At 43.3% G+C, this 61,520-nt stretch overlaps 2 protein-coding genes across 2 annotated transcripts in view; one reads left to right on the forward strand and one right to left on the reverse strand.

The window, feature by feature from the left end:
• The window catches only part of Rnf34 (ring finger protein 34), a 23,935-nt gene extending 19,754 nt beyond the window's left edge, over positions 1 to 4,181 (reverse strand). The window contains exon 1 of the mRNA XM_045133040.1: positions 4,060 to 4,181. Coding sequence (XP_044988975.1) covers positions 4,060 to 4,065 — 6 coding nt within the window. The 5' untranslated portion in view covers positions 4,066 to 4,181. The remainder of the gene's footprint in view (positions 1 to 4,059) is intronic.
• Positions 4,182 to 23,589: 19,408 nt separating this feature from the next.
• On the forward strand, positions 23,590 to 58,740 carry Anapc5 (anaphase promoting complex subunit 5). Its single transcript, XM_045132119.1, has 11 exons — positions 23,590 to 23,909; positions 29,855 to 29,934; positions 30,569 to 30,678; positions 31,685 to 31,877; positions 38,522 to 38,588; positions 43,051 to 43,152; positions 46,614 to 46,804; positions 53,691 to 53,772; positions 54,436 to 54,525; positions 57,357 to 57,538; positions 58,587 to 58,740. Exons 1-11 carry the CDS (start codon positions 23,703 to 23,705, stop codon positions 58,738 to 58,740), a joined length of 1,458 nt encoding a protein of 485 aa, XP_044988054.1. The 5' UTR covers positions 23,590 to 23,702.
• The last annotated feature ends 2,780 nt before the right edge of the window (positions 58,741 to 61,520 follow it).

The following is a 61,520-nucleotide window of genomic DNA, read 5'->3' on the forward strand; positions in this document are numbered from 1 at the left end:
AAGGGTAGGACTCCTGACAATGTGCTCCTCCAGACACAAAATGGCCTGGATATCCATGACCTCACAGGGCCTGACACTACCTACACAAGACCATCATAATAGGAAGAAAAGACCATGACATCAAAATAAGAGACAAACTGATTGAGAGGGGGAAGGAGATATGATGGAGAGTAGAGTTTCAAAGGAGAAAGTGGGGGGAGGGAGGAACTTACCATGGGATATTGTTCACAGTTATGGAAGTTGTCAATTAAAAAAAAAAGTGTCAGGCGTGGTGGCACATGCCCTTAATCCCAGCACTGGGGAGGCAGAGGTAGGAGGATTGCTGTGAGTTCAAGGCCACCCTGAGACTACTTAGAGAATTCCAGGTCAGCCTGAGCCAGAGAGAGACCCTACCTCGAAAAACAAAACAAAAAACAAAAAATTTAACTTGGGATGGAAAGATGGCTCAGCCATTAAGGTGCCTACCTGAGGACCCAAGTTTGATTCACCAGGTCCCATATAAGCCAGATGAAGATGGTGGCAGGGCACACATCTGGAACTCATTTGCAATGGCTAGAGTTCTGGCATGCCTATTCTCTTCCTCTCTCACCCGCCCTTTCACTCAAATAATAAAATAAATTTTAAAAAATTAAAAAACTACAAACACTGCAGGCCAGACATGCTGAAGCACGCCTTTAATCCCAGCACTTGGGAGGCAGAAGGAGGAGGATGGCTATGAGTTCAAGGCGATCCTAAGACTACAAAGTGAATTCCAGATCAGCCTGGGCTAGAGTAAAACCCTGCCTTGAAAACAAACAGCAATAAAAAAAAATACTGCTGAAATGGAGATGGCTTAGTGGTTAAGGAACTTGCTTGCAAAGCCTAAAAACCTGGGTTCAATTCCCCAGAACCCATCTAAAGCCAGATGCATAAGATAGCGCACACAGCAGGAGTTCCTTTGCAGTGGCTAGGGGCCCTGGTGCACCCATTCTATCTGCCTGTTCCTCCCTCCATCCATCCATCCCCCCCCTTCCCTCCCTCCCTCCTTCCCTCTCCCCACTCCCTCTCTCTCTCACTGTCTCTCAAATAAATAAAAATTAAAATTAAGGACTGGAGAGATGGCTCAGCACTTAAGACACTTGCCTGCAAAGTTTAAGGACCCTGGTTTGATTCTCCAGTACCCACATAAAACCAGATGCACAAGGTGCTACATGTGCCTGGAGTTTATTCGCTGCAGTAGCTAGAAGCTCTAGCATGCCCATTCTCTTTCTTTTTCAAATAAATATTTTTAAAGAGAAATTAAGTTATAAAAAAAACGGCTGGGGGATGGCTTAGTGTCAAAGGACCTTGGTTTGATTCCCCAGGACCCAAATAAGGCAGATGCACAAGGTGGTGCATGTGTCTGGAGTTCATTTACAGTGGTTTGGGGCAATAGTGTGCCTATTCTCTCTCTCTCTCTCTCTCTCTCTGCCTCTTTCACTCTCTCAAGTAAATAAATAAAAATTATTAAAAAAAAAAAAAAAAGCCCAGTGTGGTGGCACATGTCTTTAATCCCAGCACTAGGGAGGCAGAGGTAGGAGGATTGCCATGAGTTTGAGGCCACCCTGAGACTCCATAGTGAATTCCAGGTAAGCCTGGGCTAGAGTGAGACCTTACCTCAAAAAAAAAAAAAAAAAAAAAAAAAAAGGGCTGGAGAGATGGCTTAGCGGTTAAGCGCTTGCCTGTGAAGCCTAAGGACCCTGGTTCGAGGCTCAGTTCCCCAGGTCCCACGTTAGCCAGATGCACAAGGGGGCGCACGCGTCTGGAGTTCGTTTGCAGCAGTTGGAGGCCCTGACGTGCCCATCCTCTCTATCTATCTGTCTGTCTCTTTCTCTCTCTGTGTCTGTCACTCTCAAATAAATAAATAAAAAAAAAAAAAATTAAAAAAAAAAAAAAAAGCAAATGTCAAATCTGAACAGTAGGAGGAAAAAGCATGAGGACCACAGGCAAGTGCCATACCTGTAAGACAGCCAGGGATAAATAACAAAAACACCAGCCCCAAAATAGATAAGAAACCTCTATGAAATCTTCCTTGCTTCCTGCAGCACTTGTTTTGCTTTATTTTTGAGACAGGGTCCTATATATAGCCCAAAGTGGCCTAAAAGCCAAGATTGGCTTTGAACTCTTGATGGTCCTCCTAGGGATTACAGTAAACAACACTGGAGTTATTATTCCTTGTTCCTGGGGGTATTTTGTTCAGTTTGGTATTTTTTTTCTTTTGTCATTTTTTCGAGGTAGGGTTTTGCTATAGTCCAGGCTGACCTGGAATTTACTATGTAGTCTCAGTGTAGCCTCAAACTCACAGTAATCCTCCTACCTCTGCCACCCAAGTGCTGGGATTAAAGGCATGTGCCACAATGCCCAGCCAGTTTTGTTTTGTTTTTTTAATTTTTATTTATTTGAGAGAGAGAAAGAAGAGAAGGAATGGACAGACGCAAACACCACGTTGTGCATCTGGTTTACGTGCGTCCTGGAGCATACAACCTTTGGCTTTACAGGCAAGTGCCTTAACCACTAAGCTGTCTCTCCAGCCCCAGATTGGTTTTTTGAGACAAGGATTTCTTGCGGTGGAGAACTTTGAACTACTTGAATCTGTGATTCTCCTGCCTCAGTTTCCTAATACAGGCATGTGCCACCACACCAAGCCTGTACCTTTTTTTTAAATACTTATTTTGTATTTATTAGAGAGAGAGAGAATGGGCGCGCCAGGGCCTCTAGCCATTGCAAACAAATTCCAGATGCCTGTACCACCTTGTGCATCTGGCTTACAATAGGACCTGGAGAATCGAACCTATATCCTTAGGCTTTACAGGCAAGCTCCTTAACCCCTAAGCCATATCGCCAGCCCTAGCTTTTCTTTAGGATGGTAAACTTCTTCCTAATGAATAGGACTTTAGCCAGGTGTGGTGGTGCACACCTTTAATCCCAACAGTAGAGAGGCAGAGGTAGGAGGATCACCGTTAAGTTCAAGGCCACCCTGAGACTATGTAGTGAGTTCCAGGTCAGCAGCCTGGGGTAGAGTGAAACCCTACCTCGAAAAACCAAACAAGTGGGACTTTATTTTGAATTATTTCTACTTATCACGTCTCCTTTTTGATTAATGCTGAGGAGGTGATGGACAAGATACTTGCCGAGCTTCGCTAGCCATTGACAATCCTTTTCCCAGTCTCCCAGGGTATATTGTGAAGGAGGAATTAATCTAGCAGCTCATATCTTTTATTTCCTCACCCACATCCGACACATTTTCTTCACTGCCATTAATACAACTGTCTGGATTCGGAAGAGTTACCATCATGCCCTTATGACTCCTTCCACTTGGTCTGAGTTTGGGCCGATGAATCGATACCTGAACTCAGTGCGGTGCACACACAAGTCTTACGGAACTCTGGGCGAGGAAGTTGAGAAAGCCACCTCCCCAAAGTAGGGGCCCCCTCCCCGTCCTTTCCCCTTCCCTCAAACTTCTCAGCAGCGCCGCTCCCACGCTCCGGAGAACTCCCACCTGGGGGAGAAGCTGTCCAATTCCTTGCTGCGCACCTAAGTGGCGATGCGACTCGCTAGCGCTCTGGGTCACGGCCACGACGTCAAAGCCACCCTCTCCCCGCGAGGCGCACGCCAGGTATTTCCTCCCGTCAGCGCGGCCCGGCCTCATCCCTCCCGCCCGGCTCTTTCCGCCTCGGCTCTCGGGATGGATTCCGTCATGTGGGTTAGGTCGAGGACCGCACTCCGGGAGGCACCGACGTGCGGCCTCGGGCCCCGGACACCGGGGTGCGGGGGGGGGGGTCCTCCGGGCATGGACGCGGGGGGCGGGCGCGCCCCTCCTCTCCCCACCCTCCTCGGGCCGGCCGGCCGGGGGCGCTGTGGAGTTCCCGCGGGTCCCCGAAGCCCGGCAGGGCCCCAGGATGCCAAGCGAACCCCGCAGCCTCCGAGGACTCCCCGGAGCCGGCGGGGTAACCGCTGACACGGACAGAAAAAGCGTGGTGTGGACGCCCCGGGCGGACGGGAGAGGCGAGGAGGGCCTGCCCGGCTCCAGCAGCGCCTCACCTTCATGGCCGCGAACACCTCAGCTCTGCCGGCGAACTCAGCACCATAGCAGCTGCTCCTCACACAAACGACCTCCTTCCTTCCAGGAGGCGGCGAACGCGGAGCCTCCCAAAGCGACTGAGCGTCCCCACGTAAGGGGCGTGGCCGCGCTCGGCGCACGAGCGGCGAAGAGGTCCACCAATCCGGAGGAGAGATTCGGGGGGCCGGACACCGCAAGCCAATGAGATGGCGGGCGTGGGGCGGGGCCTCCCGCGCAGCCGGGCCGAGCGGAGGACGCGGACCCGTGTCAGGGAGGAGAGGGGCGGGGCGGGGCGGGGCGGGGCGGGGCGCTTTCGGGAGCCCTTCGCTCAGTCCCGAGGCTCTCTGAGGACCCTTCTACTGCAGAACCGGCTGTAGGAGGAGTTGTCAGGTTCCCCGGGCCGGGAAAGCAGAAAGGACCGGGAGGAATTTGAAAATGCCGTTGGATGGGGCCGGAGAGAGATGGTTGACCGGATTAAGAGCGTTTGCTGGGCCAACAATGAGGACCTGATGCACAAAGTGGAGCTTGCATCTGGAAGGTCTTTGTAGTGTCAAGAGACCCTAACGCGTCCATTCTTTCTTTATCTCTCTCTGTCTCTGCTCACAAAGAAATATATTTTAGCCGGGCGTGGTGGTGCACGCCTTTAATCCCAGCATTCAGGAGGCAGAGGTAGGAGGATCACGAGTTCGAGGGCACCCTACGACTACAGAGTGAATTCCACGTCAGCCTAGTCTAGAGTGAGAACCTACCTCGAAAAAAATTTTAAAAGCCAGGCGTGGCAAAAGGATGCCTGAAATCTCAGCACTGCGAGGTGGGGACACAGAAGAACCACTTGGGACTTGCAGGTCAAGTCAGAGTGGCTGAGGAAATGGCTCAGCGGTTAAACGCGCTTGTTTGCAATGCCTATTAGCCTGGGTTTGATTCCTCAGTATCATCCAGACACACAATGTTGTGCATGCATCTGGAGTTTGCAGTATAGTGCCTCTTTTCTCTCCACACAGCAGGACTTCTCCAAGAAACCAAGGGCAAACTCCAACTGTTTAAAATTGATAGAATTCACGTGATCCCTTCAAACTGGGAACAGAGAAACTAAGGTTGTGAATTATGGCATCAGTTTCTTCAGCTGTCCTACAATTGAGATTTTTTTAATTGGTTTTCCTACATTTCTTGCTCTCAGTTTAAAATAAGGGGTGATGTGGCTCAGTGGTAGAGTACTTGCCTAATGTATACATGAAGTCTTAGGTTTAATCCCCAGCCCTGAACAAAGAACAAAAGTGAAGATAGCTGAGCATGGTAGCACACACATTTAATCCCAGCACTTGGGAGGCAGAGGTAGGAGGAGTGCTGTGAGTTTGAGGTTACCCTGAGACTACATAGTGAATTCTAGGTAAACCTGTGCTAGAGTGAAACCATACCTCGAAGTGCAAAAAAAAAAAAAGAGGGGTGGAGAGATGGCTCAGCGGTTAAGGCGCTTGGCAGCAAAGCCAAAGGGCCCAGGTTCTACTCCCCAGGACCCATGTAAGCCAGATGCACAAGGGGACACACACATCTGGAGTTCATTTGCAATGGCTGGAGGCCCTGGCACGTCCATTATTTCTCTCTTTCTCTGTACCTACCTACTTCTGTATCTCTCTCAAATAAATAAAATAAAATAATACAAAAAAGTAAGAAAAGTTAATACTTGATCTTAATGAGGACCCAAGACTATGGTATTCCCTTTTATTTGTTTTTAAACTTGTTTATTATTTATTTGCAAGGAGAGAGAGAAATGGGCACACCAGGGACCCCTGCCACTGCAAATGGAACTTCAGATACGTGCACCATTTTGTCCAGCTGCTGTGTGTACTTTGGAGAATCAAACCCAAGAAGTCAGGATTTACAAGCAAGCCGTCTCTCCAACCTTGTATTCCTTTTTTGTTTTTAATTTGGGGGGAGGTGCTTCAAGATAGGGTCTTACTCTAGCCCAGGCTGACCTGGAATTCACTATGTAGTGTCAGGATGACCACAAACTTAGCAACCCTCCTACCTGTGCCTCCCAAGTGCTGGGATTAAAGGCATGCACCACCATGCCTGGCTCCAGCTTTTTTTTTTTTTTAATTTATTTGAGAGAGAGAAAGACACAGGGGCAGAGAGAGAGAGAGAGAGAGAGAGAGAGAGAGAGAGAATGTGCATGCCAGGGCCTTCAGTCACTGCAAACGAACTCCAGAAGCATGCACCACCTTGTGCATCTGGCTTACATGGGTCCTCTGGAATCAAACCAAGGTCCTTTGGCTTTGTAGGCAAATGCCTTAACTGCTAAGCCATCACTCCAGCCCTGGCTTTTAAAAAATATTTTATTTATTTATTTGCAAGCAGAAAGAAACGGAGAGAGAGAATGTGTGCACCAGGGCTTCCAGCCACTGGAATGAACTCCAGATGCATGTGCCACTTTGTGCATCTATCTGGCTTTATGTTGATACTTGAGAATTGAACCTGGGTCATTAGGCTCTGCGGGCAAGTGTCTGCATTGAGCAATCTCTCCAGAATCTAAATTTTTTTTTTTTTTTTTTTTTGGCCAGGCATGCTGGTACATGCCTTTAATCCCAGTACGTGGGAGGCAGAGGTAGGAAGATTGCTATGACTTCAAGGCCACCCTGAGACTACATTGCGGATTCCAGGTCAGCCTGGGCCAGAGTGAGACCTTAGCTCAAAAACCCAACACATATATATGTGTGTGTGTGTGTGTGTGTGTATGTGTGCGTGTGTATATATATATATGTGTGTGTGTGTGTGTATGTGTATGTATATACATACATATACACATACATACATACATACATATGTGTATGTGTGTGTGTGCATATATATATATATATATATAGTATTTTATTGACTTTCGGTTAAGATGGCAGCATAGGAACCATACCAAAGCAGCCTAGGGGAGAAAAAGCCAAACAACCAAAAAAGGCAAAATACATTCTTCTACTAAAACGTGAGGTGTATAAGAAGTAACGAGCTGCAGTAGAGAAGTAAGAGAGATCCAGAGGATCTAGAGCGCACAGAAGCAGGCAGAAGTGGCTCCAGCAGTGGCACTAGGTCCACAGCTGCAAGGCATGACTTAAGCCACAGGAAAAGGCAGGTAAGGGGGTTCTCCACTCACACCAGAGCACCTCACAAACTCAAGAAATGTGAAGGGAAGATGGCAGGGACCAATGGAGGAGCACCTTGTAAGAAAGAAGATCATGAGGACCATCCACACCATCCACAGCCTCCCCTCCCACTGCCAGCTCAAGCGCCAGCAAGCATCAGAGACCTGGGAAAGGGAGCTCACAGCACCCAGCACCAGTGACCAGAGCAGCCATCCAGCAATCCAGCCAGCCTACTTGAACCCACAGTGCACCAAAGAGAGACCCAAGCAGGAGCGCAGCATAACTGAGACCAAAATTATCCCAAAAGGTAATTGGTATTACACCAGGTCAGTATCCGCCTAATAAACCTGGTATATAGGCTGGAATTGGGAGTGCTAATTGCACCTTCCATGTCAGGATAAATTATATGTTAAACCTGATGGATGGTTGGATTTGCCATTCTTAAATAAGCTATATTTGGGGCTTGAAATTTGTTGCTTCCTGATTTGTAGTGGTTTTGTTTCCTCTTCTGTTGTTCACTAGGGAAGGTTCTCACTTGGTCACAAGCTGACTTGGAACCCTCAACAGACCAGAAATCTTAGCCTCCTACTTGATAGGATTAAGGGTGTGGGACAACACACATACTAAGGGATAGTGACTTTGTTAGAGGATCTGGTTGTCATAATACCTACTCTTACATAAATACTCTGTGCTGTTTTTCATTGAATGTGTACATTCTTTAGTTAAATTTTAGAATCTGCCTGTATTTTCTTCCACTTGGCCTACTTAAATAGTCTCATACCAGGCAAAACCAACATCTAGGGTCACTTTTTAAATTAATATTTTTTATTAACAACGTCCATGATGCTAAGCAACATCCCATGGTAATGCCCTCCTTCCCCTCACTTTTGACTTTTAAACTGTACTCTCCCTCAAAACCCTCCCCCTCTCAACCAGTCTCTCTCTCTCTCTCTTTTTTTTTTTTTTTTTTTTTGGTTTTTCAAGATAGGGTCTCACTCTGGTCCAGGCTGACCTGGAATTAACTATGTAGTCTCAGGGTGGCCTCAAACTCTCAATGATCCACCTCTGCCTCACAAGTGCTGGAATTAAAGGCATTTGCCACCATGCCCAGCTCTCTTTTATTTTGATGTTATGACCTTTTTACTCCTATTATGATGATTGTGTAGGTAGTGTCAGGCACTGTGAGGTCATGGATATCCAGGCCATTTTGTGTCTGTTGCAGCACATTGTAAGGAGTCCTACCGTTCCTTTGGCTCTTACATACTTTCTGCCACCGCTTCCACAATGGACCCTGAGCCTTGGAAAGTGTGATAGAGATATTGCAGTGCTGAGCACTCCTCTATCACTTCTTCCCAGCTCCATGATGCCTTCTGAGTCATCCCAAGGTCACTGCCATCTGAAAAGAGAAGGTTCTCTACCAAAAGTGAGAATAGCATTAATATATGTGTATGAACATTAAGAGAAGTGCTTACTGGACAGTTTGGTAAGCATACATTTTTTAATTTTTAATTTTTTGTTTTATTTTTATTTATTTGGGAGCAATAGACAGAGAGAGAGAAAGAGGCAGATAGAGAGAGAGAGAAAGAGAGAGAGAGAGAATGGGTGTGCCAGGGCTTCCAGCCACTGTGAATGAACTCCAGATGTGTGTGCCCCCTTGTGCATCTGGCTAACGTGGGTCCTGGGGAATCAAGCCTTGAACCAGGGTCCTTAGGCTTCACAGGCAAACGCTTAACTACTAAGCCATTTCTCCAGCCCAGTATATACATGCCAGACAGCAGCAGACATTACACCCCTAGGGCTCAAGGCTACCCCTGTTGTAGGTTTTCAGTATCAGGGATATACTCTCTTCCATGGAGCGGGCCTCCACTCCAGTTAGAGGGCAATTGGTTTCCACCATGACAGGCATGCCACTATTGCACCTGTTGGCTCATTTGGCCTGGCTGGCCAAATATAAAGGCTTCCCCTGTACATTGTTAAGTATCTTCACTGGTGATTTTGCTCTCTCCCATTGAAATGCAGAATGGCATCTTTCAACTTTCTGTCAGTTGGTTTACATGGAGGAAGTTTTCAGCTCAGTTCCAGCAGGATTTCTCAGTGGCCTTGCAGCCCAAGTATGTGGAGTCTTCAGCAATAGGGTCTTACCATCTATTCCTGGTGGGAAACCAAGGGCTTCAGCAGTGGCCTATAATACTTTGGGGATATCAGGGACCTCCTTGGCCAAAAACTCACTGGAGGTATCCCATCCCTGTTACTGAAAATTTTCTGGTAACAATCTAAGTCATATGGAAACCTACTTTTTTGGATAATTGGGTCACTTTTGTACATACTCTGAGAGTCTTAAGAGCTACATCTAGCACCTTAAGCTCCTACACTGAAGATATATAACATCAGATTGATTAATACATAAAATAATACTGCAGCTAATTAGAAAATCCAAGTATCAACTTAATCAAAGATACAAAAATGTGTACACTATAACATAAGAAACACCAAAAATCAAGACAATATAAATCCACCAAAAAGTACTAATGCATAAGAAATAATCTCCAGTGACAATGATTTAGAGGAAATGCCTGAGAAAGATTTCAAAAGAATGATTATATATATGTTCAAAGAGGTTAAAGAGGAAATCAAAGGAATGAAAGAAGAAATCAAAGACACAGGAAACCAATTTAATGAAATAAAGAGGTCAATGTAAGACATAAATAAGGAAATAGAAATAATAAAGAAAAACCAATCAGAATTACTAGCAGTGAAGAACATACTCAACAAAATAAAAAACTGTAGAAAATCTCACCAGTAGAATGGATGAAGGAGAAGACAGAATATCTAAACTAGGAAGACCAGGTGGCAGATCTAATATAGTCAAACAGAGAAAGACAAACTAATAGGAAAGTATGAAGGGGAATTTCAAGATATTCGGGACACATAAGAATTCAGGGCATAGTAGAAGGAGAAGAATTTCACTCCAACGGCATAATATTACCAACAAAATCATAGAAGGAAACTTCCCCCAAATTGGGAAAGAGATGCCAATGCAGTTACAGGAATCCTTTTTAGAACACCAAACAGACAAAACCTGGCCATATTATAATTAAACTACCAAACATACAAACCAAAGAAAACATATTGAAAGCAGAGAGAAATATCAAGTTACCTACAAAGGCAAGCCCATCAGGATCACAGCAGATTACTCAACACAAACTTTCAAAGCCAGAAGGGTGTGGAGTGATAAATTCCAAGTCCTGAAAGATAACAACTGTCAACCAAGGTTACTTTATCCTGCAAAGCTATCCATTCAAATAGATGGCGAAATAAGGACATTCTACAACAAAAACAGGCTAAAGGAATATTTGAAGACAAAACCAGCTCTACAAAAAATATTTGAAAGCCAGGCGTGGTGGCACACACCTTTAATCCCAGCACTAGGGAGGCAGAGGTAGGAGGATCTCTGTGAGTTCAATGCCACCCTAAGACTCCATAGTGAATTCCAGGTCAGCCTGGGCTAAAGTGAGACCCTATCTCAAAAAACCAAAAAGAAAATTTTTAAAAAATACTTGAAAGAATCCTCCATGCTGAAGAGAAAGAAAAGCACACATATAAGGAATCTGGGGGGAAAAAATACTCAAATACTAGTTAATACAAGAGAGCAAAGGTAAAATCGGAGGACTACAAAAAAACTGGCAAAAACAAATACACACAATGAAGGCAGTCCTAATAGGGAAATTTATAGCTTTAAGTGCCTATATTAAGAAATTGGAGGGCTGGAGAGATGGCTTAGTGGTTAAGTGCTTGCCTATGAAGCCTAATGACCCTGGTTCAAGGTTCAATTCCCCAGGACCCATGTTAGCCAGATGCACAAGGGGGCACACGCATCTGGAGTTCGTCTGCAGTGGCTGGAGGCCCTGGCGCACCCATTCTCTCTCTATCTACCTCTTTCTCTCTCTGTCTGTCACTCTCAAATAAATAAGTAAAAGTTAACAAAGAAACAAAAACAGAAATTGGAAAGGTCACAAGTAAAACAACCTAATGCTTCACCTTAAAACCTTGGAAAAAGAAGAACAAGGCAAACAAAAAATCAGTAGATGGAAAGAAATAATAAAGATTAGGGCATAAATTAATGAAATAGAAACCAAAAAGACAATCCAAAGAATCAATGAAATAAAGAGTTGGTTCTTTGAAAGGATAAACAAGATTGATAAACCCTTAGCAAATCTGACCAAAAGAAAGAGAGAAGAGACACAAATTAATAGAATTAGAGATGAAAAATGCAGCATCACAACAGATACCAGAGAAATTTTAAAAATCAAAGGGACATACTAAAAGAACATATATACTCCACTAGATATGAAATTCTGAAAGAAATGGATGATTTATTTGATTTATATGACCTACCTAAATTAAATGAAGATGAGATTAATCACTTAAATAGACCTATAACAAGTATGGAGATCCAAGCAGTTATCAAAATCTCCCAACTAAAAAATGTCCAGGCCCAGATGGATTCACTGATGAATTTTACCAGACCTTCAGGGAAGAACTGACACCATTGCTTCTTATTTCCATAAAATAGAAAAGAAGGAATAGTTGCCACTCTATTCACAATAGCTAGGAAATGGAACCAGTCTAATGTCCCTCAACTGATGAGTGGATAATTAAGATATGACACATTTTCACAATGGAGTTACAAAATTAAGTTATGAAATTTGTAGGAAAGTGGATGGATCTGGAAAGGATTATATTAACTGAGGTAACCCAAGTCCAGAAAGCCAAATGTTGCAAGTTCTCTCTCCTATGTGGATCCTAGCTACAAATGATTGGACTTCTATGTGAATAGGAAGAAAACTCAGTAGCAAAGGCCAGTAAGCTATAAAGGAGATATAAAGGGAAGAGAAAGGAAGGGAGGGGGTACTTAATAGGATGGTATTGTATATATGTAAGTAGAAGAATAGATTAATCATGATGAAAAGGCTAAGTGAGGTCAGGGGAAGAGATTGAGTAAAGGAAAGGTGGAGGGAGGCTAATCTAAATTTAAGAAGATATAAATAAATCATATGGAAACCTACTTTTTTGGACAATGGGACACTCTGGAGTCTTAGATTGTTACTAGAAAAATTTCAGTGCCAGGGATGGGTACCTTCCAGTGAGTTGTTGGCCAGGGAGGTCCCTGATGCTCCCAAAACATTACAGGCCATTGCCAAGGCTCTTGGTTTCCCACCAGGAATAGATGGTAAGACCCTGTTGCTGAAGATCCCACATACTTTGGTTGCAAGGCCACTGAAAAACCAAAATAAAAATTATTTTTTAGGGCTGGAGAGATGGCTTAGCGGTTAAGCGCTTGCCTGTGAAGCCTAAGGACCCTGGTTCGAGGCTCGGTTCCCCAGGTCCCACGTTAGCCAGATGCACAAGGGGGCGCACGCGTCTGGAGTTCGGTTGCAGTGGCTGGAAGCCCTGGCGCGCCCATTCTCTCTCTCTCCCTCTACCTGTCTTTCTCTCTGTGTCTGTCGCTCTCAAATAAATAAATAAATAAAAATATTTTAAAAAAAAAAAGCATCTAAAAAAAAATTATTTTTTAGGGCTGGAGAGATGGCTTAGCAATTAAGGCGCTTTCCTGTGAAGCCTAAGGACCAAGGCTTGATTCCCCAAACCCACATAAGCCAGATGCAAATGATGGCACATGCATCTGAAATTTTTTTGCAGTGGCTGGAAGCCCTGGCATGCCTGTTCTCCCACCCCTTCTCATAAATTAATAAAAATAAAATATTTTTAATTTTCGGGTTCTTTTTGTTTGTTTTATTGTTTTTCAAGGTAGGGTCTCACTCTAGCCCAGGCTAACCTGGAATTCACTCTGTATTCTCAGGGTGGCCTCAAACTCATGGCAATCCTACCTCTGCCTCCCTAGTGTTAGGATTAAAGCCATGCTCCACCACACCTGGCTTATAATTCTGCCCCCCTCCCCCCAAGGTAGGGTCTCACTCTAGTCCAGGCTGACCTGGAAGTCACTATGTAGTCTGATGATGGCTTCAAACTCACTATGATCTTCCTACCCCTGCCTCCCAAGTGCTGGGATTAAAGGCGTGTGCCACTATACCTGGCTTCCAGCTAAATTATTTTTAAAAAGAAAGAAAGAAAAATATTTCTTCATTTGTAAATTAGAGATCATGATAAATGAGGATCAACTGGGGACTTATATCTCAAAACTGTGCTGAACAATTGAAACAATTGAAAGTGAAATACAAACAGAACTTTCAAGTGGTTTCCAAAGAATGAAAGAAATAAGTCAGGGCTGATTTTCACAGGCTCCCCCATCCCCTGCACCCATGATTCTCCTTAGTAGGCAAGATGGGGACTGGGTTTTCTTCTTTTCATAGCCTGGGAAAGGGAACTGTTATTGAACTCCCTTGCCTGAGGCTTAGTGAGCAGTGATGAAAGTTAGAATAGCTGCCAGCTCCTGTATCCCCAGTCCAGGGTCATGTTCACCTGTTTCTATTCTAATAAAGAGGCAGACCTTGTGAAACAGGTTCATTCTTATACAGCAATTTCCATTCACACATAACCTCTTTCTGGAAGTTGTTAGCATCCTAAGTATCAAAAAACAATTCACTTCCCATGAAATGTGGGGCCCGTCCACTTTCCCGAGGGGATTCATATCTCGTATCATTTGATTCATATTGAGCACCACTGGGTGCCAAGTGTGGAACAAAGAGACACAGCACTTCTTCTCATGGAGCTTAAATGGCCATGGTGAATGGAAAACGTCAGAACTGCTGTGCTGGCTTCCTACAGCTACTGGATCAAATGTCTACAAATCTGGTGGCTTGAATGCCAGGAGCAGATTCTCTCACAGCTTTGGAGACTGCAAATTCAAAATTGTAGTGTTGGCAGAAGCTGTGTGTCTTGAAAGGCTTGTTATAGTTTGAATGTGGAATGTCCCCCACAGGCTCATACGTTTGAGCCTGAGTTCCTGGCTGCTGGTGATGTTTGGGGACATAATAAAGTCCTGCAATCATAGTGCTACCCTCTACCATTCCTTGCCACCATGATGGGCTGTATGATGGTTAATCTCTGGTTTTCAACATGGCATAATTTAGAATTAAGAGGGAAATTTCCAGCTTCTCATAATTATATCATTATGAAACTTAGAAACTCTATGGATGGCTTGGAAACTAAAACACACCATCAACTGGGGACAGGTTAGGGCTTTGAGAGTTCATCCAAAAACACTGTAGTCAGACAAGGCAGTTAATCACTGCTTCTGGGATCGGCCTGCTCTGTTCCCCGTTCCTGCTTCAACACAAAAGATCTCCTGGTTACTACTAAAGTTTCAATAAACCAGGCATAGTGATGCATGCCTTTAATCCCAGCACTTGGGAGGCAGAGGTAGGAGAATGGCCGAGAGTTTGAGGCCAGCCTGAGACTACATGGTGAATTCCAGATCAGTCTGGGCTAGAGTGAGACCCTACCTCGAAAAAAATATATATATACTAACATATATACATACATACATACATACGTACATACACACATACACACACACACACACACACACACACACACTTTCAATAGACAATCAATCAGTTTAGGACACCTTCAATTAAAGGTACTGATAGCCCAACATATTTAAAGCTCCCAAATTCAGCCTTCAGTTGAGTTTCCCACTTTCCGAGGCTCCCATCCATTAACATGTTTTCTTGTTGGTCTGATGTTTCTACTTGTACTATATCTCTGAATCCTGTTACCTACATTCACTCATTCCCACTAACCTGTGATTGTCTTGCAGCTGCCCCACCCCCCACCCCCAAGCATGTAATGCTTTACCATACTCTGGGCAAGGACACATTCTGGTATAGCACACCAAGAGAGCAGAGAGCTGCTTCCCCGCTTGTTTCAGAAACACCATGGGAAAAATATCTCTGGAAATATCTGTGAGGAACTTTCTAGATTATTTGATTTTATTTTACTATTATTTTATTTATTTATTTTAAATATTTGTTATTGACATCGTCCATAACTGTAAACAATATCCCATGGTAATTCCCTCCCTCCCCCCACTTTCCCTTTGAAACTCTACTCTCCATCATATCCCCTTCCCACTCTCAATCAGTCTCTTTTATTTTATCTTTTCTTCTATTATGATGGTCTTGTGTAGGTAGTGTCAGACACTGTGAGGTCATGGATATCCAGGCCATTTTGTGTCTGGAGGAGCATGTTGTAAGGAGTCCTACCCTTCCTTTGGATCTTACATCCTTTCCACCACCTCTTCTGCAATGGACTCTGAGCCTTGGAAGGTATGATAGAGATATTGCAGTGCTGAGCACTCCTCTGTCACTTCTTCTCAGCACCATGGTGCCTTCTGAGTCATCCCAAGGTCACTGCCATATGAAAAGAGAAGGTTCTCAACCAAAAGTGAGAGTAGCATTAATATATGGGTATGAACATTAAGAGAAGTGCTTACTGGGCAGTTTGATGAGCATGTTATATACTTCTAGCCAGACAGCAGCAGACATTACACTTCTAGGGCTCATGACTACCCCTGTTGTAGGTTTTCACTATCAGGGATATATTCCCTTCCATGGAGTGGGCCTTCAGTCAAATTAGAGGGCGGTTGGCTTCCACCATAACAGATGTGCCACTATCGCACCCATTGGCTCATTTTGCCTGACTGGCCAAATATAAGGCTTGCAGTGTACACTGTTGGGTATCTTCACTGGTGATTTCTCTCTCTCCTATTGAACTGCATGCAGTGTGCTTTTTCCAGCTTTCTGTCAGCTGGTCTACATAGAGGAGGTTTTCAGTTCAGCTCTAGTAGGGTTTCTCAATGACCTTGCAGCCCAAGAATTTAGTCTTCAGCAGTAGGGTCTTACCATGTATTCCTGGTGGGAAACCAAGGGCCTCAGCAATATGCCCTGTAATGTTTTGGGGGCATTAGGGACTTTCCTGGCTGGAAGGTATCCCATCCCTGGCACTGAAAATTTTCTAGTAACAATCTATGGCTCCTGTGTGTTCCATTGTCCAAAAGAGTAGGATGCCATATGACTTATTTGTATCCTCTTAGATTTTGATTAGCCCTACCTCTGCCTTTCCTCACTCAATCTCTTCCCCTGACCTCACTTAGGCCTTTTCACCCCCATTCATGTGTTCTTCTACTTACATATATACAATACCATCCTATTAAGACCCCCCCTTTCTCTTCCCTTTATATCTCCTTTCTAGCTTATTGGTTTCTGCTACTGTGTTTTCTTCCTACTCACACTGAAGTTCAATCATTTGTAGCTAGGATCCACATATGAGAGAATTTGCAACATTTAGCTTTCTGGGCCTGGGTTACCTCACTTAATTTATATAATCATTTCCAGATCCTTCCATTTTCCTGCAAATTTCATAGCTTCACTTTTCTTTACTGCTGAGTAGAACTCCATTGTATAAATGTGCCACATCTTCATTATCCACTCATCAGTTGAGGGACATCTAGACTGGTTCCATTTCCTAGCTATTGTGAATAGAGCAGAAATAAACATGGTTGAGTAAGTATCTCTAAGGTAGTGAGATGAGTCCTTAAGATATATGCCTAGGAGTGGTATCACTGGATATGGGCCACCAAGATCAGGTTAGATTAATTTAATCCCATGGGCTGGGGTCCCAGACTCAATGAAAAGGAGAGGATGAGCTGAACAGCTGTACCTATCACTCTGTCTCCTCACTGTGCACTGAATGTGGCCAGCTGCTTTAAACTCCTGCTGCCACGCCTTCTCCCACCATGATGGACTATAACCTTTAGCTATAGAATAAAATAAAACTTCCTTGGGCTGGAGAGATGGCTTAGTGTTTAAGGTGCTTGTCTGCAAATACTAAGAACCCAGGTTCGATTCCCCAGAACTCATATAAGCCAGATGTACAAGGTGGCTCATGCATCTGGAGTTTGTTTGCAGTAGCTAGAAGCCCTGGAATACCCACAAAGGAAGGAAGGAAGGAAGGAAGGAAGGAAGGAAGGAAGGAAGGAAGGAAGGAGGGAGGGAAATGTGGGGCTGAAGAAAAAAAGTGAATGAAAGAAATGTGGGGCTGGAGAGATAGTTTAGTGGTTGAGGCATTTACTTATGAAGCCTAATAACTTAGGTTTGACTCCCCAGAACCCATGTAAGCCAGATGCACATGGTAGTGCATGCATCTGGAGTTTGTTTACAGTGCCTAGAAGCCCTGGTATGTCCATTCTCTTCTCTCTATCTCTCTCTGATAAAATAAATAAATAAATAAAATTCAAATGAAAAATAAATAAATGTGAAAATATAACATTTCAGATGTTTATTAGTAGATGCTAGATCTCAGTGATCCTATTCAGCATGAGCTTCCTGGGGTCAGAGCATAGTAAACGATAAAAAAATAAAAGGAGATTAAGTCAGCTTTCACCACACACTTGAAAAGTCCTGGCTCAAGAAGATGATGAATGGGATGAAGCCTCATTCTAAAGATCACAGTCAGCATGTTCATTAAATCCCTTATTGTGTATGCGTGTGTCATGCTAAATGATTCACACAGAGAATGAGCTCAAATCTTGCCTCTCCCCCTTTTAGTTTACAATCCAAGACAGACAGTCTGACTCTCATGCTCATTTACAGCCAAGCTGGACACACAATGAAACATGGCCTTTAAGTCATCTGATGCATGAACAGCTGTGGAGGGAGATGTTCATATGGCTGCAATAAGGAGAATTGCCTTGAATGTTCAGTTCCAAGCTAAAATAAAAAGATTAGACAAAGCCAGGTGTAGTGTTTTCCGCCTATAATCGGAGCACTTGGGAGGCTGAGGGTGATGGATTACCATGAACTTGATGTCAGCCTCGGCTAGAAGTAGATTCTGCCTCAATAACCAACAACACATGCCAGCACTCAGGAGGCAGAGGTAAGAGGATTGTTGTGAGTTTGAGGCCAGCCTGGAGCTACAGAATGAGTTCTGGGTCACAGAAGAGACAAAAAACAAACAAACAAACAAAAAAACCCAAAAAACTTCTAATGAAGAAGGAAGGAGCCAGGCATTATGGCACACACTTTTTTGTTATTATTGTCAATTTCCATAATTGTAGACAATAAACCATGGTAATTCCCTCTGCTGGCACACACTTTGTTTTTGTTTTTGTTTTTGTTTTTCGAGGTAGGTTCTCACCCTAGCTCAGGCAGACCTGGAATTCACTATGTACTCTCAGGGTGGCCTCAAACTCATGGCAGTCCTCCTACCTCTGCCTCCTGAGTCCTGGGATTAAAGGTGTGTGCCACCATGCCGAGTTTATTTTATTTTCATCATGGGGAGAGTACATGTGTGGAAGCCAGATGACAACCTTGGGTGCTGGTCCTATCCTTTTACCTTTTTTCATAGAGTCTCTTGTGTTGTTTTTGCTACTGGAAAGGCCAGTCTAGCTGGGCCCTCAAGTTTTCAGGTTCTTCTCGCTCCCTGAACATATGTTTTCAATTCTCTTCATTATATACATGGAATAGGAATTTATGGGTCATATGATAATCCTATACTTGACTTGAAAAAAAATTTTTTTTCAAGGCAGGGTTTCACTCTAGCTCAGGCTGACCTGGAATTTACTATGTAGTCTCAGGGTGGCCTTGAACTCACAGCGATCCTCCTATTATGATGGTCCTCCAGACACAAAATGGCCTGGATATCCATGATCTCACAGTACCTGACACTACCTACACAAGATCTTCATAATAGGGGAAAAAGATGATTACATCAAAATAAAAGGGAGACTGATTGAGATGGGGAGGGGATATGATGGAGAATGGAGTTTCAAAGGGGAAAGGGGAGAGGAGGGAGAGAATTACCATGGGATATTGTTTACAATTATCGAAGTTGTCAATTAAAAAAAATAATAAATAGGGCTGGAGGGAAGGCTTAGTGGTTAAGGCATTTGCCTGCAAAGCTAAAGGACCCAGGTTTGATTCTCCAGGACCCATGTTAGCCAGATGCACAAGTTGGCACATGTGGCTAGAGTTTGTCTGGAGTGGTTGGAGGTCCTGACCCTCCCTCCCTCTTTCTGTCAAATAAATAAAATAAAACATTAATAATAATAAATAAAAATGCACACATGGCTGGGCGTGGTGGTGCATGCCTATAATCCCAACACTTGGGAGGCAAAGGTAGGAGGATCACCATGAGTTCAAGGCCACCTTTAGATGACATAGTGAATTCCAGGTCAGCCTGGACTAGACGGAGACCCTACCTCGAAAAATAAAAATGCTATTTAGGCATGTATGTAGAAGAAGAGAGCAGTTATCTCCTTCCTCTAACATGCTGTCATAGAAATACCATGTTTCAGCTCTGTCACTTTCACAAGGTTTAGATTTAATTGTATTTACTTTAATACTGCTTTTCTATGCCAGACATGGTGGTGACAGTTGTAATCCCAGTACCCAGGAGGTGAAGGCAGGGAGAATCACATAGTCATATAGCAAGGCCAGGCCAGGCCAGTCTGAGCTATGTGAGACTGTCTCAAAAAGACCAAAAAAAAAAAAAAAAAAAAAATCAGGGCTGGAGAGATAGCTTAGTCATTCAAGCATTTGCCTGCAATGCCAAAAGGCCCAGGTTAAACTCCCCAGGGGCACATGCATCTGCAATTCATTTGCAGTGGCTAAAGGCCCTGAGTGCCATTCTCTATCTGCCTCTTTCTTTCTCCTTCTCTCTCTCATAAATAAATAAATAAATAAATCAGAGCTGGGCATGGTGGCACATGCCTTCAGTCCCAGCACTCAGGAGGCAGAGGTAGAAGGATTGCCGAGAATTCGAGGCCACCCTGAGACTACATAGTGAATTCCAGGTCAGCCTGAACCAGAGTGAGACCCTACCTCAAGAAACAAAAAAACAAAACAAAACAAAATAAACAAACAAACAAAAAAAACAGCAGAGCTGGAGAGATGGATCAGTGGAGTGGTTAAAGACACTTGTTTGCAAAGCCTTGATAGCCCAGGTTCAACTCTCCAGTACCCATGTAAAGCTAGGTGCACAAAGTGGCTCATGTGTCTGCAGTTCCTTCACTGTAGCAGCAGGAAGTGGAAGCCTTGGAATGCCTTTCTCTCTCTCTCTCTCTCACTCTCTCTCTCTGTATGTGTATCTGTGTCTCTTAAGTAAGTAAATAAATAATAAAAATGAAAATAATAGCCAGTCGTGGTGGCACAAGCCTTTAATCCCAGCACTTGGGAGGCAACAGTAGGAGGACCCCTGTCAATTTGAGGCCACTCTGAGGCTACAGAGTGAGTTCCAGGTCAGCCTGGACCAAAGTGAGACCCTACCTCGAAAAACCAAGAAAAAAAAATTGCTCTCAGGAGGCAAAGGTAGGAAGATTGCTATGAGTTCATTTGAGGCCAGCCTGAGACTACATAGTAAATTCTAGGTCAGTCTGGACTAGAGCAAGACCCTATCTTGAAAAACTAAAACCAAATAAAAACAAAGAAAAAAAAGGGGGGGGGCTGGAGAGATGGCTTAGGGGTTAAGGTGTTTACCTGTGAAGCCTAAGGATCCATGTTCGACTCTCTAGATTCCACCTAATCCAGACACACAAAGATAAGGCAAGTGCAAGGTTGCACATGCCTACTAGGTAGCACACGTGCCTAGTGTTTGATTGCAGTGGCTGAGGCCCTGGCATGCCAATTCTCTCTCTCTCTCCCTTGCAAATAAATAAAATATTTTAAAGCTGGGCATGGTGGTACACACCTTTAATCCCAGCACTTGGGAGGCAGAGGTAGCAGGATCACGGTGAATTCAAGGCCACCCTGAGACTAGCAGTGAATTACAGATCAGTGTGGGCTAGAGCGAGACCCTACCTTGAAAAACAAAACAAACAAACAAACAAAAAATTTAAGAAATGTTGAACCAGGGTTGGTGGCGCATGCCTTTAGTCCTAGCGCTTGGGAGGCAGAGGTAGGAGGATTGCCATGAGTTCCAGGCCAGCCTGAGACTATATAATGAATTCCACATTAAAGTGCTTGTCTGTGAAGTCTAATAACTGAGGTTCAATTCAATTACAGAACCCATGTAAGCCAGATGCACAAGTTGGCTCATACTTCTGGTGTTCGTTTGCAGCGTCTACAGGCCCTGGTTCACCCATTCATTCTCACTCTCTCTCTCTCTGCCTCTCATTCACACAAATAAACAACAAAAAATATTTTTTTCTTTTTTTTGAGTTATTTTATTTATTTATTTATTTATTTTTGTTACTTTTTTTAACAAAAAATATTTTTAAAGGGGCTAGAGAGTTGGCTTAGCAGTTAAGCTCTTGCCTGTGAAGCCTAAGGACCTCGGTTCAAGGCTCGATTCCCTTGGACCCATGTAAGCCAGATGCACAGATGGTACATGCGTCTGGAGTTCGTCTGGAGTGGCTGAAGGCCCTGGCACACCTTTTCTCTATCTATCTGCCTCTTTGTCTGTCTGTTGCTCTCAAAGAAATAAAGAAAAATTTTAAAAATTAAAAAAAAGTTGAACTCAAATATTGTGTAATTTCACTATATATAGAATCTAAAAGAAGCAGGGTGTAGTAGCGAATGCTTTTAATCCAAGCACTCTGGATGCAGAGGTTGGAGGTAGGAGGCTCACCATGAGCTCAAGGCCACCTGAGACTACATAGTGAATTCCAGGTCAGCCTGAGCTAGAGTGAGACCCTACCTCAAAAAAGAAAAAAAAAATCATGCTCATAGAAACACAGTAAATAGAAAGTTGCTGACATGGATGCAGGTTGGAGAAATGAGGGGATTTTTGTCAGAATGCAAAGTTCCACTTTTAAGATTAACACACTAGTTGAGGCCCTGATGCACCTGTTCACTCTCTCTTTCTCTCTCTCCTTGAAAGTAAATAAAAATATTTTATTTGGACTGGAGAGATGGCTTAGTGGTTAAGGTGCTTGCATGCAAAGCCTAACAACATGAGTTTGACTCTCCAGTACCCATGTAAAGCCAGATACACAACGTGGCTCATGTGTCTGGAGTTCCTTTGCAGTGAGTGGCTGGGGATCCTGGCATACCCATTCTGTCTCTATTCTACCTCTCTCTGCTTGCAAATATATAAAAACTTTTTTTTTTTTCAAGGTAGGGTCTCACTCTCTAGTCCAGGTTGATCTGGAATTCACTGTGTAGTCTCAGGCTGTCCTTGAACTCACGATGATCCTCCTACTTCCATCTCCTGAGTGCTGGGGTTAATGGCAAGCACCGCCATGCCCAGCTTAATAAAAAAAAAACGTTCTCTGTGCGTGTGTACACATTGTATATATTTGTTATATATATAGTTTGGTTTTTCTTTTTTTGTTTATTTTTATTTATTTATTTGAGAGCAACAAAGGGACAGATAGATAGAAAATGGGTGCGCCAGGCCTCCAGCCACTGCAGGGGAACTCCAGATGCATGTGGCCCCTTGTGCATTTGGCTTATATGGGTCCTGGGGAATCAAGCCTCAAACTGGGGTCCTTAGGCTTCACAGTCAGTGCTTAACCACTGAGCCATCTCTCCAGCTCTTGTTTTAGTTTTTCAAGGCAGGGTCTCACTCTAGCCCAGGCTGACCTGGAGTTCACTATGTAGCCTCAGGGTGGCCTCGAACTCATGGTGAACCTCCTATCTCTGCCTCCTGAGTACTGGGATTAAAGGCGTGCTCCACCACTCCTGGTTTAATTAATTATTTGCCAAAGAAAGAGGGAGATAGATAGACACACACACACACACACACACACACACACACACACACACAGAGAGAGAGAGAGACAGAGAGAGAGAGAGAGAGAGAGAGAGAGAGAGAATGACAATGGGTGCTCTAAGGCCTCCAGCCACTGCAAAGGAACTCCAGACGCCTGACCCCCCTTGTACATGTGACTAATGTGGATCCTGGGGATTCGAATCTGAGTCCTTTGGCTTTGCAGGCAAGCGCCTTAACCACTAAGCCATCTCTGCAGCCCCTTTTTTGATTTTTCGAGGTAGGGTCTCACTCTGGCCCAGGCTGACCTGGAATTCACTCTGTAGTCCCAGGCTGGTCTTGAACTCAGGGTGATCCTCCTACCTCTGCCTCCCGAGTGCTGGGATGAAAGACGTGTTCCAACACGCCTGGCTTAATTTTTCTTTTTATTTTCTTTTTGAGTCAGGGTCTCTTACATCCCAAATTGGACTTAATCTCATTAGGCGGCCCAGCCAGGCCTTGAGCTCCAGATCCTCCGTCCTTCTCCCTCAGTCTGCTGGGGTAACAAGTATGTCACTCCGGGTCCACGTCGGCTCGGAACCTGCTCAGCTTCGGTCAGCGTTTCTGGGAGAACGTATCTTCCGGTGCACCGCCTGCGTCCGGCCGCCCCTCATGCGCTTCTAGGTGTTTTGATTGGCTTTCGCTCTTGGGGCCAATGATTGGCCCAATGCATGCCGGGACCAAGAAGCTGGTTTCCTGGGGATTCATTGCCGGCGGGCGGAAGTCTAGGACGGCCGCAGCTATGCCTTGAGGCTGCTTGTGGACGCGGCGCGTGGCGGTTCTCCGCCATGGCCAGCGTCCACGAGAGCCTGTACTTCAACCCCATGATGACCAACGGGGTGGTGCACGCCAACGTGTTTGGCATCAAGGACTGGGTGACGCCGTATAAGATCGCGGTCCTGGTGCTGCTCAACGAGATGGGCCGCACGGGCGAGGGCGCCGTAAGCCTCATGGAGCGACGGAGGCTCAACCAGCTGCTCCTGCCGCTGCTGCAGGTGAACTGAAGTGAAGACCTCCCTGGGCTTGGGGTTCATGACCTCTTTCCGCTCTAGAGGAACGTGACACAAACCTCCTTAAAGCCGCCAGCTAACAGTTACTGAGCGCCTAGGATGCGCCAGGCGCTTTACGTGCCTTGTCTTGTAGGTTCGCATCCGGCTCCCGCGTTATCTGAGCGTCTGGGGCGGGGAGCGGGAGAGGTTCAGATCCTCTCTCAGTGAAGTGGGGCGACACATAGCCTGGAGCTTTGGAGACGAGGTGGAACGCAGAGGCTAACCTTACCCCATAAGACTATGATAAGTATCCCAGGGACATGTAAGAGTCCCACGAACACCTGTGTGTGTGGTAAGCATTTTAGGTGGCGTATCTTATTTTGCAGACTCAGGTAGTAGCTCCACCACTAACGAGCTGTCACCTGGGCCTCAGCTTTCTCTGTAAAATGGGATCAGTAACAGAAACGATTAACATTTCATTAGCCTATTGTAAGTAAGTGTTAGCTTATGTTTTCATTTTACTGTGCTTTCCTCCATATCCTTTGTATGTTTTTTAACATTTGTTTTCGTAATTTTTGTGCTTGACACATGTCTTCCTCCACTAGGGAAACAAAAACTTCCACTAGGAAAACAAAAACCTAAAACTCCATTACCTATATTTGTTGAGGAGGGGAAAGCCTAAGGGGCTTGCTTGCCAGTTAACTAAGGGGAGGTAACTTGTGGCTACCAGTCTTAGCCACATTCCTGTTATCATACATGTATACTTTACTAAAAGTAATAACAACAACTAAAGGAACCACCTTGGGGGGGGGGACGGACACAAGAGAGTGGGCTGGAGAGATGTCTCAGCATGAAGGCACTTGCTTCTGAAACCTGAAGAGTCAGGGTTGATTCCCCAGAACCTATGTAAGTCAGATGCACAAGGTGGCACATGAGCCTGGAGTTCATTTGCAGTGGCTAGAGGCCCTGTTGCGCCCATTCTCTCTCTCTTTCTCTCAAAAAAAAAAAAAAAAAAGTGAGGGGTTGGAGAGATGGCTTAGCATTTACGGCGTATACCTGCAACGCCTAAGGACTCAGGTTCTACTCGCCAGGTCCCACACGAGCCAGGCACGCAAGATGACACAAGTGTGCAAGGTCGCATGTGTGCACAAGTGCATGCATATGGATTTCGAGTACAGCAGCTAGAGGCCTTGGCATGCCAATTCTCCCCCTCCCCCCCTCCTTCCCCCCTCTCTCTCTTTCTCTCTGTCTCTCTCTCGGCCTTGGCATGCCAATTCTGTCTCTCTCTCTCTCTCTCTCTCTCTCTCTCTCACACACACACACACACACACACACATTAAGAGAAAAAGACCAGTCTGTTGGGCTTGCCTCAAAAAAAAAAAAGTGTGTGGGAGGGAAACAAGAATGGGGCTGGAGAGACCGCTCAGTGGCACATGCATCTGTAGTTCATTTGCAGTGAGAAGAAGCCGTGGTGCACCCATTCTTTCTCTATTTGCAAATAAATAAAATCTGTTTTCTAAAATCATTTTTTTTTTGAGAGCAACAGACAGAGAGAGAAAGAGGCAGAGAGAGAAAGAAGGGGCGCACCAGGGCCTCGAGCCACTGCAAACAAACTTCAGATGCGTGCACCCCCTTGTGCATCTAGCTAACGTGGGTCCTGGGGAATCAAGCCTCGAATGGGGTCCTTAGGCTTCACAGGCAAGCGCTTAACTGCTAAGCCATTTCTCCAGCCCCAAATCTATTTTTTTAAAATTTTTTGTTTATTTTTATTTATTTATTTGAGAGTGACAGAGAGAGGGGAGAGTGGGCGCGCCAGGGCTTCTAGCCACTGCAAATGAACTCCAGATGCATACACCCCCTTGTACATCTGGCTAACGTGGGTCCTGGGGAATCAAGCCTTGAACTGGGGTCCTTAGGCTTCACAGGCAAGTGCTTAACCACCAAGCCATCTCTCCAGCCCCCAAAATCTATTTTTTAAAATACTTAGTTTGTACTTATTTTTTTTAAACAGCTGAGAAATTTTATTGAAAATGGTAATACAGAAATACCAGATTCTCATTTTAAAGTGAAATCGATCGCATCTTCCAGAACTTTCCTAGTACTTCACCTTGTCTGTTATTACACAGAACAAGATTCCGGATCCAAAATAACAAATAAACCTGCTAGTAAACATTTTTCCCTTGGCTCTAGACCCTATCCTAGTTATTTTTCTTAGTTGAACATGAGTTCTTAGGCTTTGCTGGTAAGTGCCTCTCCATCTCTCCATCCCTGATCTCTTTTATTTCCCATCTCTATTTATTTATTTTTTGTTTGTTTTTCAAAGTGTAGTCTCACTCTTCTACCTCTGCAGTCCTCTACCACTGCCTCCCGAGTGCTGGAATTAAAGGCGTGTGCCACCATGCCCGACTTTAAAGATATTTAATTTATTTATTTATTTGAAAGATGAGAAAGAGGCAGCAATATATGTATATAAATAGATAGGTAGAGGGAGAGAATGAGAATGGGTGCACCAGGGTCCCTAGCTACTACAAACAAACTCCAGACATGTGTCACCTTGAACATCTGGCTTTATGTGGGTTCTGGGGAATCAAACCTGGGATTTGCAGGCAGCCTCCTTAACCTTAAGTTCAGCCATCTCTCCAGCTCCCAATTTCTTTTCTTTTCAGTTTTTTTTTTTTTTTTTTTTGAGGTAGGGTCTCACTGTAGACCAGGCTGACCAGGAATTCACTATGTAGTCTTAGGGTGGCCTTGAACTCATGGCGATCCTCCTATCTGTGCCTCCTAAGTGCTTGTATTAAAGGTGTGTGCCACCATGCCCAACCTCTTTTCAGAGATTATTAATACTCATCTATTTCCTTTTTTAAAAATGTATTTCTTGAATACTAATTTAAAATGTGTCTTGTTAGACACATATGCTTCTATATTTATGTGTGCTTTTAATTTCATTTTGCTATTTTATTTATTGAGATTGGACTTCATTCTAGGTCAGGCTGACCAAGTGGAGAGAGTGGGTACATCAGGGTCTCTAGCTGTTGCAAATGAACTCTAGACACACATGCCACTCAGTACATCTGGCCCCTCATGGGCACTGGGGAATTGAACTGTAGTCATTACATTTTCTGGGAAGTGCTTTAGCCACTGAACCACCTCTCCAACCCTCCATGTGTTGGGTTTTTTTTGTTTGTTTGTTTGTTTTTACTTTTTATTTATTTGAGAGCATCAGGGAGAGAGAGAGAGAGAGAATCGGTGCACTAGGGCCACCAGCCACTGCAAATGAACTCCAGATGTGTGCACCCCCTTGTGCATCTTGCTAATGTGGGTCATGGGGAATCGAGCCTCAAACTGGGGTCCTTAGGCTTCACAGGTAAGCGCTTAACCGCTAAGTCATCTCTCCAGCCCCATATGTAGTTTTTTTTTTTTTTTTAAATAATTTTTATTTACTTACAAGCACAAATAGAACAGGCACCCTAGGGCTTCCAGATGCTGCAAATGAACTCCAGACACGTGTTACCTTGTACATCTATTTTACGTGGGTCCTGGGGAATCGAACCTGGGTTCTTTAGCTTTGTAGGCAAGCGCCTAACTGCTAAGCCATCTCTCCAGCCCTTTTTTTTTTTTAATATTTTCATTTATTTATTTAAGAGAGAGAGAGAAAAAAATGAATGAGAATAGGCATGCCAGGGCCTCCAGCTGCTCCAAACAAACTCCAGATGTATGGCCCACTTTGTGCATCTGGCTTATGTGGGTCTTTTGGCTTTGTAGGCAAGCTCCTTAACCTCCCCTCCCCAGCTAGGGTCTCACTCTGGCCCAGAATGACCTGGAATTAACTATGTAGTCTCAGGGTGGCCTTAAACTCACAGTGATCCTCCTACCTCTGCCTCCTGATTGCTGGGATTAAAGGCATGGGCCACCACGCCTGGCTTCCATGTGTACTTTTAAACCTCAGGTAGAGTGTAATTTTTTTTTTTTTAATTTGCAAAGCAGAGAGAGGAGAGAGACAAGTAAAAGAGAGAATGGGCACACCAGGGCCTCTAGCCACTGCAGACGAACTCCAGACACATGTTCCCCTTGTGCATCTGGTTATGTGGGTCCTGGGGAATTGAACCTGGGTGCTTTGGCTTCATAGACAACTGCCTGAACTACTAAGCCATCTCTCCAGTTTTGTAATCTTGACAATATGACTTTTTGTTATTATGCTCACATTATTTTTGTGAAAAATAGAATGCTTATCTTTTTTCTTTTCCTTTTAAAAATATTATATATATACATATTTATATGTAATATATAATATATGTATGTGTGTGTGTATATATATATATATTTTGGGGGGGGGGTTGGTTTTTTGAGGCAGGGTCTCATTCTAGCCCAGACTGACCTGGAATTCATTAGGTAATATCAGGGTGGCCTCGAACTCATGGTAATCCTCCCACTTCTGCCTCCCGAATGCTGGGATTAAAGGTGTGTGCCACCACGCCCAGCTTCTTTTCCTTTTTAAAAAAATACATTTATTTATTTGAGAGAGAGCAAGAGGCACAGAGAGGGAGAGAGGGAAAAAATGGGCACGCCAGGGCCTCCAGCCACTGTAAACGAACTCCATATGCATGCACCCCCTTGTGCATCTGGCTTACGTGGGTCCTGGGGAATTGAACTGTGATCCTTGACTGCTAAGCCATCTCTCCAGCCTGTCCTTTTGTTTTTTTGAGGTAGAGCTTTACTCTAGCCCAAGCTGACCTGGAACTCACTCTGTAGTCCCAGGCCGGCCTTGAACTAACAGCAGTCTTCCTGCCTTTTTCTCCAAGTTCAGAATTAAAGGCATGCAGTGCACTACAGAGCACCTGTCTTCATATAATACTTTCCATTTTACAAAGCTCATTGTATTATCTTTTTTTTTAAATTTCTTTGTGAGGAGAAAGAGGGAGAGAATGGGTACACCAGAGCCTCTTCCTGCTGTAAATGTACTGCAGATACATGTACCACTTTATACACATGGCTTTATATGAATACTGGGAATTTGAAACTGGGCCGAACCCAGGCTGGCTTTTGCACACAAGTACCCTTAGCCACTGACACATCTTTATAGCCCTCTTTGAATTATCTTAATCTTGGCCAAAAACAAGGGAGATTATGATTATTACATCTGTTTAACTGTGAGGGAAATGGTCTCAGAGGAGTTACAATTAAAAATATATATATTTATTAGATTCGGGCATGATGGTGCATGCCTGTAATCCCAACACTTGGGAGGCAGAGGTAGGAAGATCACCAAGAGTTCAAGGCCACCCTGAGACTACATAGTGAATTCCAAATTCCAGGTCAGCCTGAAGTAGATTAAGACCATACCTTGAAAAACCAAAAAAAAAAAAAAAAAAAAACCATTGGTGAAAAAGAGGTAGATAGAGAAAGAATGACTGGGTGTGCCAGGATCTGCAGCCACTGCAAACAAACTCCAGATGCATGTGCCACCTTATGCATCTGGCTTACATATGTATTGGGAAATTGAACCTGGGTCCTTAGGCTTCACAGGCAAGCCATCTCTTAATATTTTGACATGTTTGCAAAGTGCAGAAGGGACTATACTTGGTTGTTTTTTTTTTTTTTTTTGGTTGTTTTTTGAGATAGGGTCTCACTCCAGCCCAGGCTGACCTGGAGTTCACTATGTAATCTTAGGGTGGCCTCAAACTCATGGCGATCCTCCTACTCCTGTGCTAGGATTGAAGGCGTGTGCCATCATGCCTGGCTGATCTTTGTATTCTTCTTCCCACTCTGTACCATTGCATTGACTCTACATAGCATGCTGATGTGTAGTGTTTTAGGTAGATGGGAAAATCCTGATTGCTTAGTTCATGTTTAGAATGATAGTTACAGCAAAATATGATGAATTAATTTGCAGTTTTCTATCAATTTCTAGCTCTTCAGCATTCATATGTAAACCTTCCTATCTGTCTCTCCAGGGCCCAGATATTACCCTGTCAAAACTGTACAAGTTGATTGAAGAATCATGTCCTCAGCTGGCGAATTCAGTACAGATCAGGTAAACTTCATTATCTTCTGAACAAATGGAAACGTGTCAAGGTGGGTGAGTTAGAAAAGGGTGTGTGGCAGTTCTTTTAAAAAGTTGTATTTAGAGCTGAATGTGGTGGTACATGCCTTAATCCCAGCACTAAGGAGCCAATTTAGGAGGGTTACCATGAGTTTGAGGCCATCTTGAGATTACCTAGTGAATTCCAGGTCAGCCTGGACTAGAGTGAGACCCTACCTCGAAAAACCAAAAGGAAAAAAAAAGTTATATTTATTTCTAAGAACCTGTATTTAATTGTTAATGGATAACACTAGACGTACGGTTTTGTGTCTCTTTTCCTTTTAACTAAAATGTGTTATTTTATATGGACCTACTTAATTCTTTTTTTTTTTCTTGGCTTTTTTAGTTGTTGCAAATAATTCTGTTTTTATGGGTTGATATGATATTTATGGTCAGGAAAACTACATATTTTTCAGAAATATGAGAGGGATATTTTGGATTATGAAGCTTGTTTTACATATCTGTTCTTTTCTAAATCTCGAAACTACCTTTAAAGGAGAATTACTGTCAATAACTGAAGAATATGAAACGTGGGAAGATGTTCAAAGGGCCTTCCTAAAATGTATACCTCAATTTTCTCATTCAGAATCAAACTGATGGCTGAAGGCGAATTGAAGGATATGGAACAATTTTTTGATGACCTTTCAGATTCTTTTTCTGGAACTGAACCAGAGGTTCACAAAACAAGTGTAGTAGGTATGGAATTTGTGTAAGAAGAGCAGAGAGTCGTTTTGTTGAAGTGAGCGGTTTTCTAAGTGAGATTTCTATTGTTACTTGTGTGAAGAAACAGTGTAGGGATATTGAATATGTTTTAGGTTGTATTTACTGCCATCTTAAGGTATACTTAACTGTAATTGACTTGTGGAGAAGCACCCTCTGTTTTGTCTACAATAGTCAGTCTGAGCCTGTTCTGGGGTGTTGTAGGGTTTCCCAGCTCTTTTCACAGTCCTCCGGATCACTTGCCTGTATTGTGCAACTGTAAGTGAGGGTCACCAACCAAACTTAGGAAGAGAGGTAAGTCGAAATACACTATTGTTTCAGCATACAAAGTGAAAGCATACATATTCCTTCAGTGCTTCTCTGCTGACTTTGTGTCCATGCTCCTCCTCCTCGCTTGTTTGCATGATATTTTTTTATGCCTCTCAGCATGTGTCAGGCTGTGGACATAAATAAGGTAGACATGGACTTTCCTCTTAATGGAGACTATGTTCTGGGAGAGGGGAGGCAAGTTGTAAAAGTAAGTCAACACATGCAGTTTCAGAGTTAGAATACCCACAAAGAAAATAGAGGCCTGAAGCCGGGCGTGGTGGTGCACGCCTTTAATCCTAGCACTTGGGAGGCAGAGGTAGGAGGATTGCCATGAGTTCGAGGCCACCCTGAGACTCCATAGTGAATTACAGGTCAGCCTGGGCTAGAGTGAGACCCTACCTCGAAAAACCACAAAAAAAAAAAGAAAAAAAGAAAGAAAGAAAAGAAAATAGAGGCCTGAGGGGGGATAGAGATCGGGGAGTGGGCTGGGAGTGGACCGGGACCTGAATGAGAGCCCAGCTTTAAACATGAGGGAAGAATGTCCCTGGATAAGGGACAGCACCTACAACTGCCTTGTAGCCTTTTGAAGGAAGAATTGTGTCACATAGTCTTTGCCATGGTGTAGCTGGATCTTACTTAAGACTTTCACCTTGTCTGTGGTCTTATTTTGTAGGTTTATTTCTGCGTCACATGATCTTGGCCTACAGTAAGCTTTCTTTCAGTCAAGTGTTTAAGCTGTACACTGCCCTTCAACAGTACTTCCAAAACGGGGAGAAAAAGACGGTGGAAGATACTGATATGGAGCTGACCAGTAGGGAGGAGGGGGAAAGAAAACTGGAAAAAGAGGACCTTGATGTATCTGTCAGGTAACTTGGGTTTCCTTTCAGCAGTCCTTTTCTGGTGACGTAGCATAACTTCAAGTGCAGTAATTCCTCTTTGCTTCAGAGCTCATATACTGGCTGTCGCCAGTTGGCTGATGGGCAGCATCAGTCACTCATTGCCCTGACTGAAGGATGGCTGGTGAGAGGCATGGGTGGGAAGTCCACAGATAGTAGGAACGTGAGGTCAACGTGTAAATACACTGGCGTCTTTGAGATTATGGGGTTGGCTGTAGGTCTAGCTTCTGTCATATGATCCTCTCCACACTTCTTTGAGGATATGGTAAATAGGAAGAAATATTCCCAAGCCACAGTGTAAAGGTGCCCCATTGTTACCACCACTGGGAATTATGTGGTCCCTTTGGGCTTCTCTGTACTGTGCCCCGACTTCTGTGGCCCTTTGTTAAACTTTGCTCAGATTACTCTCCTCAATTGCACTGTTTCTTTTCTGTGGGAACAGCCACCCTGAGCTGTAGTGTAGCATTCATCATCAGAGTGAAGTAACAATGGACTATTGAGCGACAATCTGAGTGCTTTCTAAGGTGCAGGCACTGGGGAACCGAGCCACAGCTCACTTATTTGTTCACTCTCCAAATCTGGGACATATATTTATTTATTTATTTATTGGTGGTGGGGGTTGTAGTGGGTAGAAAAATATTTATTTCTGAGAGAGAGAAAGAGGAAAAGACAGACAGATTGCAAATGAACTCTAGATGCATGTACCACGTTGTACTTCTGTTTTTCTGTGGGTTTTCTTTTTTTTTTTTTGGTTTTCCAAGGTAGGGTCTCGCTGTATCCCAGGCTGACCTGGAATTCACTATGGAGTCTCAGGGTGGCCTCGAACTCACAGCAATCCTCCTACCTCTGCCTCCCAAGTGCTGGGATTAAAGGCGTGTGCCACCACGCCCGACACGTTTTTGTGTTTTGTTTTGTTTCTTTTGGTACGTTGTACTTCAGGTGTTATGTGGGTATTGGGGATTCAAACCTGGGTCCTTAGGCTTTGCAGGCTAGCACCTTAATTGCTGAGCCATATTTCCAGTCCTTATTTTTTCATTTATTTTATTTTATTATTAATTAATTAATTAGTTTTTGGTTTTTCAAGGTAGAGTCCCACTGTAGTCCAGGCTGACCTGGAATTCACCATGTTGTCTCAGGCTGGCCTCGAACTCATAGTGATCCTCCTACCTCTGCCTCCCAAGTGCTGGGATTAAAGGTGTGTGCCACCATGCCCGGCTTTATTTTATTTTATTTATTTAGTTATTATTTTTTGGGGGGGGGTTTCAAGGTAGGGTTTCACTCTAGTCCAGGCTGACCTGGAATTCACTATGTAGTTTCAAGGTGGCCTCGAACTTTTTTTTTTATTAACAACTTGCATGATTATAAAAAATATCCCATGGTGATACCCTCCCTCCCTCCACTTACCCCTTTGAAACTCCACTCTCTATCCTTCACCTTCCCCATCTCAATCAGTCTCTCTTTTACTTTTGATGTCTTGATCCGCCTCCTCTTATGATGGTCTTATGCAGGTAGTATCAGGCACTATGAGGCCATGGATATCCAAGCCATTTTGTGTCTGGAGGGAGCATGTTGTATGGAGTTCTGCCCTTCCTTTGGCTCTTAAATTCTTTCCGCCACCTCTTCTGCAATAGACCCTGAGCCTTGGAAGGTGTGATAGAGATATTTTAGCTGAGCACTCCTCTGTCACTTCTTCTCAGCACCATGATACCTTCTGAGTCATCCCAAGGTCACTGCCATCTGAAAAGAGAAGATTCTGTACCAACAGTGAGAGTAGCATTAATGTAAGGGTATGAACATTAATAAGAGAAGTGCTTATTGGGTGGTTTGATAAGCATAGTATATACATTTAGCCAGATAGCAACAGATGTTACACCCCTAGGGCTCATGACTACCCCTGTTTTAAGTTTTCAGTATCAGGGATGTATTCCCTCCCATGGAGTGGGCCTCCAGTCCAATTAGAGGGCAGTTGGTTTCCCCCATAACAGATGTACCACTATTGCACCCGTTGGCTCATTTGGCCTGGCTGGACAATTATAAGGCTTGCAGTGTCCACTGTTTAGTGTCTTCACTGGTGATTTCTCTTTCTCCCATTGAACTACATGCAGAATGGCTTCTTCCAGCTTTCTGTCAGTTGGTCTACATGGAGGAGGTTATCAGCTCAGTTCCAGCAAGATTTCTCAGTGGCCTTGCAGCCCAAGTATGTGGCGTCTTCAGCAATAGGGTCTTACCATCTATTCCTGGTGGGAAACCAAGGGCCTCAGCAATGGCCTATACTGTTTTGGGGGTATTAGGGATCTTCCTGGCCAACAACTCACTGGAAGATATCCCATCCCTGGCACTGAAAATTTTCTAGCAACAATCTACATCTCCTGAGTATTCCATTGTCCAAAAAAGTAGGATTACATATGTTTTATTTATATCCTCTTAGATTTTGATTAGCTGTCACTCCACTTTTCATTTACTCAATCTCTTCCCCAGACCTCATTTTGGGCCTTCCCTCCCCATTAATCTATTCTTCTACTTACGTATATACAATACCATCCTATTAAGTGTCCCCCGTCTTTTCTCTTTCCTTTCTTTCTCTTTTCTAGCTTACTGGCCTCTGCTACTGACTTTTTTTTTCCTTCTCACATAGAAGCCCAGTCATCTGTAACTAGGATCCACTTATAAGAGAGAACATGTGATGCTTGGCTTTCTGGGCCTGCGTTACCTCACTTAGTATAATCCTATACAGATCCATCCATTTTTCTGCAAATTTCATAACTTCATTTTTATTTACTGCTGAGTAGAACTCCATTGTATAAATGTGCCATATCTTCATTATCCATTCATCAGTTGAGGGACTTCTAGGCTGGTTCCATTTCCCAGCTATTTTGAGTTGAGCAGCAGTAAACATGGCTGAGCACGTACTTCTAAGGAAATGAGATGAGTCATTAGGGTATATGCCTAGTAGTGCTATAGCTGGGTCATATGGTAGATCAATTTTTAGCTGTCTTAGAAACCTCCACACTGCTTTCCGCAATGGCTGGCCCAGATTGCATTCCCACCAACAGTGTAGAATGGTTCCTCTTTTTCCACATCCCCACCAGCGTTTATGGTCATTTGTTTTCATGATGGTAGCCAATCTGACAGGAGTGAGATGGAATCTCAACGTAGTTTTAATTTTCATTTCCCTGATGACTAGGGATGTAGAACGTTTTTTTAGATGCTTATATGCCATTCATATTTCTTCTTTTGAGAACTCTCTATTTAGTTCCATAGGCCATTTTTTAATTGGCTTGTTTGATTTCTCATTATTTAATTTTTTGAGTTCTTTGTATATCCTAGATATTAATCCTCTATCAGATATATAGCTGACAAAGATTTTTTCCCATTCTGTAGGTTGCCTCTTTGCTTTATTCACAGTGTCCAATGCTGTACAAAATCTTTGTAATTTCATGAGGTCCCAGCAGTCAATCTGTGGTTTTATTGCGTGAGCAATTGGGGTTATATTCAGAAAGTCTTTGCCAAGACCAATATGTTGAAGGGTTTCCCCTACTTTTTCCTCTAGCAGATGAACTTTATTTTTTACTTATCTATAATTAATTAATTAATTATTTTTTTAATATTTATTTATTTATTTATTTGAGAGTGACAGACACAGAGAGAAAGACAGATAGAGGGAGAGAGAGAGAATGGGCGCACCAGGGCTTCCAGCCTCTGCAAACGAACTCCAGACGCATGCGCCCCCTTGTGCATCTGGCTAACGTGGGACCTGGGGAACCGAGCCTCGAACCGGGGTCCTTAGGCTTCACAGGCGAGTGCTTAACCGCTAAGCCATCTCTCCAGCCCAATTTATTTTTTATTAACAGCTTCCATGATTGTAAACAATATTCCATGGTAATTGCCTACCTCTCCCCACTTTCCCCTTTGAAACTCCATTCTCCATCATATCCCCTCCCCCTCTCAATCAGTGTCTCTTTTATTTTGATGTCATGATCTTTTACCTCCTATTATGATGGTTTTGTGTGGGTAGTGTCAGGCACTGTGAGGTCATGGATATTCAGGCCATTTTGTATCTGGAGGAGCACCTTCTAAGGAGTAAGGAGTCTTACCCTTCCTTTGGCTCTTACATTCTTTCTGCCACCTCTTCTGCAATGGACCCTGAGCCTTGGAAAGGTGTGATAGAGATATTGTGGTGCTGAGCACTCTTCTGGTCACTTTTTCCTAGCACTATGATCCCTTCTGAGTCATTCCAAGGTCACTGCCATCTGAAAAGAGAAGATTCTCTAACCAAAAGTGAGAGTAGTATTAATATATGGGTATGAACATTAAGAGAAGTGCTTACTGGGCAGTTTGGTGGGTGAGCATAGTATATACATTTAGTCAGACAGCAGCAGACTTGAACCGTATTTTTTAAATTTTAGTTATATGAGAGAGAAGGAATGGGTACACCAGGACTTCTTGACACTGTAAAACAAACTCTAGATGGAACATGAATCACTTTGCATCTGGATTTATGTGAGTACTGAGGAATAGAACCTGGGCCAACCCAGGCTGTCAGGCTTTGCAAGCAAGTGCCTTGAACTGCTGAGCAGTTAGTTCAGTGCAGAATTTTCTTCTTTTTTTTTTTTTTTTTGAAATAGTATTTACAAGCAGAGAAATATAGAAACACAGAGATAATGGATACTGCAGGGCCACCAGCCACTGCTAATGAATTCCAGATGCATGTGCCACTTTGTGCAACTGGCTTTATGTGGGCACTAGTGAATTGAACCAAGGTCATTAGGCTTTGCAGGCAAGTACCTTAACCATTATGCCACCTCTCTAGCCCAGACTTTTCTCTTTTTATTTTTTTTAATTTTTTTAAAATTTTTTAATTTTTATTAACATTTTCCATGATTATAAAAAATATCCCATGGTAATTCCCTCCCTCCCCACCCCCACACTTTCCCCTTTGAAATTCCATTCTCCATCATATTACCTCCCCATTACAATCATTGTACTTACATATATACAATATCAACCTATTAAGTTATTTTTATTTTTTTATTTGAGAGAAGGAAAGAGGCAGAATGAGAAAGAATGGGCATGCCAAGGCTTCCAGCCACTGCAAATGAACTCCAGATGCATGTGCCACCTTGTGCATCTGGTTTACGTGGGTACTGGGGAATTGAACTAAGATCCTTTGGCTTTGCAGGCAAACACCTTAACCACTAAGCCATCTCTCCAGTCCTTTCTCTCTCTCTCTCTTTTTTTGTTTTTTCAAGGTAGGGTCTTAAGTTAGTTCAGGCTGACCTGGAATTCACTGTGTAGTCTCAGGGTGGCTTCGAACTCTCGATGATCCTACCTCTGCTTCCTGAGTGCTGGATTGCTTCTAAAAACCTTTTTTTTTTTTTTTTTTTGGCGGGTGGGGTGGGGGAGCTGTTTTTCAAGGTGGTGTCTTGCTGCTGTGTTGTCTTAGTCTGGCCTTGAACTCAATGTTATCCTCCTACCTCTGTCTCCCAAGTGCTGGGACTAAAGATGTGCACCATCAACCTTGGCCTAAAAACCGTGTTTTTTGTTGTTGTTGTTGTTGGTGGTGGTGGTGGTGGTGGTGGTGTTTTTGTTTTTTCAAAGCAGGGTTTCTCTCTATCTCATGCTGACCTGGAATGCACTATGTGTTCTCAGGGTGGTCTCAAATTTATAGCAGTCTTCCTACCTGTGCCTCCCTATTGCTTGGATTGGGCCACCATGCCCAGCAAAACCATTTTATTGACAGTTTCCATAAGTACAGACAACATGCCATGGTTATTCTCCCCTCCCTCTAATCCTCCCCCCCCCCCACATTCCCTCTCCACTGAATCTTCTTTCCAACTAGTCGCTCTTCAATTTTGAATATCATTCTTTTTTTTTTTTTTGTCTCTTCTCTTATGCAAGTCTTTTGTTTAGGTAGTGTCAGCCACTGTGAGGTCCTGAATAGCAAGGCCACTTTGTCTGGCTGACAGTATTAAAAGCAGTCCTCCCCTTCCTTTGGCTCTTCATTCTTTCTGCTACCTGTTCCAAAAGTATCCTTGAAGTTTAGAGAGTGTGACAGAGATGTCTCACTTAGTGCTGAACACTCCATTATCACTTCTTCTCAGCACTTTGGCTATTTTTAAGTCACCCCAGTAGTCACTGCCATCTGAAAAGAGAAGCTTCTCTAGCCAAAAGTGAGAGTAGCATTAATATATGGGCATAAACATTAATGTTTAGTGGGAAGTTTGATGGGTACGAGTCTTGCTTTCAAAACATTTTGTTGTTTGAATTTTTTGTTGTTGTTTTTGTTTTGTTTGAGGTAGGGTTTCGCTCTGGCCCAGGCTGACCTGGAATTCACTGTGTAATCTCAGGATGGCCTTGAATTTATGGCGATCATCCTAACTCTGCCTCCCCAGTGCTGGAATTAAAGGTGTGCACCACCACACCTGGTTTGAATTTTTTTTTTTTTTTTTTTTGAGATGTTCTCAACTTGTCATATTCCTACCTCAGTCTTCTGAGGGGTAGAATTACAAGTGGATATCACATCTGACCCTGAACTCCATAGCTTACATGATTTGTAAATGTTACTACCTTTACTCTTGTATAATTCCTTATTGTTTTTTGCTTTCATTTTCCAGAGAAGAAGAGGTATCTTGCAGTGGGCCTCTGTCCCAAAAACAAGCAGAATTCTTTCTTTCTCAACAGGTATGTTAATTCTGTATCTTGAACATTTTTTTTTTCTCAATTTTTATTAACATTTTCCATGATTATAAAAAGTATCCCATGGGCTAGAGAGATGGCTTAGTGGTTAAGCACTTGCCTGTGAAGCCTAAGGACCCCGGTTCGAGGCTCGATTCCCCAGGACCCACGTTAGCCAGATGCACAAGGGGGCGCACGCATCTGGAATTCATTTGCAGTGGCTGGAAGCCTTGGCGTGCCCATTCTCTCTCTCTCTCTCTCTCTCTCTGTCGCTCTCAAATAAATAAACAAAAAAATTAAAAAAAAAAAAAGTATCCCATGGTAATACCCTCCCCTCCCCACTTTCCCCTTTGAAATTTAATTCTCCATCATATCCCCTCCCTATGTCAATCAGTCTCTCTTTTTGTATCTTGAACTTTTAAAAATTCCTTTAACATTCACATATCACTTATGTTGTATTAGTTTGTATTAGTTTATTAGCACAGTTGTGTTCTTTTTTTGGTTTTTCGAACATATTTGTATTTTTTATTTTTGGTGTCCTTTTCTTCACTGATAGTAGGTATGTATTCTTTTCCTGATTTTCTTAAAGATTTTTTTAAAATTTATTTTTGAGACAGAGAAGAGAGAGTGAGTGCACCAGGGCTTCCAACCACTGCAAGCAAACTCCAGACATATGTGCCTCCTTTGTGCATTTGGGTTACTGGGGACCTGGAGAATTGAACCTGGGTCCTTAGGCTTCACAGACAAGTGTCTTACCCACTAAGCCATCTGCCCAGGCCCCCCCTTTTTTTTTTAAACTTTTTAGAAAACTTTTTAAAAAATTTATTTTATTTACTTGAGAGAGAGAGAGAAAGACACAGCAGAACAGAGAGAGAGAGGGAAAGAGAGAATGGGCATGCCAGGGCCTTTAGCCGCTGCAAGCGAACTCCAGATACATTTTTCACCTTGTGCATCTGGCTTATGTGGGTCCTGGAAAAATCGAATGTGTGTCATTTGCCTTTCCAGACAAGTGTCTTAACTGCTAAGTCATCTCCCAAGCCCTTCTTTCCTGTTTTGTGTGATTTTTCTTTTTCTATTAAGATTACAATATAAGAGAGCCAGACATGGTGGCACATGCCTTTAATTCCAGCACTCAGGAGGCAGAGGTACGAGGATCGCCATAAAGTCAAGACCACCCTGAGACTACATAGTGAATTCCAGGTCAGCCTGAGCTACAGTAAGAAAAACAAAAACAAACGAAGATTATAATACAGGAGCTGAGCATGATGGTGCATGCTTTTAATCCCAGCACTCAGGGCTGAGGTAGGAGGATTGCCATGAGTTTGAGGCCAGCCTGAGACTACATAGTAAATGAATTCCAGGTCAGCTGGAGCTAGAGCAAAAACCTACTTAGCACATTTTTTAAAAAAAGAAAAGATTATAATGCAGGTTTATTTAGTAATGGTATGTAACCAGTAGTCAAAATATTTTTTTTTAATTTTATTTTTGGAGAGATGGCTTAGTGGTTAAGCGCTTGCCTGTGAAGCCTAAGGACCCCGGTTCAAGGCTCAGTTCCCCAGGAACCACGTTAGCCAGATGCACAAGGGGGCACACGCATCTGGAGTTCGTTTGCAGTGGCTGGATGCCCTGGTACACCCATTCTCTCTCTCTCTACTGCTTCTTTTTCTCTCTGTCACTCTCAAATAAATAAATAAAAACAAACAAAAAATTATTTGCCAGGAATGAGAGAAAGACAGAATGGGCACACCAGAGCCTCTAGCCTCTGAAAACGAACTCTAGATACATATGCCACTTTGTGCATTTGGCTTTTTGTGGGTAATTGGGGAATCATTTGTGGGTCTTCAGGCTTTGGTTTTTCTGTCTTGTTTCTGGAGGTAGGTTTTCATTTTAGCTCAGGCTAACCTGGGATTTACTATGTAGTCTCAGGGTGGCCTCGAACTCATAGCTATTCTACTACCTCTGCCTCCTGAGTGTTGGGATTAAAGACGTGCACCACCATGCTGGGCCCGAGCAAAAGTTTTTTTTTTTTTTTCACATTCTTATTTTTGTTTTTTATTTGATTTTTTTTTTTTTAAATTTTTATTAACATTTTCCATGATTATAAAATATATCCCATGGTAATTCCCTCCCTCCCCACCCCCACACTTTTCCGTTTGAAATTCCATTCTCAATCATATTACCTCCCCATTACAATCATTGTAATTACATATATACAATATCAACCTATTAAGTATCCTCATCCCTTCCTTTCTCCACCCTTTATGTCTCCTTTTTAACTTACTGGCCTCTGCTGCTAAGTATTTTCATTCTCACACAGAAGCCCAGTCATCTGTAGCTAGGATCCCCATATGAGAGAGAACATGTGGCGCTCCGAGCAAAAGTTTTTTAATGGACATTTTCAAATATCAAGAAAATTTGGACTGGGCATTTTATTGGTGGCTCGCATCTATAATCCCAGCACTCTGGAGGCTGAGGAACACTGTGAGTTTCAAGCCAGCCTGGACTGTAAACTCCGTCCAGGTTAACCTAGGCTAGGACAGTGAGACAGGCCTTCAAAGAAAAAAGAAAATAAAAATATAAATGCTTCTAAGTAAATACAATTAAAAAACAAAAAGAAAATTTAAAAAGTACTGTCGTGTGTGTGTGTGTAAATAGGGTCTTATTCTAGCCTAGGCTCACTTGAAACTTTGTAGTCCAGGCTGGCCTCAAACAGTGATTTTCCTTGCTCAGCCTCCCAAGTGCTGGAATTAAAGGCATGCCCCTCCCCTCGTTTCTTTGAGACAGTGTTCTGTGTAACCCTGGCTGGTCTTAAACTTACAGCTGTCTTCCTGCCTCAGCCTCCTGGTGCTGAGATTACATCATGTCCAGCAAATGTGTACTACAGAAAATGCCCATACAATCAACACCTGGATTCTACACTTAATATTTTGCTGTGCTTATCAAATATCTGCCATCCCCTTCAAATAAAAACAGACCCCATCTTTTTGCAGAACTGGATAGGGTCTTACTGTCCAGCTTTGGCTGGTACTCAGCTCATTGATTCTGTTACAGCCTCCTATGTGGCAGTATTCTTATTCATTCTTTATTTAATTGAGACAGAGAATGAGCTAAATTAACTCCAGACACATGGGCCACACAGGTAGAGAGAGAATGGACACACCAGGGCCTCTAGCCACTGCAAACGAACTCCAGATGCGTGCAGCCATTGTGCATGTGGCTTATGTGGGTCCTGGGGAATCAAACCTGGGTCCTTTGGCTTTGCAGGCAAGTGCCTTAACAGCTAAGCTATCTTTCCAGCCCTCCACAGTTTCTTAAAATGTACAGCTCAGGTTTCAGAATTTTGAGCATTAGCTGTGAGGAGGAAGTACTGGTCAGCTGGGTCCTTGCCTCACTGTCACACCTTAATACACACCTTAATAGTTGGATTAAAGGGTTAAATGTAAATACTTAAAGCTAATAATTAGACTAGATGGAACTGCCTATTAACTTTTAAGTGATCTCTGGGTGGGGAAAGACTGTATAAGCTTAGAAGCTGTGGAAGAAAACATGTATAAAATCATCTCAGCACAAAAATATCTCCATGTCATAACATGTTCTAACATAATTAAAAGGCAAACCAAATGAAAAAGTGTTTGCAATACACGTGAATTACAGGGTTAATACTTTCGCTTTAGAACTTATTTTCAAAGTCTATTTGATGATGAGACCAAGTTCATAATATATTATTACATGAAAAGATTAAGAAGTAATGCTAGAGCTGTAGAGATGGCTCAGTGGTTAAAGGCACTTGCTTGCAAAGCTTGTAGATCTGGGTTCGATTCTCCAGTGCCCATATAAAGCCAGATGCACAAAGTGACATATGTATGTGGAGTTCATTTGGAGTGGCAGAAGGCCCTATGCCCCTTTTGTCTCTCTGTAGCTCTCAAATATTTTGTTTTGTTTTCGAGGTAGGGTCTCTCTCTCTAGTCCAGGTTGACCTGGAATTCACTAGGTAGTTTCAGGCTGGCCTTGAACTCTTGGCGATTCTCCTACCTTGGCTTTCCAAGTGCTGAGAATAAATGTGTCACCATGTCTGGCATCAAATAAATATTTTAAAAGGTAAAAAATTTGTACTTTTATTTTCTTTTTGTATTTTCTAGGTAGAGTCTTACTCTAGCCTAGGCTGACCTGGAATTTACTATGTAGTCTTAGGATGGCCTCGAACTCACAGTGATCCTCCTGCCTATGCCTCCCGAGTGCTGGGATTAAAGGCATGCACCACCATGCCCAGCTGTTTTTAGGTAGGGTCTCACTCTAGCTCAGACTGACCTGACATTCACTATGTAGTCCCAGGGTGGCCTTGAACTCTTAGCAATCTTCCTACCTGTGCCTCCTGAGTGCTGGGGTTAAAGGCGTGTGCCATCACACTCTGCTTCCCTTTGTTTATTGACAGCTTCTTTCTACAGAATTGTCATTTTTGTCATTTCAGGCTTCTCTGTTGAAGAATGATGAAACTAAAGCCCTCACTCCAGCTTCCTTACAGAAAGAATTGAACAACTTGTTGAAATTTAATCCTGATTTTGCTGAAGCGGTGAGTTTTTCAGAATTTGTTGCTAAGTTGGAAAGGAAGGTTGAGGCTGTTCAGTGTATTAAATAGCCACGTAGACAAGGTTCAGCCCTTCAGTCCAGGTTCTTGGCAAGTAACAGCTCAGCACAGGTTGTAGGACTCCCATGGCCCTGGGTCTTCAGACCCTCCTGCTATTTGGATTCTTCCTTCACCAGTTCTGATGGGAGCTTTGGACTGGAGATGATAGACTAGATGGATTCCAATAAAGGGTTGTGAGCTTGGTGTGGTATCACATGCCTACCTCTTGGGAGCCTGAGTTAGGAGGATAGCAGTGAGTTCAAGGCCAGCCTGGAGTTACAGAGTTCCTGGTCAGCCTGGGCTAGAGTGAGACCCTACCTCAAAAACCAAAAAAAAAAAAAAAAAAAAAAGGCAGGTGTGGTGGCTTTAAAGGGGTGTGCCACCATGCCTGGCAATGTTTTTTTATTTATTTATTTTTTTTTTTTGAGGTAGCGACTCACTGTAGCCCAGGCTGACCTGGAACTCACAATGTAGTCATAGGCTGGAATCAAATTTACTGCTATCTTCCTACCTCAACCTCCTGTTTGTTTTTTTTTTTTTGTTTCTTCTTTTTATGGTTTTTCAAGGTAAGGTTTCGCTCTCTAGCTCAGTCAGAACTGGAATTCACTATGTGGTCTCAAGGTGGCCTTGAACTCATGGCAGTTTCCTACCTCTGCCTCCCAAGTGCTGGGATTAAAGGTGTGCACCACCATGCCTGTCTAAAAAATACATGTTTATATATTTTTAATATTTATGTTTGTTTATTTATTTATTTATTTGACAGAGGAAGAAGGGGAGAGGGAGAGAATTGGTGTGCCAATGTCTCCAGCCACTGCAAACAAACTCCAGATACATGTTCCCCTTTGTGCATCTGGCAAATGTGTCCTAGGGAATCAAACCTGGATCCTTTGGCTTTGTAGGCAAATGCTGGAACCACTAAGTCATCCCTCCAGCCCTTAAATATATATATATATTTTTAAATACTAAGCTGAGGGCTGGAGAGAAGGATTAGTGGTTAAGGTGTTTGCCTGCAAAGCCTAAGGACCCAATTTTAAATCTCCAGATCCCAGTTAAGCCAGATGCAGAGCCGGGCATGGTGACACTTGGGAGGCAGAGGTAGGAGGATCTCCATGAGTTTCAGGCCACTCTGAGACTATATAGTGAATTCCAGGTCAGCCTGTACAACAGTGAGACCCTACCTCAACCCCCCCCCAACACACACACACAATAGCCAGATGAAAAGGTGAGGCAAGCACAAGGTCACACATACCCACTAGGTGGTGCAAGAGTCTGGCGTTCAATTGCAGTGGCTGAGGCCCTGGCTCTCTCAAAAAAAAAAAAAATTTTTTTTATCTGAGTCTGGGCATGGTGGTGCACACCTTTAATCCCAACACTTGAGAGTCAGAGGTAGGAGGATCACTGTGAATTTGAGACCAGTCTCAGACTACAGAGTGAGTTCCAGGTCAGCTGAGGCTAGAGCGAGACCCTATCCCAAAAAACAAACAAAAATATTAAGCTGAACTGTGACCTTCTTGTCACAAGGATAGGAGAATCCAGATCTCTACAACCAGCAGAAAAGAACTCTTTTGTTTTTTTTACATGGTGAATTAAAGCCAATATAATTGATATCTTACTGTTATTCAACAAATTCTGATATTGTAGAAAGATATAAACATGTCTATTATTCTTTTTTTCTTTTATATTTATTTATTTATTTGAGAGCGACAGACACAGACAGTAAGGCAGAAAGAGAGAGTGAAAGAGAAAGAGAGAGAGAGAATGGGCACGCCAGGGCCTCCAGTCACTGCAAATGAACTCCAGATGTGTGCTCTGCCTTGTGCATCTGGCTAACGTGGGTCCTGGAGAATTGAGCCTCGAACCGAGGTCCTTAGGCTTCACAGGCAAGTGCTTAACTGCTAAGCCATCTCTCCAGCCCACATGTCTATTATTCTGACATAGTTTGCTCAATATCACAATACCTCATGTTTTTGTTTTTGTCTTTTCGTATTTTTTTTACATTAACAACTTCTATGGTAATGCCCCACCAAACTTTTTTTAAAAATATTTTATTTATTTATTTTTTTAATTTTTATTAACATTTTCCATGATTATAAAATATATCCCATGGTAATTCCCTCCCTCCCCACCCCCACACTTTCCCATTTGAAATTCCATTCTCCATCATATTACCTCCCCATTACAATCATTGTAATTACATATATACAATATCAACCTATTAAGTACCCTCCTCCCTTCCTTTCTCCACCCTTTATGTCTCCTTTTTAACTTACTGGCCTCTGCTACTAAGTATTTTCATTCTCACGCAGAAGCCCAGTCATCTGTAGCTAGGATCCACATATGAGAGAGAACATGTGGCGCTTGGCTTTCTGGGCCTGGGTTACCTCACTTAGTATAATCCTTTCCAGGTCCATCCATTTTTCTGCAAATTTCATAACTTCATTTTTCTTTACTGCTGAGTAGAACTCCATTGTATAAATGTGCCACATCTTCATTATCCACTCATCTGTTGATGGACATCTAGGCTGGTTCCATTTCCCAGCTATTATAAATTGAGCAGCAATAAACATGGTTGAGCACGTACTTCTAAGGAAATGTGATGAGTCTTTTGGATATATGCCTAGGAGTGCTATAGCTGGGTCTTTTTTTTTTTTTTTTTTCAAGATAGGGTCTCACTGTAGCTCAGGCTGACGTGGAATTAACTCTGTATTCTCAGGGTGGCCTCGAACTCACTGGGTCCGGCTTCCAAGAACTCTTTAATAATAGTCTTTTTTTTTTTTCTTTTTTTTTTAATTTAGGCCAGGTGTGGTGGCACATGCCTTTATTTTATTTTATTTTTAATTTTAATTTTTTTTTGTTTTGTTTTGTTTTTCGAGGTAGGGTCTCACTCTAGCCCAGGCTGACCTGGAATTCACTATGGAGTCTCAGGGTGGCCTTGAACTCACGGCAGTCCTCCTACCTCTGCCTCCCGAGTGCTGGGATAAAAGGTGTGTGCCACCATGCCTGGCTGGCACATGCCTTTAATCCCAGCACTCAGGAGGTCGAGGTAGGAGTATCACCATGAGTTTGAAGCCATGCTGAGATTACGTAGTGATTTCCAAGTTATTCTGGACTAGAGTGAGACCATACCTCAAAAAATCAAAAACTAACAACAATAACAAAAAACTTAAATGTTATTGATTTATTTGTTTGAGAGAGAGAGAATGAGCATGCCAAGGCCTCATCTTGCCACCACAAACTCCAGATACATGTGCTCCTTTTTGTGCATCTGCCTTTATGTGGGTGCTGAAGAGTTGAACCTGGGCTGTTACCTTTAACTGCTGAGTTGTTTTCCCAGCCCAGCAACAATGTTTTTCGTTTTACAAGAGGAAGAGAAGCATTTAAAATCCATTGATTATTTCTCGTTGTAGCATTACCTCAGCTATTTAAACAACCTCCGTGTCCAAGATGTTTTCAGCTCAACACATAGCCTTCTTCATTATTTTGACCGCCTGATTCTCACTGGAGCCGAAAGCAAAAGCAATGGGGAAGAGGGCTATGGCCGGAGCCTGAGATATGCTGCTCTCAACCTGGCTGCCCTGCACTGCCGCTTTGGCCACTAGTAAGTTCACAGCCTTCTGTTTGTGCAGACACTGAAGACCAGACTCCCCAGTGTTCATTGAAATGTGCTTTTAACAAACAGTTCATGCTGGGTATAAGGATTTACGCCTTTATCTCAGCACTTTGAAGGCTACGTTAGGACAGCTGCAAGTTTGAGTCTAGCCTGCACTACGTAATGAATTCTAGGCCAGCCGGAGGTACGTAGTAGACCATGACACAAAAAAATCAAAATTTAGGGGCTGGAGAGATGGCTTAGTGGTTAAGGGTTTGTCTGTGAAGCCTAAGGACCCTGGTTTGAGGCTCAATTCCCCCGAACCCATGTAAGCCAGATCCACAAGGTGGTGCACACATCTAGAGTTTGTTTGCAGTGGCTGAAGGTCCAGACATGACCATTCTCTCCCTGTCTGTCTGTTATTTATTCTCAAGTAAATAAAAATCAAAAAAAATTTTTTCTAAATCAAAATGTAGCTGGGCATGGTGGCTCACACTTTTAATTCTAGCACTTTTTCTTTCTTTTTTTTTTTTTTTTTGGTTTTTCGAGGTAGGTTCTCACTCTGGCTCAGGCTGACCTGGAATTCACTATGTAGTGTCAGGGTGGCCTCGAACTCTCGGCGATCCTCCTACCTCTGCCTCCCGAGTGCTGGGATTAAAGGTGTGCGCCACCACGCCCGGCTCACTTTTTCTTTTTTAAGGTAGGGTCTTGCTCTAGCTCAGGCTTACCTGGAATTCACTGTTGTGTTTCAGGGTGGCCTTGAACTCACAAGGATCCTCTGCCTTCCAAGTGTTTGGGATTAAAGGCGTGCACCACCACACCTGGCTATATTTTTTTTCTTTTTGGTTTTTCAAGGTAGGGTCTCACTCTAGCTCAGCTGACCTGGAATTTACTATGTGGTCTCCAAGTGGCCTTGAACTCTTGGCAGTCTTCTTACCTCTGCCTCCAAAGTGCTGGGATTAAAGGTGTGTGCTACCATGCTTGGCTATATTTATTTTTATAATGAAGAAAGAAATCAACTTGATAGTCTTCAACCTGGACTTCAAAAGTCAACCTCTTTGCCCTGGAACAAAAGTTAATGAAATTCTTCTACTTGAGTAGTCTACTCCCAGGTGTCACTATTAGTGTTACTGTATCAGTGTATGGCCTCTAGAACAACGCAGCCCTTCACTGAAAAGGAAATGAGATCATTAGGGACTTCTCAGAGGTATTAATAAAGCCACAGAAGCTACTTCCATATTTTGGAAAGCTTAGCTGGTCGTGGTGGTGCACGCCTTTAATCCCAGCACTTGGGAGGCAGAGGTAGGAGGATTGCTGTGAGTTTGAGGCCACCCTGAGACTACACAGTGAATTTCAGGTCAGCCTGGGCTAGAGTGAGACCCTACCTTGAAAAACGCTATAAGGGGGTTGGAGGGATAGCTAAGTGGTTAAGCAGTTTGCCTGCAAAGCCAAAGGACCCAGGTTTGATTCCCCACGACTCATGTTAGCCAAATGCACAAGGTGGTGCATGCACTTGGAGTTCATTTGCAGTGGCTAGAGGCCCTGGCGTGCTCTCTCCCTCTTTCCCTGTCAAATAAATACAATTATTTAAAAGAAAAAAACGCTATAAGGAAGTTGTACTGCTACTGGATGAAAGATTGCACAGCTTGCTAAAAGTCCTATTTGCTTTTGGATAGAGGTTAGATAGCCAGTGAGGTGACACTGGTTTGCTTCATTGTTGAGATATATGTACTTGTTTGGTGTCTGGAGATGCAGTTCTGCAGTGTAGCCTTGGCTAGGCTAGAGCTTGCTGAATAGACCATACTGGCCTTGAACTTATGGCAGTTCTGCTGCTGCTGACTTCTGAATGCTGAAATTGTAGGTGTGTGCCACCACACCAGGCTCATGTATGGTTTTTTTTTTTTTTTTTTTTTTTTTTTAGTTTTTCAAGGTAGGGTCTCAGTTTAGCCCAGGCTGACCTGGAGTTCACTATGTAGTCTCAGGGTGGCCTCGAACTCATGGTGATCCTCCTACCTTAGCCTCCCAAGTGCTGGGATTAAAGCCATGGGCCACGCCCAGCTTTTACTAGAGGTTTTAATAAACAAAAATAGAAAAATTAATCAGTTATTTAGTATATGGTGTTAGATTAAAAGAACCTTTAGGATTGGAGAGATGGCTCAGTGGTTAAGGCACTTACCAGTTTGATTCCTCAGTCCCTACGTAAGCCAGATACACAAGAAGGCACAAGCATCTGGAGTTCATTTGCAGTGGCTGGAGGCCCTGGTGCACACATTCTCTCTCTCTCTATCTGCCTCGTTCTCCATCAGAGAAAAGTATCTTTAAAACATGAAGGCTAGTTTGCAGAAAATGAAATAATGTGAATAATGTGAAATAGACAGGCGTGGTAGCGCACACCTTTAATCCCAGCAGTTGGGAGGCAGCGGTTGGAGGTTGCCACGTGTTCTAGGCCATTCTGAGACTACGTAGTGAATTCCAGGTCAACCTGTGCTAGAGTGGGACCCTACCTGGAAAAAACAAACAAACAAAAAAAGTTAATTAAAAAGAAAATAAAGCTGGGCATGGTGGCACACACCTTTAATCCCAGCACTCTGGAAGCAGAGGTAGGAGGATTGCCATGGGTTCGAGGCCACTCTGAGACTACATAGTGAATTCCAGGGCAGCTTGGGCTAGATGAGACCCTACCTGGACAACCCCTCCTCCAAAAAATAAATAAATAAAAAGAGTGGCTGGAAAGATGGCTTAGCAGTTAAGGTGCTTGCTTGCAAAGCCTAAGGGCCCAGGTTGATTCCCCAGTACCCACATAAGCCAGATGTACAAGGTAGCACATGTTTCTGGTGTTTGTTTGCAGTGGCTAGAGACCCTGGTGTCCCCTCCCCCTTTCTCCTGCTCTTTTAAATAAATACATTTTTTTAAACAAAAAGAGCAGGCTGGAGAGATAGCTTAGTGGTTAAGGCGCATGCCTACAAAGCCTATTGATCCAGGCTCGATTCTCCAGGTCCCAAGGAAGCCAGATGCATGTGGTAGTGCATGCATCTGGAGTTCGTTTGCAGTGACTAGAGGCCTTGGTACACCCATTCTCTCTCTCTATCTCTAATAAATAAATAAAAATAAATGTTTAAGAAGAATAATGGTGAAATACAGGATATTACTAATTGAGCAAGTTTCTCTACATTACTCCCTCACACACATACCCTGTTGGGTTTTTACCAGTTGACATAAATGTGACCTGTGCTATAAACCTTTGATTAAAGGCTCAGGATTTATTATTGGTAGAATAATGCTCAAAATTCAAAAATTGAAATTTCTGTGTGGGCCAGGCAACAACCCAGAAATTCTTTTAATTTTTGGTTAGGTTTTAAAAGAAACAAGTTTGTATGGGACACAGTGTCCAGTTGTTGATACAGGCTAGCTCATATGTATAATGTGGGAATGACATGAGAACATTTAAAATGGAGAAAAATGATTAGCCAGATGTGTTGACATGTATACAAAATAAAAGGTAGTTTCTGAGAGGGCCTTGGATGGATGAGAGGACTGGCTCTATAAAATGGAGAGCTGACAAGTACCAGGTAAGAGCACAGTCATTTTGCTTCATCTAAGGAAGAGATTTCCTTGAGTAAACTCCAGAAAACAGTTAATGGAGGGCTGGAAAAATATGGCGTAGCAGTTAAGGCACTTTCCTTCTAAGCCTAAGGACCCAGGTTTGATTTCCCCAGTACCCATGTAAGCCAGTGCATGTGTCTGGAGTTTAGTTGCAGTGGCCATAGGCCCTGGTGTGCCCATTCTCGTTTCCTCTCAAATAAATAAGTGAAAATTATAAATTATACTTAAAAAAGAATAAGAAAGCCAGCCCGCCAAGCATGGTTGCGCACACTTTTAATCCCAGTACTCAGGAGGCAGAAGTAGGATCCCTGTAACTTCTAGGCCACTTTAAGACTACATAGTGAATTCCAGGCTAGAGTAAAACCAACCTTGAAAAACCAAAAAAGGGTTAATAGAGTATGCAAGCCCAGACCAGGAGTGTCAGTAAGAGTTAGTGCAACAGGGCTAGCGAATCGCTCAGACCCACACCAGGGGTGTCAACAAAGATTAGTGGGATTTAAGAGAGAGAATATGGATACACCTCTTTCTGCTGCAGACTCAGATACATGAGCCACTTTGTGTTGATGGCTTTATGTGAGTACTGGGGAATTGAACTTGAGCCATCTGGCTTTGCAAGTAAGTGCCTTTAATTGCTGAGCCAACTCTCTAGGTCCCCCCCCCCCTTTTTGGTATTTTTATTTATTTAGTTTTTGGTTTTTGGAGGTACGGTCCCACTCTAGTCCAGGCTGACCTGGAATTCACTACGGAGTCTCAGAGTGGCCTCGAATTCAACAGTGATCCTGCTATCTCTGCCTCCTGAGTGTTGGGATTAAAGGCGTGTGCCACCACACCTGGATTTTTTTTTTTTTTTTTTAGTATATTTTGGTATATTTAGCTCAGACTAACCTGGAATTCACTATGTGGTCTCAGGCTGCCCTTGAGCTCACAGCGATCCTCTCACCTGTGTCCAGAGTGCTGGGATTAAAGGTGTGTGCCACCACACCTGCTGATTCTTCTTTTTTTTTTTTAATTTTTTAATTTTTTTGAGGTAGGGTCTCACTCTAGCCCAGGCTGATCTGGCATTCACTATGGAGTGTCAGGGTGGCTTAGAACTCATGGCAATCGTCCTACCACTGCCTCCCAAGTGCTGGGATTAAAGGCATGTAACACCACGCCTGGCTCTTTTTCTTTTTTTTTTCTTTTTTTTTTTTTTTTGAGAGAGAAGGAGAAAGGTAGAGAAATAAACAGATAGAGAGATTAAGTGCACCAGGATCTCCAGCCATTGCAAATGAACTCCAGATGCATGCTCCACCTTGTGCATCTGGCTTATGTGGGTCCTGGGGAATCTAACCTGGGTCCTTTGGCTTTGCAGACAAGCATCTTAACTGCTAAGCCATCTCTCTAGCCCATGATCTTTAGCTGTTTAATGGAGTTTTGTAAAATGATACAGAGAAATAAAAGTAAAATATTTAAAAAAAAAATTAAAAAGGGCGTGAGGGATGACTTAGTGGTTAAGGCATTTGCTTGCAAAGCCACAGGACTCGGGTTCAATTCCCTAGGACCCATGTAAGCCAGATACACAGGGGGGCACACACATCTGGAGTTCATTTGCAGTGGCTGGAGGCCCTGGCACGCCCATTCTCTCTCCCTCTTTTTCTGTCTCTCTCTCTATCTCTCCCTCTGTCTCTCTCCCTCTTTCTCTGTCAAATAAATAAATAAATAAAAATAAAACATTTTTAAAAAATGATATGAAGACCAGCCATGGTGTTACACACTTTAATACCAGCACTTGGGAGGCAGAGATAGGAGGATCATCTAGAGTTCCAGGCCACCCTGAGACTACATAGTGAATTCCAGGTTAGCCTGGGTTTGAGTGAAACCCTACATCAAAGAAACAAAAATAGCCGGGTGTGGTGGCGCAAGCCTTTAATCTCAGCACTTGGGAGGCAGAGGTAGGAGGTGAGTTTGAGGCTACCCTGAGACTACATAGAGAACTCCAGGTCAGCCTGAACTAAAGTGAGACCCTACCCCAAAAAACCAAAACAAACAAACAAACAAAAAGGCCAGATGTGGTAGCCCACACCTTTAATCCCAGAGGCAGAGGTAGGAGTATCGCTATGAGTTCAAGGCTACCCTGAAACTACATAGTGAATTCCAGGTTAGCCTGAGCTAGAGTGAAACCCCTACTTTGGAAAACAAAACAAACAAACAAACAAAAAAGTAAATTAAAAAATGACACTGAGGTGCTGTGTATGTTACATGCTCTCAGGTATCTTATGATCTGGTGCATTGTCTTATTTTTAGCACTGAAAGAAGTTTGAATCAAATCCAACTGTATGAAAAATGCACCTGGTTTCTTTGTGTGAACAACCAAAAATGTAACTGTAAAATGTAACAAAAAATGTAACACTACCCAATAGAAATTACTCCTGGGATGCCATTGCTGATGTGTTCAAAGAAAATTTATTATACAAATGTTTTCTCAAGTGACTCAAGAATTTCTGGTTCTTATATGAGGTATTAGTTAGTGATCCAGCATTAGTAAAACGTCTGTACTGTGACTTGCTTTTTTTGGGAAGCCCAAAATTTAGGCCATGGCCATGCTGTTTACAGATTTATGAAGTAGTTAATTACATGAAGCTAACACAGGTTGACACTGAGGAAGCGCTGCCAAATGGGGTACACCAGATAGCATTTCTGAGATGTTTCAGGTCTTTAAGTTCAGCAGGGCTTCCACAGATTCTGAGTAATTGAAAGGGACATTCCAGATGTTCAGGGATGGGTATCGAGCTCACTTCGATCCTCCTACCTCTGCCTCCTGAGTGCTGGAATTAAAGGCGTGCACCACCTTGTGCATCTGGCTTACATGGGTACCGGGGAATAGAACCTGGGTTCTTTGGCTTTGTAGGCAATGCCTTAATTGCTAGGCCATCTCTCCAGCCCCAGAATACTTTTAAAAGCTATTTTTGTAAAATGGTAAAGTAACAAATGATGTGCTTAGTAATTTTTTGTTCAAAGACTGTAGAAGAGAGTTAAATGTTCTCTCCTTGCCCTTCCCTTCAGCAGTGTGACAGCTGAAATAAATGTCCTTGAACAGAGGATAGCCTTTTCCTTCACTGTCCCGAGACAGGACCTGTCCTCTGTCTCCACTGTGGATGTTTCCCGCCCCTGGGGCTGAGCAGCTTCTGAGAAAAACAGTCCATAAATAGTTACAGCTGTGGCCCAGAGATCTGCTCTTGGATGACTTCCTGCTACTGATGCTTGTGCATGTTTGTGATTGTTAATGAGATATTAATGTTTAGTCTGTCATTAGTCAACAGGCAGAGCTCGCCCTGCAGGAGGCAATTAGGATTGCCCAGGAGTCCAACGATCACGTGTGTCTGCAGCACTGTTTGGTGAGGCCGTCCTCTGGTCTTGGCATTTTGCTCATGGGTTGAGTTGGCCTTCCGAAGACCCTGTTTCAATCAGTTTGTTTTGAGGTTGGAGCAAAGATCCTAAGAAGTGAAACAAAACTGCTTAAGTGATCCTGGGGATTCAGCATGGGTTACCATAATTATCTCTTCATTCATGACATTCTGCTTTGGGGGCATTTCCCACCTATGAATTTTAATGTTATTTGCCATGAAAAAGTAAATGTTAACGACCGAATTTGACATTGGCATTAATAACACTGGACCTCATCACTTGGTGAGATGTTGATCTCCAGAGATAAAATCACAAGTGCAGTAGCACATGCAGAGGCTACTTGTCAACCCCCTGAGAATCTCATTTTTCAATTAAAGGCCAAATGGAAGCTTTATGCTTTTTTTTTTTTCTCTGCAATGTCTGCCACTCGCAGCTGTCAGCAGAAGCAGATCAGTGGCTTGTTTAAGTCTGTCTTCAACAAAGGTTTTGATATGCTTGACAGTTTTCATTTAGGTGCATAATTCCTAAGTAAAACTATTTTAGAGGATTTGTCTTGCCCCTTCTTCATTATATCTTATGACCACATTGATACTTCACTGGAACATTCGCCATCACCACTGTCATGATACATCTTGATGATTATCTCTTGCCAGAGTTGGCTTTATGTGCTGGGGCAGAAGAGAGCCGATAGCTATGTTCTGCTGGAGCATTCTGTGAAGAAAGCAGTACATTTTGGGTTACCGGTAAGGCTCATCTTTCTGTGAGATTGCTTAAATAAGTGGTGTTGAGCCTTTGTCTCTTTTTCTACCCACCTTTGTCATGAACCACTTATCGACTTGGAATGGATATTTCCATGTGTGGTTTTGTTCTTGGGTGTTTCCTGTGACTTTATTAATCAAACTACTAAATTCTGTGTGGTAGGTTTCTCTCTGTTCCCTTTATTCTAATAATATTTGTGAGAGCTCCACTTACCAGTTTGATGAGAGATCTGTGTTTAGTTTATTGTGCAATGTTTGGTCAACAGATACTTTGAAACATTGTAGTGAAAGCTATTTATTTATTTTAGTGCTGGGGACAGAACATAGGACCTCACACATCCTAAGAAGTGTTCTATCACTGTGCTACATCCCCAGCCCTGAGAAGGCTTAATTTTAAACCAGGGATTGGTACTCTGCCTGCTTATATATAGCTTTTTGCTTTTATCTTCTTTTTTTTTTTTTTTTTGAGGTAGGGTCTCACTTTAGCCCAGGCTAACCTGAAATTCACTATGTACTCAAAGGGTGGCCTTGAACTCACAGCGATCCTCCTACCTCTGCCTCCTGAGTGCTGGGATTAAAGGTGCGCACCACTACGCCCAGCATACATAGCCTTTTAAGAGGTGTTTGACATTTTTAAAGGGTTGGAGGGAAGGATTAGCTATGAAGAAACAGAAACCAAATGTGGCCTGTAAAACCTAAATTGTTTACTCTCTGATCTTTTATTTATGTATCTATTTTTGGTTTTTCAAGGTAAGGTCTCACTCTAGTCCAGGCTGACCTGGAATTCGCTATGTAGTCTCAGTGTGGCTTGAACTCACGGCAGTCCTCCTACTTCTGCCTCCCAAGTGCTGGGATTAAAGGCATGTGCCACCATGGCTGGCTTTTCTGACCTTTTATAAAACATGTTTGCTGATCCTTATATTTATTTACTTATTACTTATTTGTTTATTTTGAGGTAGGGTCTCGCTGTAGCCCAGGCTGACCTGAAATTCACTATGTAGTCTCATGGTGGCCTCAAATTACCGGTGATCTTCCTATCTGTGCTTGCCAAGTGCTGGGATTAAAGGCATGTGTCACCACATCTGGCTGTGATCCTTATTTTTAAACAACAAAGTCAGGCATCAGTAAACCTGATGGGTATATTTGTCCTTTCTCATTTTGGATGACAGGGAAGGGCCCAAGTTATAGTGTCAGTGACATATACTGAGGCCATTCAAAGGGCATGGTCTGAAGTAGTAATGGCTGTAGGGTCTAGAATTACTATTTAAAGAAATTTACTCTATCTCAGAAACAGCTACTGAATACTTGACCGTAGACAGTGGGACTGCTTAAGTCTATCTCAGAAAGTTTGCCACAAACTTTAGTAAATTTTAAGAAATTATCTCTAATATATTTTGGTGTAGGGTTTTGCTCTCGTCCAGCAGACCTGGCACTCATTCTAGTCCCAGGCTGCCCTTGAATTCACAGTGATCCGCCTACCTCTGCCTCCCAGATGCTGGAATTAAAAGTGTGTGCCACCATGCCCAGTTTATCTCTAGTAGTTGTGTTTTTGGTTTTTTTTGAGGTAGGGTTTTATTCTAGTCCAGGCTGACCTGGAACTCACTATGCAGTCTCAGGGTGGCCTCAGACTCATGGCGATCTTCCTACCTCTGCCTCCCGAGTGCTGGGGTTAAAGGCCACCACACCTGGCTTTCTTCACTATTTTTTTTTTTAATTTTAATTTTTATTTATTTATTTGAGAGCGACAGACACAGAGAGAAAGACAGATAGAGGGAGAGAGAGGGAATGGGCGCGCCAGGGCTTCCAGCCTCTGCAAACGAACTCCAGACGCATGCGCCCCCTTGTGCATCTGGCTAACGTGGGACCTGGGGAACCGAGCCTCGAACCGGGGTCCTTAGGCATCACAGGCAAGCGCTTAACCGCTAAGCCATCTCTCCAGCCCTCTTCAGTATTTTTAACACATACATTTGTTAATTGTAAATTGTTTGTTTGAGTCCCTCTTGGGGAAGGAAACTTACATGTGCAGAGTGGAAGTGCTCCTTGAAACAAAGGAGTGTTTTTTTTGGTTTTGTGTTTTTATTTTGTTATTTATTTATTTATTTATTTATTTTTGGTTTTTCCAAGGTAGGGTCTCACTCTAGCTCAGGCTGATCTGGAATTCATTATGTAGTCTCAAGGTGGCCTCGAACTCACAGTGATCCTCCTACCTCTGCCTCCTAAGGGCTGGGATTAAAGGCATGAACCACCATGCTGGGCTAAGGAGTCTTCTTAAGTAGGCTCTTTATGGATTTAAGCTGCCTTTTTGTAGTTGAGCTTTCGTACTTGAAGATTATACCTGGAGTTCACGAGAAGATAACTTGTTGATCGTGATTAGCATTGCATCCTTTCCTGGATCTCCTATTACCTAATGTGCTTGGCACTGTTTGACATATTTTTTCATTGTAATCCTTAACACAATTCTTTATGTTAGGTTTGATGCCCATTTTACAGATGAGGAAGCTGAGGCTTAGCTAAGAAGCTAAGTGACTGGCCCTAAGTCACACAGTAAGTAGCAGAGGCAGTATCTAAGTCCAGGCCCACCTAATGCCAAAGCCCTGGCTCTTTCCTGTGTACCCTCTGCTTCTCTTTTGGCCCTAGTTTTGCAGGAACATACTTCACATGGGTCAGGGCTAAGGTCAGGTTGTAGGAACTCTCCTTTTAAGTTGAGCTGTCACTGTGCATGTGCTGAAATGTGAAATCCACCACATTTCTGAAGAGCAAAACAAATTCTGTCATGTAATCTCTATCTTGGGTCGTGGGTATATCTGTCCCCTTAGTACCTCGCCTCCCTGGGAATACAGTCCCTTGTTCAACAGAGAGCTTTTGCTGGGAAGACGGCCAACAAACTGATGGATGCCCTAAAGGACTCCGACCTCCTGCACTGGAAACACAGCCTGTCAGAGCTCATCGATATCAGTATTGCACAGAAAACGGCCATCTGGAGGCTGTACGGCCGCAGGTATGTCTCCAGGCAGACTGCCAAGGCCATAGAGGTGTGCGGCCTTGATAAGCAGGAGCCAACGAACTGGTTCTGTGCAAGGTTTTCACCTTCTGGAAGTTGTTCATGAAGGGGATTAGAGAAAGTGCTTGTAGTCTGTCTGCACAGACTTTGCTGTGTTTTCCCACATCATTTACTCTCCCAGGCTGCTCTGTGAGTAACTGATGGGTATTCTCCGATCTGGTTCACACACCTGATCTTCTCAGGATCACAAATGTAGTTGGCCAGTGACGAGCTGGGACTCCAACCCAGGTCACCTCATTCCAAGTACTGAGCTCCCCTGCCTTGAGACAAGAACCTTTCTTCTGTCCGCATGCTGCATGGCCACCCTTGTGCACGTCAAGCATTCCCTGTCCCACAGCTTTTATGTAGAGAAAATTGCTTTTTTGTTCCCAAGGTGTTTTCTCTGGATTACTTCCAGCCTCATGTTTGCTTCTCCATTTAGCCCCCTTTAGCTTGGAAGTAAACTGCTGAACAGATTTTCCTATGGAGCACTATCTATCTCATCCCGCACCTAGACATCTGCTATCTCTAGGAATTCAGTTATGAAAGGAAGTGCCTCTTTACCAGTCTTGTTTTTGTATTTCAGATAATTTTTTGGCACGGTGTGCTCTGAAACAGCTGCCGACACTGGCCACTGCCTGCATTGCCAGAGCAGCCGGTGCCAGGATGGCATCGGGTCTGAATTTACCCGTGAAACCTAATTTATATACTGTGACCTCAGGGAATGTTGAGGGTGGAGCGGTGGGGGCGGGGATCTAGGAGCTCAGCGCTCCCAGTTGTGCCATAATCACTCTGTGTGTCTGTGGGGCCTGCGCCCCCAGGATGCTTCTGCCCTCCGTGACCTGAGGGCTAGAGAGCTGGCATGGGGAGGGGTTACTTCTACTCAGCCAGAACCTGAAGAGGGGCTAGCGTCCCTGCGTTTTCACTGATGATAACTGCAGGGTATGGCCAGGGGTGGCGTGGGTCTGCTGACTGAAGAGAAACCCTGTCCCCTCTCCTTACTCAGCACCATGGCACTCCAGCAAGCCCAGATGTTGCTGAGCATGAACAGCCTGGAGTCGGTGAATGCAGGAGTGCAGCAGAACAACACAGAGTCCTTTGCTGTCGCTCTCTGCCACCTCGCAGAGCTCCACGCAGAGCAGGTAGGCAGGTTGGGTTGATGCGTTTTCTGTTCCTTTGGTGAGATACATGAGACAATCAATGTCAAAAAAGGAAAGGTATATTCTGGCTTATGATTTCAGAGGTCCCAATCCATGGTTGCTTTGGGACTGTAGTGTCTTAGCGCATCATGGCAGGAGCAGGTGGCAGTAAAGGTGGGATCACCTCGTAGTGGCCAGGAAGCAAAGAGAACAAGGGGATTGGAGAGATGGCTCTGCGGTTAAAGCTCTTGGCTTGCAAAGCTTGGTGGTTTGAGTTCAATTCCCAGCACTCACATAAAGCCAGATGCAGAAGAAGCCCTAGCATGCCCATACTCACTCTCTTTTTTGCCTCTTTCTGTCTCGCTCAATTATGTAAATGAAAAATATATATTTCCTTTGTCTTAAGAAAATTTGCCAGGTGTGGTGGTGTACACTCAGGAGGCAGAGGAAGGAGGATCACTGTGAGTTCAAGGTCACCCTGAGACTACATAGTGAATTCCAGGTCAGCCTGAGCCAGAATGAAACCCTACCTCAAAAAGCTGCTTGGTAGCCGGGCGTGGTGGTGCACGCCTTTAATCCCAGCACTCGGGAGGCAGAGGTAGGAGGATCGCCATGAGTTCAAGGCCACCCTGAGACTCCATAGTGAATTCCAGGTCAGCCTGGGCTACAGTGAGACCCTACCTCGAAAAATCAAAAAAAAAAAAGCTGCTTGGTGTGGTGGCAAAGGCCTTTAATCCCAAGCACTTGGGAGGCAGAGATAGGAGAATCACTAAGACAGCCTGAGCTACAGTGAGACACTACCTCACAAAACCAAAAAAAAAAAAAAAAAAAGAAAAAAAGAAGATAAAATTTGCCAATTACTTCCTCTTAAGAAAAGCACTTGAGGGCTGGCTAGATGGCTTAGTGGTTAGACGCTTGCCTGTGAAGCCTAAGGACCTGGGCTCGAGGCTCGGTTCCCCAGGACCCACGTTAGCTAGATGCACAAGGGGGCACATGTGTCTGGAGTTCGTTTGTAGTGGCTGGAGGCTCTGGCGTGCTCATTCTTTCTCTCTATGTTCCTCTTTCTGTCTGTGTCTGTTGAACTCAAATAAATAAATAAAAATAAACAACAACAAAAAAAATTGGAAAAAAAAAGAAAGAAAAGCACTTGGGTATGTCTTGTGGTGAAGGTGGCTTACAGTAAGATTCTCTACATGTGGAGTCTGATGGCCTGTTGAACTTGGAGTCTCTTAGCATCAGTGAGGGAATAAAGTTGGTTACAAACAAAATAAAAAGGAGTCATTCAAATTTAATGCAGTAGAGGTTTTGTGTGTGTGTGTGTGTGTGTGTGTGTGTGTGTGTGTGTAGGAGAGGGGAGAATATGATAAAAGTAGAGCTGAAAGAGTAATAGCTAACATCATTCTGTGCTAGCCTATGCTTGATGGTTTGTGTATGTTATCTTGCAGAATCCTTGCAGTAGCCTCATGAGGTCAGCTTTATTATAACTTATTTACTTATGCTTTTTCAAGGTAGGATCTCCCTCTAGTCCAGGCTGACTTGGAATTCCCTATGTAGTCTGTGTGGCCTTGAACTCACAGTGATCCTCCTACCTCTGCCTCCTGAGTGCTAGAATTAAAAGTGGACACCACCATGCTCAGAAAAAAAAATTTTTTTCGAGGTAGGGTCTCACTCTAGCCCAGGGTGTCCTGGAATTCACTATGTATGTAGTCTCAGGGTGGCCTCAAACTCATGGTGATCCTCCTACCTCTGTTTCCCAAGTGCTGGGGTCAAAGGCGTGTACCACCACACATGGCTTTTTTTTGTTTTTTATTTATTTATTTTTTTTTTGAGGTATAGTCTCACTCTAAGTCAGTGTAGCACTCCATTTATTTGGACATTAATTTCAGAAACAGACACAGAAGAAATATGAATAAACACAGATGGTGACAAGCCTGCCTTCCTCTCACTGCCTGCCCAACCTGTGGAAGCCCAAATGTAACAGTGGGGCTGGAGAGATGCCTTAGCAGTTAAGGCGTTTGCCTGCAAAGCCTAAGGACCTAGGTTCAGTTCCACAATAACCACATAAAGACAGAAGCACAAGGTGATGCATGTTTCTGGAGTTTTCTACAGTGGCTGGAGGCCCTGGGGTGTCATTCTCTTTCCATCTGCCTTTTTCTTTCTCTCTTAAATAAATAAATAAAAAGTAAAATAAAATTTTAAAAATCCTGAGAAGAAAGAAGATTCATGGTCTTTTATTGTAATTTAGTGTAGTTTCCACCATAGTCACTACTTGGTGAAGAGATGGGGCAAATTGAAAATAAGATAAAGAGAAACATCCCCATAATACATGTATGATATAAACTCATGAGTGTAGATTCACAAAGAAGCATAAAGGGCTAAAAAAAAAGACATAAAATGTCTCTAGTTGAAATCAAATTGAAGATAAGGAAATGCTAGTTTCATTTGGCAAATTGGCAAACAGGCAAGGAGAGGAGCATAGTGTTCCAATCTGAAGGCCTTTGGCACATTTCCTTAAGGTAATTTAGTAATTCATACTGAAGAGGCTTAATAGTGCCTATCATGTCTCCTAAGTTTTTTTGGTTTTTTTTTTTTCAAGGTAGGGTCTCAAACCCAGGCTGACCTGGAATTTGGAATTCACTCTGTATTCTCAGGGTGGCCTTGAACTCACAGCCATTCTCCCAAGTGCTGGGATTAAAGGCATGCGCTGCCACACCTAGCTCTCTTTTTTATCCCATGGAAATAACTGGACAGATGTATCCAAATCTGTGTTCATCAAGATACTCAATGCAGCATTTACAAAT

This window comes from Jaculus jaculus, chromosome 13 (genome assembly GCF_020740685.1).
Source record: "Jaculus jaculus isolate mJacJac1 chromosome 13, mJacJac1.mat.Y.cur, whole genome shotgun sequence".
NCBI lineage: Eukaryota > Metazoa > Chordata > Mammalia > Rodentia > Dipodidae > Jaculus > Jaculus jaculus.

Coding starts and splice junctions, on each gene's coding strand:
- Anapc5 (XM_045132119.1), top strand. CDS start 23,703: ATGGCCAGCGTCCACGAGAGCCTGTACTTCAACCCCATGATGACCAAC. Junction 31,878..38,521: donor GACCTTGATGTATCTGTCAG/GTAACTTGGGTT, acceptor TTCATTTTCCAG/AGAAGAAGAGGTATCTTGCA. Junction 38,589..43,050: donor AATTCTTTCTTTCTCAACAG/GTATGTTAATTC, acceptor TTGTCATTTCAG/GCTTCTCTGTTGAAGAATGA.